General features: G+C 37.2%; 6 protein-coding genes across 6 annotated transcripts; 3 read left to right on the top strand and 3 right to left on the bottom strand.

Annotated features, from left to right (window-relative positions):
• Positions 1–2177: 2177 nt before the first annotated feature.
• Positions 2178–4666, top strand: LOC141337971 (uncharacterized). The gene is made up of 5 exons (XM_073843545.1): positions 2178–2199; positions 2442–2777; positions 2946–3224; positions 3301–3408; positions 4569–4666. The coding sequence occupies exons 1-5, from the start codon at positions 2178–2180 to the stop codon at positions 4664–4666; spliced, it is 843 nt and encodes a 280-aa protein (XP_073699646.1).
• A 4125-nt stretch (positions 4667–8791) lies between these two features.
• On the bottom strand, positions 8792–16387 carry LOC141338496 (uncharacterized). The gene is made up of 6 exons (XM_073844065.1): positions 16249–16387; positions 15270–15599; positions 14425–14757; positions 13648–13773; positions 13483–13508; positions 8792–11622 (listed from the first exon to the last, which is right to left on the bottom strand). Exons 1-6 carry the CDS (start codon positions 16292–16294, stop codon positions 11578–11580), a joined length of 906 nt encoding a protein of 301 aa, XP_073700166.1. The 5' UTR covers positions 16295–16387; the 3' UTR covers positions 8792–11577.
• Positions 16388–22410: 6023 nt separating this feature from the next.
• LOC141337972 (SLAM family member 9-like) lies at positions 22411–24553 on the bottom strand. The gene is made up of 4 exons (XM_073843546.1): positions 24481–24553; positions 23201–23518; positions 22625–22918; positions 22411–22535 (listed from the first exon to the last, which is right to left on the bottom strand). The coding sequence occupies exons 1-4, from the start codon at positions 24551–24553 to the stop codon at positions 22411–22413; spliced, it is 810 nt and encodes a 269-aa protein (XP_073699647.1).
• A 1625-nt stretch (positions 24554–26178) lies between these two features.
• LOC141337973 (uncharacterized) lies at positions 26179–28340 on the top strand. Its single transcript, XM_073843547.1, has 5 exons — positions 26179–26221; positions 26703–27038; positions 27447–27815; positions 27907–27972; positions 28231–28340. The coding sequence occupies exons 1-5, from the start codon at positions 26179–26181 to the stop codon at positions 28338–28340; spliced, it is 924 nt and encodes a 307-aa protein (XP_073699648.1).
• A 3528-nt stretch (positions 28341–31868) lies between these two features.
• LOC141337974 (CD48 antigen-like) lies at positions 31869–33854 on the bottom strand. The gene is made up of 6 exons (XM_073843548.1): positions 33806–33854; positions 33305–33637; positions 32865–33155; positions 32660–32782; positions 32425–32510; positions 31869–31919 (listed from the first exon to the last, which is right to left on the bottom strand). Exons 1-6 carry the CDS (start codon positions 33852–33854, stop codon positions 31869–31871), a joined length of 933 nt encoding a protein of 310 aa, XP_073699649.1.
• A 1529-nt stretch (positions 33855–35383) lies between these two features.
• LOC141337975 (cell adhesion molecule CEACAM3-like) lies at positions 35384–50448 on the top strand. Its single transcript, XM_073843549.1, has 12 exons — positions 35384–35712; positions 36053–36367; positions 38054–38383; positions 38613–38717; positions 38837–38842; positions 41385–41714; positions 42925–43241; positions 43493–43847; positions 46476–46802; positions 46914–47015; positions 48016–48041; positions 50344–50448. Exons 1-12 carry the CDS (start codon positions 35670–35672, stop codon positions 50446–50448), a joined length of 2361 nt encoding a protein of 786 aa, XP_073699650.1. The 5' UTR covers positions 35384–35669.
• Positions 50449–71531: the final 21083 nt, after the last annotated feature.

Below are 71531 nucleotides of genomic sequence, written 5' to 3' on the forward strand. Positions count from 1 at the left end.
CTATCTACTATTCTAAATTCAATATTACGTAAATATGAAATAGTGATATGTCAAAGCATGCACTAAGAACTCATCTCAACTATGACATATTAATTTATTAAAGATTAAGAACCATCTTGACAATTTTTTTTTTGTTGTTGTTCTTGTTATTTGTTTGTTTGTTTGATTGATTTAACACTTTGGGGTATGTTTTCATGAATTCTTGACTATCATTAGTTCTTGAGCAGTACATGCCTTTGCATCTATGATCTATGATTTTTCATGTACTGTTATCATAAAGCGTTACCTCTACTTTTATATGTAACAGATCAATATCATTTGATTGTTTGAATTCAGATCTCTGCGTTCAACTGGAATTTTAAATGGAAATTCCCAGGCCTTCTATTATGACCATTCATTTCTCTTGCCCAGAAATTCAAAACCTCAACTGAACCACTTTTAAATTTTAGGTGTGTGTGTGTGTGTGTGTGTGTGTGTGTGTGTGTGTTTCAAATTTTGGTAATTATAAATAAAGTCATGGACAAAATTTGTAAAAACCCTGAGTGAGATTTAGGGAACTCTTTGGATCTGACTGATGTCATTTATTTAAAAAAATAAAAATAAAAATCTATAAAAAATATTCAGCAGAATTAAGCTTGTACTTCCAAACTGTATTTTTTTTTTTTATTTTTTTTTTATAAATTATGTAACTTCACAATTTTTAGTAGATACGCTCATATCTTTACCTTTTTCCACTTTTAACTTTTCTTTTATTTCTTTGCTAATGCTGGATGTTCTTCAGTTCATGTGGGAGATACAAACATTTAAGAAGCTGTCGTGAGATGGGGTTAAAGTGTAGGTCTTATTTCTTGGTTTCAATTATGAATAGGTGTTTATTGTGAATATTTAGAAAGTTAGACTTTGTTTCAACATTTTTGGTTTAGAAGCATTTAAAACAGCATGGCCGCCAGTAGTGTGAAATCTCATCACCCTCCAATGAAAGTTGATCGAATTCACATTTTTACATGTTTGAGGGAACTTTCCAGTTTAAAAAGCTGTTGTTCACCATGCACTTATTATTGAAATTTGATGATTTAAAAGCTTACATGTTTTGTAATCTGTCTTTTAATGTTCTCAGGGGATACGTTTCCCATTTATGGCGTATAAATCAAGATATAAATACATATTTTAACCCGTCATATGTGGTCTGTGGATTAGAAAATCCAATCGTTTTGTGATCTTGACAAAAATTGTTGGAAAGGTCTGACAGTAGAGGTTCCATATTTGGTGACTGTTTTGTAATAGAAGTGATATTGTGACGAAACTGATTGTGGCAGTAAAAAGGCATCAAAATATTTAATAGACTTGCCACGGTTTTTGGTATAGTGCCAGACAAAATCTCTCAGGAGTGACAATTTTTGTGATATCAACTTCAGACGGGGCAGTTCTGGCTTGATGGTTAGAAAGTCGAACTATGGTCCACACGTCACATCATTCCCTTTCAAAATTGGAACATAGCTTGGTTAGACATAGGGCTTTGATTTTTGAGCGCAACATATTTTTATAAAACATATATTTTATTTAAAATACAAAATACAACATGCATTCACTTCAGCAGTTATTTGCTACCTGTTTTAATTCTGCATTCCAAAGCATTCAGGAATTACAACCATGTAGTACAAGTGTGAACAAGTGTGCTGTTTTCAGTGAATTTACATCTTGAAGTATACCAACATAGCATGATGTTTCATTAAAAAGTTTGGGAGAAGCGCGTCAGATACTTAGCGTAAACATCACAAGAGGAGCCCACTCAAGTCAGTCAGCGCCATAGGTTTAAATACAGCTGACTCACCTCCACTGACTTGACGGTTTATCAGTAACCCTCCACCACCCCATCTTCCCACTCCGAGTTCTCACTACTCCTATTGGGGGCTACTCTGGGTTCGGGCCATCCCGAGCTCGGAGCCCTTCACTGGACAGCACGCCAAACATGCATTACTATTCTCCAGCTAATTATATGTAAGCGTGAACTCGTGAACTAATGGTTAGAGAGTCAGGGTTTGAGTATCATGTCCAATAGGAATTGTTGGTGGGGGGAGTGAATAACCAACACTCTCTTCACCCTCAATACCACGACTAAGGTGAGTCCCTTGAGGAAGACATCGAACCCCCAGTTGCTCCCCAGGTGCTGCAGCAATATGGCTACCCATCGCTCCAGATGTGTGTTCACTATTGTGTGTGTGCACTTGGATGGGTTTAATGCAGAGCACAAATTTAGAGTATGGGTCACCATACTTGGCCACACATCATGTCCTTTCCTTTCCTAATAGGATGACAAATCGCAATACACTCATTTTCTGATGTCTCTTTATGGGTTTGCCCTTTTTTTTCTCAATACACAGCCAATTTCTGGCTTTGCAAAACAACAGGAGCCTTAATCTGTCTCTCTTCGTGTTCCTCAGGTGTGTTTGGGGCAGATACAAATGAAATACAGTCACTGTCAGTGTTAGAGGGAGATTCTGTCTGTCTAATCTCTGACCTTACTAAAATACTTGATGGTGACATAACTTGGACATTTGGAGCTCAAAATAAGTCTCTCTTAGCTAAAATCAAAAGAAAGAAACAAATCTTCTCCACATTTGATGGTCCTGATGGGAGATTCAGAGACAGACTGAAACTGAACAATCAAACTGGATCTCTGACCATCACCAACACCAGAACTGAACATACTGGTGTATATCAACTTCAGATGTTGGGAGCTAAACTGTCAACGAAAACGTTCAATGTTTCTGTCTATGGTGAGTAGAGATCACCAATCCAAAGCCTCTACATTTTTAATTAACGGTTTACTTTTTAAAAATGTTTCATTATTCATATTTTGAGACAATAGAAGCATTCACTCAACACACTGAACTGAAAATGACTCTTCACATCATCTTTCTATTCTTTTATCTGATGTTTTCCAGCTCATCTGCCAGTTCCTATCATCAACAGAGACTGTTCATCATCATCATCATCTTGTTCATTGGTGTGTTCAGTGTTGAATGTGAGTGATGCGACTCTCTCCTGGTACAAAGGAAACAGTTTATTGTCCAGCATCAGTGTGTCTGATCTCAGCATCAGTCTCTCTCTACCTCTGGAGGTGGAATATCAGGATAACAACACCTACAGCTGTGTGATCAACAATCCCATCAGCAACCAGACTCAACATCTGGACATCAGCAAACTCTGCAAGCCATGTGCAGGTAAGGCAGTGCTGATGTTTTACTACACATTCACTTACATCAATGCCTCTCTTCTACTCTTCTTCTCATCCACCAGGCTCCAAGATAATGTTGATCTCTTTTGCTGCTGCTGGAACTCTTTTGATTGTAGCCGCAGTCGGGATCTTCTGCTTCTGCCGGAAATGTAGAAAAACTGACAGAGAAGGCAAGTATTTCCTACTTCTATTAAACAAGTATTATAATAATGATATATTTGAATCAATTGAAAGCCCTAATTATCATTAAATCTAATTTATTCTCATAATTTGAATATAACTGATATGGAACATCGTTCTAAATATAATTAGTGTATACTCCAAGGGCTTTTAATGTAAGTGGGAATGTCAAATTCATAAATGGCATTTAAAAATTTCGGTACTGGCTTTTAATTAATTGCATGTACTGTATTTATTCCATTGCACAACACTTACACTTGAGCCTTAATAAAAAGACGTGTTGTAAAGAAATCATTCAGATTGAGTTTTGATGTTTTAATCTATTATGATACTCTTTAAGCAGTCCCAACTGAAGAAATAACTTATGCTGAGACAACGTTCCACAAAAGACACCTTCAAATAAAGAAATCTTCAGTAAGTGATCATGATACACACTCATAAGGGTCAGTACCCTCAAAGTAATAGTTTTGTACCTTCTCTGTCCATAAATGGTGCATAGTCGTATTTTAAGAGTTTTTTTTTTTTTTTATCTTAAGGGTACATATTAATACTAATGTACTACTATTAACCCTTTAGGGGTAGAGGTCGTACAAAGGTGTGAGTGAACTGCCTCAGTGAAAAGCTGTAGTCATTTTATTGTCTTACAGTTTAATATGACTACATTTCAATGTATGATTTTATGGATATGTTTACTTTTGAAAGATTCATAATTTTGCATCACCTTATGTGATGTTTTTTTTTTTTTACAGAACGTTAAAGAGGGGAATAATGTTGTGTATGCACCTGTCACCACAAATCCAGAAAAATTCACCTGGGTTTGATGCAGTGGAAAAAACATATGTTTGACGCTTAAAGGGATAGTTCACTCATAATACAAAATTATCCACTGATGGTTATGGCAGAACAGTAACACAGAAGCACAGAGGATAGAGCAAAACAAAACACTGGTCACAAATTACACAACTAAGATTGTACAATAAACTCCTTTTTTACTCTCATCACTTCATCACCTGCTTCTTCTCTTCTCTGGCTTTACTCAGTCAACTCTTGGCTGATAGAAGACTGTTAACAGTATTGGGCTGGATCTTAATTGTGTGGCCAAGAAGACCCACATAGCAAATGTTTTCAATCACTTTTCCCTCTGCCCAAGTACCGCATAGAATGGGGGCCCAGAAGTGGATTAAAGACAAGGGCAACACATGGGCCATAACCGGCCCAAATCTCAGCCAGTTAATCACCCTTAAATGACCCTGAGCTGGCCTAAAACTGTTTTTATTATTGGTACCACTTCTCAGGTTTAAGTAAACCAGACTCCCCATTTGAGCATCAAATCCGAATATTAGGATTAAATTTCATTTAAACTATTTTGAGCAGAAGAGACTTCTTTAAGAAACATTAAAAATTGTACTGGCAAACTGTACCGACTGGTAGTGTATTAATGACTAAAGTCTGATTATACTGTTTTAATCACAAACTGGGCTACAATAATAATGTGGACAGGAATAATGTATTTGTATTATATTTGGATTCTTCTTCTACAGATTTTTAAAATTGCATGTGAGCACAAACACTGCAAGCTTTGAGATTATTTTCCTCTGTTTTATACAGTTTAGGTTTCCAAAGGTAGGTTGTTTTGCATTATTGAGCATGTGGTAGTTTATTGAAGTTGATAGTAAATCCATTGCTGCTATAGTCATTTGATACACTTTTGTGCGTACAGTGTTGATCTAATTGCAAACTGGTTGTAATTACATGTACAGTTGTGAATTCTGTCAGTGATCATGTGATCTTCAGTAAGGAGCTCTTACGGTGCATTTTAAAACAAAGTTAGGATTGATTTTGACTTAATCGGAATAAATTGTCTTCATTTAAATGTAATACAAAATATTTTTCGTCAGTGATAAAATATGCTAGTGTAAGCAAGTTGAAGCAAGTTTGAATTCGCCCAATAAGCCTTTGATATTGCTGCCGTAAAACTTCTAAATCTGTCGTTTTCATCCTATTGTTCACTGTATGTATTTGTTTGGCCAGTGTCGTGGGTTTTGGTTATTTTGCTGTTTTGGGGCTGTAGGGAACTTTGAAATAACTGAAATCGTGTGGCAAAGTCATAAAGACATGCTTCCGGACAGATTACTAGTCGGCCCTCGTGTGCGATGGTGAGATTCGAGCACGTGTGTTCACGTTTGACTTGATTTTGTGCGTGGTGTGACCTGTGCACTGGTGGTAAGATTATTATTATTATTATTTTTATATATATTTATATATATATTTATATATATATATATATATATATATATATATATATATATATATATATATATATATATATATATGTATCAGAGCTTGCTGTCCTCGTAAGCCTTGGTCTCTGTTTCATTTTCAATTATCCTCCGTGTCGTCATAGCCTGGCTCATTTGTCTTTTAATGATTGTAGAATTCATATTTGATTGTAAAATAAAGTTTTGTACTTTTGGTATCCATGTCTCAAGTCCTTTTTGAAAGTTGTAGATATTTCCCTGTTGAAAGGGTGGCATATAGTCTGCATAGGTTGTTTGTCCTTATTGATCATAGGTTTGATGTGTTAGGTGGACAGACAGCTATTGCATGATCATGAGACCACTGTAGGATGTTTATGTTTGAGGTGTGAATAGTGTGCGGTTGAAGGTGTTTTTTCCCCCTATATGAAGCTCACCATAGCTTCCGCTCCACATAGATTTACTGTGAACTACTGATTCTGCCAGATAAAAGATTCTGTGAAATTAGACCGGGACATTATTTTTAGATCTTAAAATATACATTTACTGCACATGTGAGGTATAACTGATTTTCAAAGAGATATGCACCTTTATGTATCCAGCATGGGACTGTTGTGATTTATTCATGTAAAACACAGCACACATACTTCTTCTAAAAACACCAGCCTCAGTTTACAATAGTTGAGAAAATAATATTTTGATGCATGTTTCATGATTCAAAAGCGAGTGCTAACTGTATGCGTAGCCTACTGTAAGTCATACTGTATGTGTATAGTCTAGACTCTGATCATCTTATTTTATTGCAGATCTGCAAGAATGCAATCCAAAAACAGATCACATTAAAGAACATTAGAATTAGACAATTTTTCATGTATTTAAGGGGTCATGACCTGAGAAAGCAAAATTCCTTAGATTTTTTGACATATAAGATGTCACTGTACTGCAAGTTTCAGAACTCAAAACTTTCTTGTTAAGAAAGGGCATTTCCAAAAAAAAGTGAAGTGTCCTTTAAGGCCTTTTCACACGTGATGTGAAAAAGCAAGGTGAATCGCTAAAGAATGGTGCTTTCACACAAAGCACAAAACTTAAGTTAATTAATGTCACACAAAATAAAAGGTGACATACATAGTCATTATGTAATTAAACAGTTTTCATGGATGTAATGTCAAAAATAAACTATGATGAAAATTGCTCGTTGACAATATTTTTTTCCTAAAACGAGACAATGACCGCAATAAAGACAATGAGACTGTGTCAAAATGCATTAATTTCATTAATGACAAATGAGCTGCTCTCTTCAGGCGAACACAGATTTAATTGTTCAAGTCACACTGGTGTGATCATACGCTGCATGGAAAAATGTTGTGATGGTGGTAACCCCTCTCTTGCATTAGTGACAATATGCTTAGCTCTTCTGATCACAAATGTATCCAAACTTTGGAGAGCACGCATTATCAAGAAAGGTCCTGGTAAGTATCTGATTCTGGCAATTGAATCATTTTACGATTCCCAACCCTACCAAAGACCCAGTCTGTTGTGATTGGTCCACTGCATGCAGCAAATTTTAGAAAAGAAATGCCCATTACCACTACACTAGCTTGCACACAGCTTAGTGGTAAACACCCCAAAAAACATGGTATATGAATTGGCCCAGTACAGAAACATTGATAAAGCACTGCAGTTTGTACACCAATGTATTTCTCTATAACACCAAGTAATAGTAAGTTTCTAAAAAAAAAGAAAAAAAAAGTCAGTTAAATTAAAGCTCCCTCAATGGGAATTCATCCCCTTCTCCGGAATACTGAAGTCTTATTGCACTGTAAACAAAACAAAAAAATCACCAGTTTCAACTTAAACATTTAAGTTAAATCAACTAAAAAGTACACAGCTGATGAACTTAAGTTTTTAAGTCATTTTAACTCATTTTATTGCCGTGAGTTGAAATGACTTGTAGTTTTGAGTTGATTCAACTTAAAACCTTAAGTTTAGCAGCTGCCTTAAAATTTTAAGTTGAAACTGGGGGAAACGTTTTACAGCGTGGATAACACTAGTTCAATAACCTGGCCCATTGATGCTCATATATGCAAATCACATGCAGATACTGACAAGCTTGGCAGATACAAGACAGCAGTTGAACTTTCACTATAGCATTCAATCTCTCTTGATGCACACAGATAAAATAAGCAGCCTCTCAGATGAAATTGCCCTTATTGTCCTCTCTCGCTTATTGATCAGCTCTGGTTGCCATGTTGTAGACATAACATTCCGCAGACATGTGCAGCGTTGTCTAAGCATTAATGGCTAGGAAAGCCCCTTCATACGAGCAGTGACGTGGAGTGTTTCTTGAGGTTACATTTAAGAATGATCATATGACTTTTTACGTAGCTTAAAAAAAAAATGTTGGCGACACATGGGTATTTTTGTGAAATTGACGCATTTCCATTAGGCATATTTTTAATTTGCAATTTCAATTTGCTCTATTTGATAGATAATAGAAACTAAGCTTATAACCACGTTTGTGTAAATTCCACTAAACCGTGCATGCATTTAACATATGGGATTTCAATACCCGTTACATCGAACCTGTCTGGTCCGTCATAACACTGAAAGATAGTACCAAAACCTTGCACTGCAACAACTAATTGAAATGAATTAGGTATTAGGCACGTTTTTATTTGATTGGAAAATAGCAACATTCTTAGTCTCTTTTGTTGAGAACACTTCAGAATTAATAATTATTCAATTGCAAGCCAAAAGATATGATTTGAATTTTTGAGTGACAGACAAGTAAAACAGTGGTGGCACACACTGGGGACCAATCAGTTTTCAGGAGCGGCCAGTGTCCCCATGACCCCTTCCTTGTCTCTGCTACTGTTTCCATCATAATGAATAACACGGTTACACTGCACAACAAAGCTCTTACTGTATTTACATTGTGTTTGCTGTTAGTTTTGAAGAAAGCATTTCATGAGAATGCAGAAATTGTGTTGCAATGATCTAAATATAATAAAATTATCAGCACTTTTCACAATCTCGACAAATGTAACAGTAAAAACGTAGTAAAGGAATTGAAGATGGTTCCACATGTACTGTAAAATCAATTTAATTTGCAAAGAAGTCAGGGTGGAAAACATGCCTTTATTTCTAAATTATTACAATTTGTAATGTAACATTGTAAGTGCACCCAAGAAAACATTATAAAACCATTAAAAATTGCAGTACATGACCCCTTTAAAGAGCACTGAGCCAGGCCAAAGCATCACATATGACATTTGTCATTTCAAACTATTTACAATTAGCCTTTTTCTGGCAGTTGGACAGTACTTTCTAGAGTGACAAAAAAAAAAAAGAAATATCCAAAATCACATCTGTAAAACCTACAAATATGATGTCAACAATTGAAACAAGAATATTAAATCTTGCTTTATCTGAATAAGCCTGTTAAGATGTCTGTTCTGAATGTAAGCACATCAGTGCATATTTAATTAGGGAACACCTCATTTGCATAAGTAAACAACATTCAGAAAACATGTAATCCAAACAGATATTAGCAGATGTAAACAATCAACTGCAGTTTATATTTAGTGGTGAATTAGGCTAACAGAAGTGTTTTCATGCAAAAAAAAAAAAAAAAAAAAAAAAAAAAAAGTCACATTACACTCAGTATAGTTAAAATACATAGTTTCAATAGTTTAAAGCCTATAGGTTCATTTGTAATATACAGTAACAATTTTTTCCAGTAGCAGCAACTATACCAGTAACAACACCTACGGCTGCTTTAAAAAAATACAGTTAAATAAATGAAATGCATAATTTGTGTGCATGCCCTTTTCTTTAGAGAGCGAGGGGGTATTTCCAGTAAGCAGGTTGTGAGACATACTCAGATTTACAGGTAAGTAAATAGATAACCTCAAAACGAAGATAACTTTCAGGATATGTAAATAGCCATAGCAACTGTTTCTATTAATACCAAAATACATTCCTTATATGTAACCATTTTTATGAAGTCCCTATTTATAATACATTATAAGGTTATTCCTAAGGCATTATAATGAGTGCAAAATGCATTTTAAAAAATGTATAATATGTAACATCAGCTCAAAAATTCATAATTATAATACATTCAAATACTTACGTATTTGAGGTTATAACTTCTTAAGATTATGTTTATTTATTTGCGAAGTTACTTATGTTCAGTTTGTCTTTTGGAAAACTCAAAAATACAGTGGTAGCCTATATTTTGCATACTACTACTAATAATTACAGCTAGTTGACATGCAGTTCCAGAGTTACTTATCAAAAGCTATCTAAAGGGTACCATCAAAATAATCAAACTGATAATACAAATGTCATATTGAATATTCATTTGGTATGATACTTGATCTTAGGGCTCTCTAGGGGGGAAAAAATATTATTATTGGGGTCTTTGTATGCTTTACGTAAACTTAGCCATTATTTTTTTTTATGTTTTATTTTAATTTTTTTAATTTTTTCGTTTTCAAAGTGCGAGTAAAAAAAAAACAACGTCTCTGTGTAAACCATAATTTGTGAAAATGGTGATACCTGTATGCACATGCATTTTCAAGTAGCGTTTCTTTACAGACATCGCCATGTCTGTACAGTGTTTTTAGTTGTTTGCACAGATCCATGAGAACATGGATCATTTGAGTTTCTGCAGCAACTTTAAAAATAACAATAAAAAAATAACAACCCAAATAAGGGCTCCTTGGTATTTGAAAGGGCTCACAACCTCCACTCTATACAGTATACTGTAAGATGTCAAGAACTCACTGTTCTGCTGCTTGTATAGTGTTTCTTTGTTCCTCATTTTAATACTGAAAAGTTTTTTTTTTTTTTTGCAAAGAAATGTTAATTTAATTGAAAAATATTTGGAAACATATTTTATTATTTAAATGACTAATAATGAATATCAAATTAGTTGTTGTTTTCTTGTGTTCAGTGTTGGGGAAAGTTACTTTTAAAAACAATGCATTACAATATTGTGTTACTCCCTAAAAAAGTAACTGTTACTTAATTACTTTTTATAGAAAGTACTGTTACTTTTCCATTACTTTTGTGTTACTTTTTAAATATGAGCAGGGCTTGACTGCTTGTTTTTAATATAAAAAGCTCTGTGTATAGCAGATGTAAAAGCCCTTTCACACCAAAAAGTGTAATGAATAAGCCACAGGGCTGAAGGAAAAGTAAATACATGACTGTACACTAGAGTACAGAAGAAGAAGTTTCAACGTTCAAGTTTTTTTTTGCTTAGTTTGGTTGAACTGGACCAAAGGTCAACAGCAAATACAGTGGTTAATAAAAATGAGAATTATAATAATTATTATTATTACATTTTATTATGTTTGCATCATATTTTGAGTTTGAATTTGACTTAATTCATTCTGACGAATACTGATTTTTTTTTTTTTCGAGTGAGATGAATTAATGCACGTTCACATTTATTCTAAAACTACAGTAATATCATGTTCACACAACACCTCTGTACTTCCGATTGTTCCTAACATGGAGACAGGAGACTTGCTAGTCAATAAATAAAAAAAAATATTTTTTTTGTTTAAAACAAAAAGTAATGCATTACTTCACTAGTTACTTGAAAAAAGTAATCTGATTTATGTAACTTGCGTTACCCCAACTCTGGTGGTGTTGAAATGAGTGTGGAGGTGAAATTTGACTAGTCTACTGCATAGTGAAAATTTGGTATCATAACATTAACAGTGTTTTGAATTTCAGCTGAGGCTTTTCTATAATTTTCCAATGCCTCTTCACTGTCCCTTTAAATAAAGTATTAGTGTAATAAATTATGTTATACTGGAGTTTCACCGGCAGCCTCAGTCTGAACAGAGGACGTCCCATCAGTAGTGTTCAACAGCATGTCGGAGTCTCCTACAAAAAGGACTCATGGGTAACTACAGCATCCTCCTGATTCACCTGTAAAAAATATACAAATTCAATGATGGTAAAGAAGAAGAGAAGAACAGGAATGATGAATACAGTTATGCTGCATTTACATTCATTTTTGTTTTCATTATTCTACACTCAGTACCCCATAACGACAAAGTGTAAACAGGATTTTAGAAATGTCTGTGAATTTATTTCACACCGCTTTTGCGCTGCATAGCTCTAGGAAAAAGTTAAATGATCCAGGGTGGTTCCCAGAGAACCAATATTCCTGTTTGCATTTGCACTGGCAGCAGTAACTATGTGCGACATGTTTATGCACAGCATTTGCAAATATCAACGACCAATGGATGAAGTACATATTGATCGGAGCTGTTTTGTTGTGCGTCATGAGTTTTGTGGTAACAGAGATAGAATGTAAATGCACAATTTCTGCAATTAAAAGAAGAGCATTAAAACCTGACTAAATTGTCTATGACAACTTAACGTGTTACATATAATCAACGCTGAGAAAAAAACTGCAAGGTAAGTGGCGTTTTATATATGTTTGGCCAATCTGCGTACACTTATATCACTAATAGCTCCAATAGAACTGTTTTAGACCATACTCTGAAGTAGGAGCTCATTTAGTCAAACTGAATTCCTAAAACTAAAACCATTCTTAGTTCCTGGGGTGCAAACACGCCAAAAAGGTATGAAATGGTTCCTCTGGTGTGAAAGCTCCCCATAAATCTCAAATTGAAGAAGTTTGGGCCAAGGACTAGTCCAAAAGCTTATTGCCCGGCTAGACATTGAGAAGGGACACACCAAACAGACTTCAAAGAACTAGCGGAGACGAAAGCCGGCGATGTTGTCGCCTCGCATTGGACCAAAAAGTTGCATGTGAACACACCGCAGACCACAGCCAAATGCAATAAACACACGCGTCCCTGCGTGACAGAAATATCAGCTGTCTACATCAGAAGCTCTCAACAGTAAATATTCATCTTTCAAATTGAGAAACCGAAACAAAGATGTACGAGATAAACACAGATATATGAAACTTAAACAAAGCTGCACTTGCTAACCATTTTGAATATCAGTAACGTAGATAACATTCATCATTTTAAGTGGTTCATGTTGTTATGAAAACATTCACATATTTACACTAAATGCTTAGGCAAGATTGTTACATCCCCAAAAAAAAATAAAACAGCCTTCTATCTTTGTTGCGAGAATATACAATACCACACTGTCTTGAAGAGTCAGTTATTAGTAAGACTGCAGTTCATAGTTTTTTTTTTTTGCAGTTTACACTTAGGGCCAGATTTACTTGACAGAGCATCCCATAAAAAGACAGATTGGACTGTAAATGTCTGCAAATGATTTACTGACAATGTACACATTAAATAACACAAGATGCAGCTAAATCATTTCTGCAATGACCAACACAATCTAGCAAATGCAGCACAAATCTTAGTAAATGACTTTGCGTGTTTCATTTAAATCAGTGGTTCTCAATCCTGGTCCTGGAGGACCCCTGCTCTGCACATTTTGCATGTCTCTCTTATTTAACACACCTGATTGAGATCTTCAGCTTGTTAGTTCAGTTCATGGATCTCTCTACTAATGAGCTGATGATCTCAATCAGGTGTGTTAAATAAGGGAGACATGCAAAATGTGCAGAGCAGGGGTCCCCCAGGACCAGGATTGAGAACCACTGATTTAAATAACTAATACATTTCGCAACTGAAATCCAAACTCCAACAAATGCATATGCATATGTCTTTGGAGTTTTGTGCTGGAACTATATGTTAGTAAATCCGGCCATAAGTAAGATCAGATTTCATCTAAAATATGCACAAAAATTGAATTTGAACTGACAGTCTGAATGAGGATATAGTATCTTACCTGACCACGGTGCTGCGTTCTGCTGTCTGTTTGCACAATAAAAAAAAACTTAATTAAATACAGATCACTGTGGTTAATCAGAATAAAAATACAAAATGTAGCATCATTCAAATATTCTTTACATACAATCTCCATCTTGTTAAATCAGCTGTCTGTAGTACTCACCTTCATTTCTAGCTTGACGCTTGCGAAAGTAAATCACACCAACAGCAGCAGCTGCAGCCAAAAGCAGAACAACAGCAACAGCTATTCCTGCTGCAGCAGCTGAAGACTGACCTGTATCTGGAACAGCTAAAAAAAAAAAAAAAAAAAGTCTTTATAAATAATGTGACTGATAACCAATTTTACAGATTTCTTTGTCTGATATTTACACCTTATGACTCTGATTTAACTAATAATAGCAGCATCTTTAAAAATAAATAAATAAATAACAGCAGTTAAAACAGCATCACAACACTTTGCACTGAAACTAATTATATGAATTTTTCATGTTAATAACAATAGACCTCGTGTTAAATCTTGTCCAACTTATGTCCAATCAATTTAATTTACTACAGGTGGACTCCAATCAAGGTGTGAAAACATCTCAGCAATGATAAGGAGAAATGGGAGGCACTTGAGCGAAGTTTCAAGTGTTGTTTCAAGGGTCTAAATACTTAAATGTGATATTTTTAAGTTTTTTCTTTTTATTAAATTTACAGACATTTCTTACATTGTGTCATTATGAGGTATTGAGTAAAGGTTAATGAGAAAAAAAAAATATTTTACAATTGTAGCATCAGGCTGCAACATAAGAAAATTGAAAAAAGTGAAGGGGGTCGGAATACTTTATGTATTGTATACACACCACACACACACACAGTGGTGGAAATGGCTAAAATTCACTGGAGACTCACTATGTGTGTATTTTCAAATTGCACAAGGGAACTAAATTATACTCACTAACAGTAACGCCAAAGCTCTTTGCACTTATAGCACTATTTCTGCGTTGAAGGTTTCTGCTGATCTTTAGTGTGTAAACTCCAGAGTCTGTGGTTCTGGTGTTTGTGATGGTCAGAGATCCAGTCTGATAATCCAGCTTCAGCCTGTCTCTGAATCTCTCTTTGCACTGATCATCTGTACAGATCTCACTCATATATCCGGTGATTTCAGCGATGAGAATGTCATTATAATACCATCTCATCACCTCATTTGGTCGCTTTACAAGACCAGGATCTAAAGTGAGAAATTCTCCCTCCTTCACTGACTTTTCATCTTGCTCAGAAGCAGAAACACCTGAAACACAAACCGACAGCTGCTGAAGGATCTTTGGATCACTGTGGAATTGAAAACAATTTCTCATGCTGTCTGAAGAAATTATATAATATAATATAATATAATATAATATAATATAATATATATATATATATATATATATATATAGTAGTCAACATTCGAAGTGGATCAAAACCTTTCATCAAATTTGTCCTAAAACCAAAAAGAATACCCGTTCTTATCTTAGGACAACTTTTGATTAACTTTTTTGATCCACTTCGAATGTTGACTACTGTATATATATATATATATATATATATATATATATATATGCATGCATCTTACAAACTTATTTTAAATTAAATACTTTAACAGTAAATGCATTTTCAAATATATATTGACTATATACACATACTGTACACCATTAAGATACAAAGATTGACACTGAATGTTACTGCCAAAAAAAAATCTTAAAAACATTAATGTTGTGATTTAAACCCATTTAATGGGCTTTTAAACATTCAGTGACTCACCATAAACAGTAACGTTGAAGGTCTTTTCACTGATGCTGAAGCTTCTGATGATCTTCAGTTCATAAAGTCCAGAGTCTGTGGTTCTGGTGTTTATGATGGTCAGAGATCCAGTCTGATGATCCAGCTTCAGCCTGTCTCTGAATCTCTCAGTACCTTCATTACACTGAACATCTGTGCAGATATCACTGAGATCTCCACTGATTTCAGCTATTCGAATGTCATTACAATACCATTTAATGTCGTCTTGCTGGTTTGTTACAACATAAGTGTTTAGAGTGACTGGATCTCCCTCCGACACTGATACTCTGGTGATATCGACATTAGAAAAACCTGACAAAGAAATTAAAACTTAATTATGAGCCAAATATAAACAAAACCAGGAAAAAAACTTTGAAAATGTTTTTTCTCCAGATCATAAAGATATAGGTAGAGAAACCTGTCTAAATTCATAGTGCTCATGTAAATACAGTTTTTTGCTTTGATAGTCGATCGCATTCATTGCCTATAAGCTCAAAGACCTCACACACACACACTCACTCACACACTCACACACACACACACTGTAAACTTTACTAGTACACTTTGCCACATGCACTGGAATATGTATTATATTGTAAGTTAAAATTTCAAATGAAAATGGCAACATGATCGTTTTATGAAGTATGCCTTTATAGATGTGCTTAATTTTCGCTGAAAGAAACAGCTGTGATGAACGCAGCGAAATCTTACAGGTTACAGTAGCTGGGGAACCGATTGCTTCCCCGTGATAGTTTGTAAACTGTATTTATGACAAAGAACTGCACAGACACCGAAATTATAATCTATCGATAAGCGTGCTCTATTTAGCTATAGGCCCCCTAAAAATGGCCAAACAACGCCCATGCCTTTACGGATCTTCAAAATGAAACTAGTTGAAAAACACTTTGGTTTATCGTTAGCAGGCAGGCAGTCAGTCAGTCAGATAGCATGCATGTCTTACCATAGTGAAATAAAACCAAAAAGAATTGCCATTCCACTTTCGCCATAAAAATACTTAAAAAAAAAAGTATTAAAATAAAAATGAGAAATGCATATTCCGTGGAACAACTGGGAATCGTGTTCTATCGTGCTCCTACTTGTTTTATGGCGGATCGCAGACTTATAAGTGCATACCGCCACCTATCTCTCAAATGACTTACTGCACCATTTCCTGATTATCCTACCAACCCACATGCAACCTTTTTAAGAAAAGAAAAAAGCGAGAGAAAAAAAACTTATACTCGCTTCTCCAATCCGGTACTTTCCAAATACTGTAACAATTAATGATTTAATATTTCTAGCTGAATTCAATAAATTCTTAATTGAAAACTGCTCCCCCTTATTCTCTAGTTTGTCCTTAAACTCATTTCTTTCAACAGTATATATCCTACAGTACATTATAACACATTCAGCTGTTTCATTAATGTCACATATCTCACAGAGCCCTGTTGGATGTTTGCTTATTAAATGCATTGAACTATTCAACCTTGTATGCCGTAATTATGTTCTAATCAGCTCTGCTCCATCCTGTTACCACTGTTGACTGTATTTGATACAAATGCCTGCCTTTGGTATCAGTGACCCAATACTGCTGCCATACTGCCAAAATGTTCTTTTTGATAACTGATTTAATTTCTGACCTACTAAGGCTTTATTAATCTTTTTGAGAATATGTATGCAATGCCCTAACAGTTTTGCCCTGACTGACCTTTTGAGACATGACCATGAGACTGTATGCTGTTGCTATGTATATATGTTATTTTCGTACATTTTATCGTATCTATCATCAACTCAGACACAGACCGATTCTTAAAACAAGAACAATAAGTACTTTTTAGCAAATGTGCCTTTTTAAAGCTTGGGTTGGTGGGCAAACATGCAAATTAATAACACATTAATAATCATCTCTAAATATTACAAGTTTGGTTAAATGTCTTATTGATTAAGCTATACTCAATATAGTGCTGAATGCTTTATTCAGCCTTCGAAGTATGTTTCATCTGTATCTTTCCATCTTCAGATATGTATGTGTGTGATGTCCAAGTACAGACCTGCAGAACGGTTATTCTTGGTATATAATACAGGCAGTTAAATCAACAATTAGATTAACATTAACACGTCTCAAGTTTTAAATTAAACCATTGCACGTCCACCTCGACCAAGTATATAATTGGGCTACTAATCAGGAGTTGATTCACGAGTTTAAGTACTGATGTATTTTCAACTGACTTTGACCTTCAAACTTCCTAAGTTGTCTGGTTTTTGAGTAGGCTATAAAAAGCTGTATAACTTTATCCTGGACAGATCGGAGACTTCAGACTTCTCAACCTCCTTTTCTCTTCTCTCAACTTTCTACTGGGTGCACTTGAAACGGTCTAACTTTCTGTTAGACTTATTTCTCTCAGATTTGACATTGCTATTAGACTATTTGACTAAATTTGATTTAATCAATTGCAATGGGCATTTATGGAATTCGCAACGTTTAAATCAGTAAATAGTATTATTACAACTTTTCTTCTAATTACTGCATTTGTATATCTTCTCAAAGAAATATACTATTATCGAAGTTCAATAATTGAACATTTGAATTGGCTTATTGATTAGGAAATTGGAATGTTTATTCCTTTTAAATGGAATTAAGGACTAATAATAGTGTGATTGTCTCATTTGCTATTATTTGTCTAATTGAGATTTATTTTGTTTCTGAAATATTTGAAATATATTTGAAAATACTGAATACATTTTATAATCTTTTTAACCCCACCCATCTGAAAAAAATAATTTTTCCGCATCATTACTTAAATTAAAGGATAACTGTTGCCAAAATGCAACCTGGGCCGGTTTTTTTTTTTTTTTTTTTTTTACTGTAAACGAGTAAAACTTATATCTAAAAGCATAATTATGACAAACGAGCCGTTTTTGAGATTGATCGTGATTTAGTTTTGTGGTCAGTGGCCGGTGAATGGTAGAACTAGGGTCATATTTGTGAGCGCATCAAAAGTCGATATTTTTACAACACTAAGAAGGCTCGACACACCATGAAACTATGCTTGAAGTATAGTCTGGGTCTCTACACATGAACTCGAGCATTTAGAACATTGTTCGTGCACAGAGTTTACTAAAAAGAACGGTTTTGAACAACTCACTTACACTGTTTGAGTCTCCGCGCGCGGCCGTCCTGCCAGTCAAGAGGTGTTGATCTCCGAATGTGAAATTCTTATTTATTAATGTTTCTTATATGAGGCTCTTTTTACAACTAGAAGGTTAATATTGTTTTTCACTTGCGACAACAACGAATTAGCCGTGCATTTATATGGAAATATGCTTTAGGAGCTATCCATCTTTACTCTCCTCAGTATTACGTCGCATTCGGAGATCGATACCTCTTGACTGGCAAGACGGCGCGAGTGGACACTCAAACAGTGAAAGTGAGTTGTTCAAAAACGCTCTTTTTAGTAAACTCTGTGTACACGAACAGTGTTCTCAATGCTCGAGTTCATGTTTGGAGACCCAGACGATACTTCGAGCAAAGTTTCATGGTGTGTCGAGCCTTCTTAGTGTTGTAAAAAATATAGATTTTTGATGCGCTCAAAAATATGCCCCTAGTTCTACCATTCACCGGCATTGACCACACAACTAAATCATGGTCAATCTCAAAAACGACTCGTTTGTTGTAATTATGCTTTTAGATATAAGTTTTACTCGTTTTACAGTAAAAAACAAAACGAAAAAAAAAAAAAAAAACAGCCCAGGTTGCATTTTGGCATCAGTTATCCCTTAACAATTGACTCAATGTCATTGTTTTTAACAGCTTCTTTATCTGCAGTTTTACTTCACGGGACTCACTAAATTCCAGGGGTTTCATTACCACGACGTAAAATGGGCGTCCCTGGGGGCGTTGGGAAAACGCCCCTTTCTAAAAAAAAAATTATTAAGAGAGGTCACCGATCATGCGCAGTAAGTCAGTTTTTTTGCGCGGGCATTTCAAAACCTAGGATCAGCACTGATGGATAATGAAGGACAACACAGTCATACAGGTTATTTTTATGTTTTAAAATCTTAAATTTAAACGATTTTCGAAAACAAATAAACAGCCATTATAGAAATGTAAAACGTGTAGCGTCTATTTACGAAAATAAATCATGGTTTACAACGGTATCGTGGCCAGGTAACGTTATTTCAAGACACTGTAATGTTATATGAATATAATTATGAAGGGCACGGAACCCCTGTGATTGTGGACAGGTATTTCAAAATACTGTATATGAATATAATTATGAAGTGCACGAAAACCCTGCGATCTTGGACAGGTATTTCAAGATATTGTATATGAATATAATTATGAAGTGCACGAAACCCCTGCGTTCGTGGACAGGTATTTCAAGACACTGTATGCATATAATTATGAAGTGCACGAAACCCCTGCGATCTTGGACAGGTATTTCAAGATATTATATGAATATAATTATGAAGTGCACGAAACCCCTGCGAACGTGGACAGGTATTTCAAGACACTGTATGCATAATTATGAAGTGCACGAAACCCCTGCGATCTTGGACAGGTATTTCAAGATATTGTATATGAATATAATCATGAAGTGCACGAAACCCCTGCGTTCGTGGACAGGTATTTCAAGACACTGTATGCATATAATTATGAAGTGCATGAAACCCCTGCGTTCGTGGACAGGTATTTCAAGACACTGTATGCATATAATTATGAAGTGCAAGAAACCCCTGCGATCTTGGACAGGTATTTCAAGATATTATATGAATATAATTATGAAGTGCACGAACCCCTGCGAACGTGGACAGGTATTTCAAGACACTGTATGCATATAATTATGAAGTGCACGAAACCCCTGCGATCGTGGACAGGTATTTCAAGATATTGTATGAATATAATTATGAAGTGCACGAAACCCCTGCGTTCGTGGACAGGTATTTCAAGACACTGTATGCATATAATTATGAAGTGCACGAAACCCCTGCGATCGTGGACAGGTATTTCAAGATATTGTATATGAATATAATTATGAAGTGCACGAAACCCCTGCGATCGTGGACAGGTATTTCAAGACACTGTATGCATATAATTATGAAGTGCACGAAACCCCTGCGTTCGTGGACAGGTATTTCATTATACTGTATATGAATATGAAGTGCACGAAAGCCCTGCAATAGTGGAGGTATTTGAAGCAAATTGCTTTTCCCTAACTGCGCATGATCGGTGACCTATGCAAATTCTCAAATAGGCCACGCCTGCCTGGTGACGCAATATCGATTACGCTGTACTGAAACCCCTGGAAAAAAGTGCATCCCTTTATTTCACGGCACACTTTTTCTTCTTCTGAATTTTTTATTGGCAGTTTGCAAACAAAGTGCATTACCGCCATCTGCTGGACTGATGTGTGGTACTGCGCATCATGCAGTAAAAGGGCAGTAAATGACAGACAGAGGAGCAGCATGAAAATCAGGATCAATAATAATAATAACTGAAGTATATTTTAATGTGATGTTAAGGTATAAGTATAGCATTTTAATTTCTGAATGCTGAATGCCACTATATTATAGTAATACAGAGCAATAAAATGTCAAAGATTACAATATAAAAGACAAAACAAAACAGAGAATAAATGTTATTGTCCTGTGTGAGCTGTAACACCAATGCCTTTAAATACGTATTTACTGTAAATCATCGCTTTTTGGGGACATTTTCATACACAGCATTCTTCTTTAATTTCTGCAAGAAAACATAAATTGAGTCAGTACAATGCTGATTTGATATATAAAATAAATAACCTGCTTTGATTTCAAAATTTGAAGCCTAAATATCCTTTAAAACAATTAACGTTTCTGTACACTGAAAACTGTTTTTTTAGAACTACTAGAAGAACTACACTGTAAAAAGTTTTCACCAGTTTCAACTTAAAAATTTAAGTTTAGCAGCTGCCTTAAGTTAAGTTAAATCAACTTAAGTCTTTTAAACTCACAAGTTATATCAACTCATTTTTATTGTACCAAGTTAAAATGACTTGTAGTTTTAAGCTGATTTAACTTAAAAACTTAAGGCAGCTGATGAACTTAGGTTTTTAAGTTGAATCTGGTGAAAACTTTTTACAGTGTACTACTACAGAATATGCTAAAATAACATCACTCATCCAGTTTATCACATGACTTTTTAAGCAGTTAAATCATCAGACTATTTGAGTTCTGAAGGTTTGTCTGCTGAGAACGATTGTCTTTCACACAAAAGCATCAAGAATACTTGTTGCAGCACATCTTCAACTCAAGCAATGGCTGCTAAAAGCTGCATTTCACCTCAGATGATCATGAACCACAGAGCATCTGCAGCTCGACACCAGACTTCAGCACAGGGAACAGGTTTGTTGGGTTGGTTATTGTTGTAACACGAACTGAATCGTAGGTGACACGGGTTGTTCACCGTTGTTCAAGCCGGATTTGTTGTGTTTAATAAAAGTAATTCACGCAACTGTGACTGCGTTAACGGTCCATTCTATTAGTCGTATAGAATAGAAAGAAACGGGGTTTACAACTACTGTCCTACTTTCTTTTCAATAATAGTATAAAACTGATTGTGTGTGTTTGTACATGGTTTGTAACTAAAATAAGAAAGACGCTCAGAATTAAACATTTCGGATGAGCTAGCACAATAATGTAGGTCTGCAATCTTCTATTTTCTGATATATGTTTTGATTTGATTTTGAATTTAGATCTGTAAAATAAAAACACTCCTGTAAAAGTAGAGGCAAACAGAATACACTTAGTGTAAACAGAACAAAAAGAAACTGCTTTAACTGTTATTTCGATCTTCTCCCTATATACAGAGGGTAATACTGATGACATTTGGGCTATAGATCATCTACGTCTGTTCACTGTCTGCCAACATCAATCAGACTAACTGACTGAAACAACACAGTCAAGAATGATCTTACCGTTTTCCGTGTTGATTTACACAATGCTGAATCGGTTCTATCTTCCTCCTCTGTATGGATTGCATCACAATAATGCAGACTGTTAAAACAACAAAGCTTGCAGTCCTATATATAAATGTGTATATCTGTAATGAATTAATACTTCTTCTTCAGATGCATTTTTTGTATTAACAATTGTTTTCCTGACCTGATTGTCTGCAGTCACTGCAGATGCAGCACATCATGACTGCAGCTGCAGTCAACAGAGATCCAGCAGAGATCAACACTATGTAAAATAAAGGTAGGCCCTGATCTGTAATAGACAAAATGAGTCATTAGTGCAACTGAATCAACTGAGTCTGGTATCCAATAAATAAACCCTATATATCAGCACTGACAAACCTAAACATGGCCAACAAAGTTCACTAATGTCCAGATGTTGAGTCTGGTTGCTGATGGGATTGTTCACCACACAACTATAGGTGTTATTATCTGTATGTTCAACCTCCAGAGGTAGAGAGAGACTGATGCTGAGATTAGTCACACTGACGCTGGACAACAAACTGTTTCCTTTGTACCAGGAGAGAGTCGCATGACTCACATTTAACACTGAACACGTCAACGAACAGTTTGATGCTGATGACAATGAAGGACATTGTGAAGTTTCTCTGGTAATGTTAGGTATGGACAGAGGAGCTGGAAAATGAGAGAATAAACAAATATAGTCTTATTTTTAGTGTAGTGTGCTAAAACTATCAAATGATTCAGTATTTCAGCATTCCTTTCTGTGTTAAAGTATGTATAATTTTTCAACTCCGTTGCTTTAACAATTCAACAAGATAAACTCTAATACACAATTTTCAACATTTTTATTAATTTTATTAATAATATTATTACTTTTTTTTGTAATCTGTCAATTGAGATTAATTTGCTAATAACAAGAATATTTGAAGGACTGAAGAAATGATCTCCACTCACCATAAACTGAAACACGATATGTTATTGACAACCGCTTTGCTCCACTTATCACTAGTTGATAAACTCCAGCATGTTCATTTGTGATGTTGGTGATGGTCAGAGATCCAGTTTGCTTGTCCAGCTTCAGTCTGTCTTTGAATCTCCCACCAGGATCATAAAATGTGGAGATGATTCCAGCAGCTTTACTGATTTCAGCTATCAAGGACTTTTCAGCTCCAAATTTCCACAGTATGTCTTCATCGTCACGTATTTTAGTAACATTAGAGTTTATAGTGATCGATTCTCCCTCCGTCACCGATACTGACTTTCCAAACACATCTGGGGAACATGAAGCTAAAAACAGTTTGTAACTCAGCAATTTAGTCACAGCAGAGACCTAAAACCAAACTAAGTTTAATTCTGTTGGACCCTTTCAGTAGTTTCACAATTTTAGATTTGTCTTACTGCAACCTGAATCCAAAGTAGCTCTCACAACAATAACAATTTGGTTGTCTTTTTTTGGGAAGAACAGCTAAATTAAATTCCTCTCATTTGTACAGTTCTCTAAACTGAAGGAAAACTCTTAAAAATAACGGTGCGTCACGATGCCATAGAAGCACCTTTTTTGTTTAAATGTTTCCGTAAAGAACCTTTCACATCTGAAGAACCTTTCTGTTTTACAAAGGTAAGAAAGAGATGTTTTGACCAAATGGTCCTTTGTGGAACCAAAAATGTTTTTCTATGGCATCGCTGTAAATAACCTTTTAAAGTTCCTTTATTTTGAAGTGTGAAGTTGTGCTGTAATAATATATGTATAACTTACCAATCTGACTCCACCAACACAAACAGAGCAAAGCAAACCTGTGAAACATTTGCGTTAGTTGTTCAAGTGAAAACTCTGAACTAATGGACTATCTGCTGAAATGTGCAATCTGAAGTGAATCCTCCCCCAACAGATTTGGAGCACCCTAGTACACACACACACACTTTCTTTGTGTGTGTGTGCGTGCGTGCGTGCGTGTGCGTGTGCGTGTGTGTGTGTGTGTGTGTGTGTGTGTTTCTGCCTCGTAAGGCTTTTTAAAAACATTCTTTGTTAAATAGAAAACATGTTTTTGATGTTCACATTGATAGCTTCAGAACGGTAGACTTTGATTGTGATAAATATTTAAAAAAGTGGAATAGTGGAATATTGGATTAGTCTAAATTATTTGATACATCTAATGGATTTTAAATTGCTTTCTAATCATTCAGGTTTTGCAAAACGGCAAAGCCAGTCTGCTATCTCACATTGCAAGTGTTACAAAGGTGTGATTCTAGCAGCGCAACATCTGAGTCAATCTGAAACCTGCTGCGGTCGTTTTTCTTCAGAAGCATGGTTTGATCGGTTGGGTGGACAAATAGCTTTTGCAGGAAAATGGCCATTTGTTTGATGTGTGCTGTAGGTGAATTTTTTTTCCTGTCCTGCTGTTATGAACCTCACAGTCTCAGTCAGACCACACAGAAGAGCTTTATAGTAACATACAAGAATGCATATAAAACAATGGAAAATAATAATAACAACAACAACATTCACAAGACAATTTCAGTAGATTTCGTATTGATTCCTGTTGAAGTCATTGATTATTGGTAATTCACTTAACCCATTTGTGCCCGAATTTTTCTGAATGGTTTCATGCATATAGTCATGTTAATAGTGTCATGTGTGAACATGTTCTGCATTTATTTTCCCCAGATGTTTTTTTTTTTTTTCTTGAAAATTGTATTTGAGTATGCGACAACTATAGTCACCGGTGGGCAAATATGTTGTATGCATCCCTTCAATGTCAAATTTGAATACGAAGAAAACATTTGGCATCAAACTGCTTTCAACACCTTGCTGGAAAAAAAAAACTGCTAAAACCAGCCTAAACTGGTTGGCTGGTCTTAGCTGGTTTAAGATGAAATTAGCTGGTTATAGCTGGTCTCCCAGTCTGTCTAGGCTGGTCAGGCTGGTTTTAGTTAAAAACAGTTAAAAACATCCAACCAGCTTAGGCTGGTTTTAGCAGTTTTTTCAGCATAGAAGATCAATCTTTATTTATAAACAAATGTATTATGTATAAAAGTCGAAAAACATTCAATGCAAAGCCAACACAACAAACAACAAATGTATTTGTCTTCAAGTGGTGGAACATAGTTCAGAACAAAGTGCAGCCGTTAAGTTGCCCCAACAGAGCATTGTGTATCAAAAAGTTAAATGAAAATAAATAAATATATATGTAGCTAGTGGAGCTTGCCCTGACAAAACTCAGCACTAGGCACGAATAGTAACCCTATCGTGTTGGCATCACGTTAACAACATGTTAATTGTGTTAGCATTATGCTAACAACATGTTAATGTCACGTGTGAGAAAGGGGGTCTGGGTCCAAATGCAGGAAGAAATTAATTTAATAATAAAACAATAAACAAACAAACAAAAGGCCAACACGGCGCAACTGAACATAAACTCAAACACAAAATAAAACAAGATCAAGAATACAACTAAACTCAAAAGAACAAAACAAGAACAAGGTCAAGAGCTGAGATCTGGGACACAAAAAACACTGAGGACAAAAGACAATGCAACCATCAAGCAGGAGTGAAAGGTGAGAGTTTTTAAAGACCAGATGATAGTGAACAGATGTGAGTGAATCAGTGTTAATGACAAAGACAGCTGAATGCAATCAGAAAGTGCAGTGTGAACAGCGACCTCAGGAGGCTGAGGGGAGACCCACAGCCCCGATCATGACAGTTAACAATTAAAATGTTAAAACAAAATTAACATGATTAGCATGTTGCTAGCATGATGTGAACACACCCTATCGCTTTTGTTTTAGGTACGTCCACATAACATGCACATAAATGGTTTTGCTATCGCTTTCACTTTAGGTATGATTCCACAGAGCATGCAAATAAATTGCTTTGCTATCACTTTCGTTTTAGGTATGAGTTCACAGAGCATGCACAGAAATTGCTTTTGGTGATGAACCTCTTTATTTTCGTACCAGTGTGGCTTCTACAGCTAGGTAAGGCATACATATATATACATTTACATTATATATATATGAAAAAGAAATAAACAGATAAATACCTTTTGTTTAATATCAGGCATGCCATTTGGTAACAGTCATGTTATATAATTTGAATGATGTGGAAGTTAAATTTGGTCGCAAAGCGAAAGGAAAAGTGTATTATATATAAACTTTTATACTTTTATACTTTTATACTTTATATATATATTTAAAGTGCTATATAGTTAAAGTTAACTTAACTTGCTACTGTGAAGGTATTGTCTGTCAGACACTGCAGTCAATTCTGCATGGTAAGCAAACAGTGAGTTTATATATATATATATATAAAGTATAAAAGTTTATATATAATACACTTTTCCTTTCGCTTTGCGACCAAATTTAACTTCCACATCATTCAAATTATATAACATGACTGTTACCAAATGGCATGCCTGATATTAAACAAAAGGTATTTATCTGTTTATTTCTTTTTCAGGTTTGTCTTGTGTTTATACATTCAAAGTGTCATTGTCAGTGATGGAGGGAGATTCAGTCACGCTACGTACTGGTGTTAACACAAACCAGCAAGAAAAGATCAAATGGTTTTTTAATTACACTCGCATTGCTCAAATCAGTGCCTATCTCGGTAAGACCTGTACAGACGTCCAGTGTAATAAAGGTACTGAGAGATTCAGAAACAGACTGGAGCTGGATCATCAGACTGGATCTCTGACCATCGCAAACACCAGAACCACAGACTCTGGACTTTATAAACTACAGATCATCAGTAGCAGCAGCATCAATGAAAAGGTCTTTAGTATCTCTGTCAATGGTGAGTCATTTAATCAATGTTTAAGGATATGAGTTTCAGAGCTGTTTGTTCTCTTTACTTGTACAGATGTTTATGGACACCTCACCTTTTATCGTCTGTTTAATTTAATATTTACCCCTGTTTAGTTCGGGAATCCAAAGTGCAGAGAAAAAATTAAGCATGTTTAAAAAGCATAAAATATGGACAAATTCTTAAGTCAAATTAGATTTGGAGGGTAAAATTCAGTTTTTGAAATGAAAAGTTAATGTTTTATTGTGTTTACTTGAAATGGGTTATACAGATGGATGTTCTGCCACTTGGGTGCAAATATAATATGTGAATGTCAGAGAAATGAAATCGTACTGAAATCGTGTTTTCCCAGAAGAATCTACTATAATATTCTCCAGCAGCTTTTGGTTTGTGTTTCAGCTGTTCCTGGTGCAGAGATGAATACAACGCAGACCAAGTCAGTGAAAGAGAAAGAATCTGTTACTTTCAATTCTAGTGTAATGAAAAACCCCAACGATTTGATGATGTGGTACTTTAATGACACTCTAATAGCAAAAATCAATGGTGATCCCAGTAGGATCTGTACAGATGATCAATGTGAAGATGCTGATGGGAGATTCATAGGCAGACTGAAGCTGAATCATCAGACTGGATCTCTGATAATCACAAACACCAGAACCACAGATTCTGGAGTGTATCATCTTGAGATCATCACCAACAGCAGCAGCATCCGCCGGCGCTACATTATTAGCATTTTGAGTGAAAAGAGCTCCAGTGTTCCCATCCACGGTGAGTAAAATTCAGTCCGTATGTTCATTGCAATGTTTTTATTGTTGGGGATCTCAGTAAAATCATTCACAATCTGTCTTTTTCATTACAGATTATATTGTGTATTTCTTTGCTATAGCAGCCGTATGTGTTCTGCTGGTTGTTGCAGGTGTAACAGGTGAGAATTTAGTCATTACATAAACAGCACTCTAAGTAAATTTAAAATAGTGAAGCTGTTTAGGGAAGATGACTGTGGATTTTTAACTGCAAGTTAGAAGTATTTTGATCTCAAAGCATCGGATGCTGCCTTCTAACATGATGCATTGCTGTTATGCAAAAGATGACAATGTGATTCAGTTTATCAGAGTATTTTATAACTGAAATATCAATCCTGTTCATTTCTCTTGCCTTTTTTTAATCTGTTTTCTTCTTACAGGAGCATGGTGTAGAAAACGTACCCATAGAAAGACCACCGTGCATCACTCATTAAATAATCTGCTATACTCTCCTTTCACAGAGGAAGAGTTTTATTTACAGTATGCATAATTCTGTCACAACCATAGCTTTTAAAGAATGTCAGAAAGTGATGTAAAGCATTGTATTAGCACTGTGATAAATGGACCCTGGCTGTTTTGCATCTTCTAAAAAGTGAAGCTTACTGACGTGTAAGGGTTTTAATGGTGTAACTGCATATGAGCTATTACAGTAGACACTATTGCATCACTGCAGGCCAAAAAAAAAAAAAATTTCAGATGACCAGGCTGGAAAATCTTGAAAAAATGATGACTTGAACTGAATTTAACTGAAAATTGAGTTGAAAACTGTTCCATTATCAACACATTGTTTTCCAACTGAATTGTTTAAAGTGCTATATAGTTAAAGTTAACTTAACTTGCTACTGTGAAGGTATTGTCTGTCAGACACTGCAGTCAATTCTGCATGGTAAGCAAACAGTGAGTTTCACATTAGCAGGAATGGAAAAAAAAAGCCCTTCACCTGCATGCTACGTTCACACCTCTAGCATGCACTCTCAAATGCACATCAACCACAAATGATTATAGGCACTCTTGTGCAAAAGTGGTTTGTTGTCTATTATGCCCCCTTTTACAAAATGCAATTAACGCTTGTCTGGGAAATGTGGATTTTGTGAAGGGGCCAGAGAAAGAGAATTTTGCTTGCCTCATCGGACAAGTAACCTGATTAAAACATAAATAACAAACAATAACCGGGGCAGCACTGACACTTTGGTGAGAATGATTCTGATTGTATAACTTTCAGAGTAAACGGTGACTAATAACGGACGTAGATTATCAAGGTTGCGTCAGCTGAGGCTCTTGCCTCAGATTTTGATGTAAATGATGACGTATACATTTAGAAACATTTAGGAAAATAATGCCCCTCATAAAGTTAAAAAAAGGTCCTAACCCTTACGAAAAAAGAAGTTTATTAGTGCTATTAGTATAATTCTTTTAAACTAAAAATAGGAAAGTATACTTTCAGTCTACTTTTTATGTACTTCTCAGAAATGTGCTTTATGTACTTCAAAGAAAGATACTTGAAATGACATTTAAGTATACTTGACTTTGAACTATACTTGTGCTCCAAGAATCACAAACATGTTTTCATTGTTATACGCTAGGGGCGCTATTACATATCTTCTGATTTGGCAGGTACTGGATTGCACAAGCGAGTATAAGGTTTTGTCTTTATTTTTCTTTTTTTTTGTTCTTATCTAAATCCCGCTAAGAGGGCTGAGGGTGGACGGAGGAGCTGAACACGCAGCACCGGATGAAGCTCTATGAAGACTCTGAACTGGTATAATAAGATTCAAGGGTGATTGCATGTGGGTTGGTAGGATAATAGACCTTTTTCACAGAAACCGGAAATACGCAATCGCAGGGTATGCAGACTTCCTGTGTAATGTCAACACAGCAGAAAGCCGGGTAATTTAAAATTAAAATGGAGAGAGTCTACACAACTTCCCTCACTGTTGCCAAAGATAACTTTTGCCGACGTGATAAGAGTCGTGGAGGAAAACTCTGTCACAAAGAGGAACAAATTGGATAAAGGATATACATTTTTCCACGAAGAGTTTATCCGGGACGTTCTAAAACGCTTAACATGAAACACGCTTAACGTGGCTTAACGTACGAAAAAACGACCAGGACACCCCAAATTTCTGTCAAACCTTACTTGGAACAAACACTAACTACTATCAAAAGAACAAACCCTTATTCCACAGATAGTGAATTATATCACGTTAAGCGTTTTCTCCCCCATAGAAGCCCATTATAAGGAAACTGCTTAACGTGGTTTAATTTACCTCAACAGCGACCAGAGAAGACCAAATTTCTGTTAAATTTCACTTATAATAAACACTTGCTGCTCTCAAAAGAACGAGCTCTTATTCAGCAGATAAAGTGATCGCCCCCCATAGAAGTCCATTATACAAAAAAAAAACTTAACGTGGCTTAAAATTTTACTTATAATAAACACTTTCTGCTGTCAAAAGAATGAGCTCTTATTCAGCATATAAAGTGAATTATATCGTGTTAAGCGTTTTCTCCCTATAGAACTCCATTAAGGAAAAAGCTTAACATGGTTTGTTATAATGGACTTCTATGGGGGGCGATCACTTTATATATGCTGAATAAGAGCTCGTTCTTTTGAGAGCAGCAAGTATTTATTATAAGTAAAATTTAACATAAGTTTGGTTTTCCCTGGTCGCTGTTGAGGTACGTTAAACCACGTTAAGCTGTTAATTATAATGGGCTTCTATGGGGGAGAAAACGCTTAACGTGATATAATTCACTTTATCTGTGGAATAAGGGCTCGTTCTTTTGATAGTAGTTAGTGTTTGTTCCACGTAAGGTTTGACAGAAACTTGGGGTTTCCTGGTCGTTTTTTACATACATTAAGCCACGTTAAGCGTTTTTCACGTTGTTTAACTGGTTACCGGCATACCGGGGCGGAAATAGGTTTACACAGCAATTACGTATTTCCGGTGCAAAATACGGAAGTTGTGAGAAAGGTCTATCAGGAAATTTTGTAGTTGGCGTGTTTGGTCCATTTGAGAGATAGGAGGCAGTAATACACTTATAAGTCTGCGATTCGCCGTAAAACAAGAAGAAGAAGACGGAACACATCTTCTGTAGAATTTCCAAGTGAAGAAGAAACCGAAACAATTAACATGCTTTCACGTGTAATCTAACACAATCGTCTGACATAAAACAGCAACAAAAACCATATTTGTAAAAGTATGTAATGTTATGGAATAAAATGTCGACATTATTATTTCTCTTCCCTTTTGTAAATGTGTTTTCTTCTTACAGGAGCATGGTGTAGAAAACGTACCCATAAAAAGACCATCGTGCATCTCTCATTAAATAATCTGCTATACTCTCCTTTAACAGAGGAAGAGTTTTATTTTCAGTATATAAATATATACAAAATATAAAATATATACAAATTAATACCTGAATAGGGACATAGTAGTACACTCAAAGTATGATGTAAAGATGTAAACTTGTTGTTTACTCAAAGTTTACTACTGTTATAGCCTACTTAAAGTATAGGCCTACTTAAAATGTCAGCAATACAGTTTGCAAAATAGATGTTGTCTTGCGATATGGCAACGTTGCTAAGACACACCTGAAGCAACTAATCAAGGTCTTACTTGGCATACTAGAAAAGTCCACGTGTTTTGATGCAAGTTGGAGCTAAACTCTGCAGAACACCCCTGATGTAAGGAAACAAGGCCTTAACACAGGGGTTCTTAACTCTAGACCTTGAGGTCCATTTTCCTGTTGGAGTTTAGCTCCAACCCTAATTTAACACAACTCAAAAATGTAATCAATATCTTCAGGATTACTAGAAAGTTACAAGCAAGTGAGTTGATTCTCAAACAGCTGGCACTCCCGATGTGGGAATGTGTAATCTTCATACCAATATCATGTATATAATTAAGTTCAGATACATGATTGTGTGGATGCTCAGCAATCCTAAACAGATCCCAAACAGAAACCAAATGCACAGAGGTGCTCATTAGTGAAAAGGACTGCAAAGGCTGAACATTCATCTCATGCAGACAGGTGCATACTCCACGTAAGTGTCCTCCGTGGCTGTCTGCAAAAAATAAAATTGAAAACCAAAATGACAAAAAATAAGTTTATTCAAGTGTGCTACTGGTATACTTAAAAAAAAATAGGAAAATATACTTTCAGTCTACGTTTCAGAAATACACTTCAAATGACATATAAGTATACTTATACTTAGAAAAAGTCTAAATATATATGAGCTATACATGTACACTGAGAATCCGTGTTTTATATGCTGGGTGCTATTAGACACCTTCTGTACAGAATTTCCAAAACACAAGTGAAGAAGAAACTAAAACAACAGATGTGTTTTATATGTAATTTAACACAATGATTAGACATACAATAGCATTAAAACCATATATTTGTTCAAAATGTTGTTTATTTGTCTTTTTTTAACACAAGTGTTTATAAAAAACTAATGCATAAAGCTAGCATAAAATGTTTTTGTTTACAAGCAGGTACCCTGATCTTTCTGTTTATGTTTCTGTGATATTCATATAACAAAATATGAAATGTGAAAATTAACTTACCAGTTTCTGTGCATTTTGTTTGCGGAATGTCGGATCAGCGTAAGTGATCTCAACTGTCTCAACTGTTGCATCATCAACAACAGCACCTATAATACATAAAAACAAAACAAAATGCACTGTGCACGAAATATGTGTATGTAGCACCATCTAGTGTCATTAGAGATTTACACAAACGTATTGCAATATGTGTAATTCAAAGGAATTGTGAAACCCAGTACTACACATTATTACTTGCCTTCTAGATCCAGTTTTCTGTGTTTCCTGTAGATGCAGAAGATCCCGACTGCAGTGGCAACCAACAGAGATCCAATAAGAGCAGCAGAAGTCAAAATGTGATGTGAAGTAGTTTCATCCAGTGCTGTAATCATAAAGAAGCAAATGTAACATAAATACAGAGACAGTTCAGAAAAAAAAAAACATACATATCAGCACTACTGTACCTGCACATGTGTGACAAAGTTTGCTGATGTCCAGATGTGTGGTCTGGTTGCTGATGGGATTGTTGAGCACACAGCTGTAGGTGTTTTTATCCTGATATTCCACCTCCAGAGGTAGAGAGAGACTGATGCTGAGATCAGACACACTGGACAATAAACTGTTTCCTTTGTACCAGGAGAGAGTCACATGACTCACATTCACCACTGAACACAACAATGAACAATTCTGCTGGGATGATGATGATGATGAACATTGTGAAGAGTTACTGCTGATGAGAGGAACAGGCAAACAAGCTGAAAACATAAGATAAAAAAATACAGATAAATCTAATTAAGTTAGTGACTGTGTTTTTTATCTCACACACTGAAACCATTTAATGTAAACAGTTGCAGTAAAATAAAACAAGAATATGGGAAGGTCAAAACAAATGATCCTTACTCACCGTAGACGAAAACACTGACTGATTTTGATTGTAGCTTTGCTCCACTCATCTCTAGTTTATAATCTCCAGAATGTTCCGTTGTGATGTTCGTGATGGTCAAAGATCCAGTTTGATGGTCCAGCTTCAGTCTGTCTCTAAATCTCCCATCAGGAACATCATTGTATGTGAAGGAGGTTTTAGACTCTCTGTTGATTTTAGCTACAAGAGATTTTTCTTCTCCAAAATACCACAGTAAGTCTTCATCTTCAAGTATTTCAGTAGCACCAGTTAGTAACGTGACCGAATCTCCTTCAGTCACAAACAGTCTTTCATTTGTCTGTGTACCAAACACACCTGGAAAGCATGAAAAGATGTGTAAATTGAAGAACAGCAGCAGAAATGCAAAATAAAACAGTGAGGAAGCAAACTGTATAATCAGCTTGATTCTTAATTTGAACAGCAGCTGTAGCTGGCGTTCTGAAAAAGAAAGAAATAAACAAATAAAATGCTTTTAGAACTTACCATTTAGCCACCTCCAGCACAAACAGAACAAAAGAAGCGCGGAAAACATTTTCTATAACAGTTCTGTGTCTGATCAATATGCTTTCTGCTGAAAACAGAAACCCTCCTAATGCATCTGTGTGTGATATAGTTACATATAACAGACATTAAATGCTTAAATGGCAAAAAGAAAATACAAATAAGCAACACTGATACTAACAAGCACTAAAAGTTCATAAGATGTTTGTCTACCAAGCAGATCAAACCATGTTTCCGAGGAAATCAGACCGCAGAAGGTTTCAGTTTGATGCAAAAGATGAGCTGCTGTTGTCTCGCCTCACACGTATTTAACACAGTCAGGCGTGTTTAGTTTGCAGGTGAGGGGGCTTCTTCCTGCTTTAATGAACTTTACAGTTGATCCCCTTCATACAAAACAGCCTGAACTAAAATGTAATACATCAGAAAACACAAGGTCAGATGTGATAAATAACCATGGATCATTTATAAACTTGACTGACAACTGATCATTTTGCAACGCACACAAACTTTTAATCGTGTCCTTGTCCTTCGGCCTGTTAGTTCATAGGCAAGGTTTATGTGAGCATAGAAAAAGACACTGGCTTTGTCGGAAATCTCACTTTACCTTTTATACAGACCAGTTGTGGTTAGTACACCAACGGCTACAAATCCGTAAAAGTTTTTTATTTTATTTTATATATATATATATATATATATATAGCAGTTATATATATATATATATATATATATATATATATATATAGCAGTTGAAAAACGGTTAACATCATAATGGTACATGTTTATCAAAATAAAACCAATAGAAATATAGACTCATATGCGCTTATATATATATATATATATATATATATTTTTTTTTGGTAGGCCTAGGTTATGTGTTTTAATTACTTATGCTAAAGTAAGTAGGTAGGTCAGTATTTTGAGTAATAATAGAAATGAATGCAGCGCTGGCTGGCCTTTTGGTTTTGATATGGTGAAAGAGGAGTGATATAGCCTACAGATAAAGAGAGGAAGCGAATCAAAATGATAGAGAACCTAAAGGGTTATAGTAAGGTAAATAATAATAATAATAACAATAATAATAATAATAATATACATTTTAGAAAAAGGAATAAAAGCAGGAAACAATCAAAGAGTAGTGATGAAATAGTAGACTTTTTTGATAAGGAGTCAAAATAATAAGCTGAACACAAAGACAGCGACACACAAGCTGGATTTTTGGCATTAGAGCTGAACACGGAGCAGCCAAAAATACGGCAACATGTTAACCCAAAATAAAGAGGTAACTTTCATCAAAGTAAAAAGTGGCGGTATGGTGCGGAAACGCCAAAACGCTAAAGAATAAGAGAGGGATTAATTAGGAGTTTTTAATTATTTGTTTTAAATTATTGAATGTTTAATTATTTGAAAAAACAGAAAATACGGAAATAATTTAATTTCGTATTTTTTTTCTTCCATATCCAATCTGTTTACGCCACACTCCAGACCAGTAGATGGCGGTAATGCACCTCTTTTGTTGTTTTGCCAAAAAACACCAGAAGAATGCACGTTCATGTGTTTTCAGTAGAGGGAGAAGCCGAAGCAAAAACCGCAAGCTTTTTTATTTTTTTTATCTTTTTATTTCTTTTGTTTTCTATTTATTATTTTCTTTTCTTGTTTTTGTTACACGCGTTTCGGATGCTCGGCGTTGAACAACGGATCGCTTTTACAAAAATGACAGCTTTTTTGTAGTAGCCTATTGTTTATGTTTTATTTCACGGCTTGTTCACATGGGCTTTTGCTTTAAAACAGAAAATTACATTTGTTTCCACGCAATCTAGACTTGTTTTCGAAAACGTGGTGAAAAATTATGTTAGGTGTTTCTCTCGCACTGTGTGTTTTGCTTTTGCATGGTAAGCGATTTTTAAAAATATATTATTATTATTATTATTATTATTATTATTTTGACGTTTTGACAGACATTTAACGTGTACCATTATGAATCTCCTTTAATATTTAAGTTTAACATAAAAATGACTTTTGCTGATGATTTTGCTTTAAATTCTAAATACAGATTTTGTATAGTGTTATTATTTTGTATAGATTTTCATTATGAATGCTGACATATTTATATATCCAAAGTCTTTATGATCTGTAGAAAAACTTTTTCACAGCACTTTTCTGTTGTATAATTTTGTCCCACTATCCCAGACATGGTTTTTTATTATTTGCTTCTTCTTTTTTTCTCTGCAGGTGCATCTGTTGTTGATACAGAGGAAGTGTCAGTGATGGTGGGAGATTCAGTCACTCTAAACACTGATGTTGAAACAAACCACGAAGACAGAATTATGTGGTATTTTAATAATGTCCGTATCGTGCTAATCACTGGAAATCACACTAAGATCTGTACAGATGCTGAGTGTCCTGAGAGATTCAGAGACAGACTGAAGCTGGATTATGTGACTGCATCTCTGACCATCACAAACATCAACACCACGGATTCTGGAGTTTATCATCTACAGATCAACAACCGCAACAGTGAAAAGGTCTTTAGTGTTGCTGTTCATGGTGAGTCATTTAAGTCTTAAACAGACTATACAGTGCCTTCCACTAATATTGGCTTAATATAAGCAAAATTTGCTGTGAAAATAAATCTGCTTCGTTTATCCTTTAGATCTTTCATTTTTTTTAAAAATCGAACCTTTCATTGAAGTAAAACAATGGAAACTGGAAATCTCAACATAACAGAGATTTCTCTAACAATGTCTAATGAGTTTGGAGAACACCTGACCAGAGATCAGAGACCATTTCTTCATACCGAATCTCTCCAGATCCTTCCGATTCCCAGCTTCATGCTGGTGCTTCTTTTCTTCAGTTTCTACAGGGTTCAGGTCGGGGAAATGGGATGGCCATGGCACAAGCTTTATTCTGTGCTCCGTTACATATTTTTGTGTTGATTTTGATGTTTGTTTTGGATCATTGTCCTGATTGATGGTCCAACCACAGTCCATATAAGATTTCTAACAAAGGCAGTCAGGTTTAGATTTTTTTGTCCATTATTTGACAGAATCCATGATGCCTCCGGCAGCAAAATAGGCCAACAACATTAAAGACCCAGTAGTATTTTTTTTTAACCGTGGACATGGGGTACTTTTTAATTCCATCTGGTGGGTTTGGTGCCAAAAAGCTTTTTTTTTTGGTTTCATCTGACCATAGAAGCCAGTCCTGTTTGAAGTTCCAATTGTGTCTGACAACTGAATAAGCTGGAGTATGTTTTTGGGTGAGCTAGGAAGATTTTTCTTGAAACCCTCTGGAACAACATGTGGTGATGTAGGGGCTGTTTGATCACTTTATTTTAGGCTTTCTGACCGCAAGACTCAACTAATCTCTGCAATTCTCCAGCTGTGATACTTGGAGAGTCTTTGACCCCTCAAAGTCTCCTCCTCACCGTGTATAAGGATGATATAGACACATGTCCTCTTCCAGGCAGATTTGTAACATCTTTAGTTGATTGGAACTTCTTAATTACTTCCCTGATGGTGGGAATTGGGATTTTCAATGCGCTAGCTTCTGTCTTGCAGTCACTTTCTACTTTGTGAAGCTCAACAACTATCAGAACTACATTCTTTGGTTTTCCTCCTTGTGATGGATGATTAAGTGAATTTGGCCTTTGTGTTCCTCATATTTATAATCCTGTGGAAAAGAAAGTCTTGGCTGGGCAATTTTATACTCTTAGCCACCCTGGTGTGGTAACAAGTTGTAATATTAATGGGAATATACTTCAGAGATATTTTACTTAGACAGATTTGGACGCCAATAACATGAACTAGAGAAAAACATTTATTTCATAAAAAATGGAAACAGTTTCCATTGTTTTACTTCAATGAAAGGGTAGAATTTTACGTTTTTTTTTGAGTGAAAGATCTAAAGGGTGCCAATATTAGTGGGGAGGGCATTATGTTTAAATCAAATATTTTTGTGTTTATTGTAGTGGTGACTCTTAGCAGCTTGAAAAACACAACTTTCCTTCCAATTGTGAATGGATTATGTGAGGGATATCAACAGTTAGCTGTGCATTGCACAATTTTAATGTACAATGTGGAAGCAAAGAACCACCTGACGTGCAACTAGCCATGGATTATGTCAGGTGTCAGTTAAAGCTGTTTTTAAAATGTAATTGTTTTCATATTGCACTTGTGTCGTTTGTTGTTCTCAGTAAAAAGATCCTCCAGCAGCTGCTGGTTTGTGTTTCAGATGCTCCTGCCGCAGAACGAGATGATGTGAAGTCAGTGCAGGAGGGAGAATCCGTCACTTTAGATCCCGGTGTAATAAACAACCCATATGATTCCATCACGTGGCTTTTTAATGGCGTCCACATTGCTGAAATCAGTGGCGATCCCAATAAGACCTGCACAGGTGTTCAGTGTGAAAATGGCGATGGGAGATTTAGAGACAGACTGGAGGTTAATCAGACTGGATTTCTGACCGTCGCAAACATCAAACCCACAGACTCTGGAGTTTATCAACTACATATCATCAGCAGCAGCTTCAGTATTAGAAGGATTAGGAGTTTCAGTGTTACTGGTGAGTTTCGTCCAGTTACTCAGTGCAAATCAAATAAAGTGCCTTTCATTGACGACTGTTTCGACTAACATTTTAATGAATGGTGTAAACTTGCACAATGTAGAAAATTGCGTTGATGACATTTTAGTTCCTGTTCTTCAAAAACCACCGTTTATCAGTTAAATCAGTACCACAAAGCAGTCAGAGATCACAATGAAATCTATATGAATGTCTCTCTTTATTGTTACAGGTTCAGGTCCGTCTCCAGCCGCTTCACTAGGAATATGTGCTGCTGTGTTTCTTCTGCTCGCGGCTGCAGCTACTGGTGTGATTTACTGTCTTAATCAAGAGAACGGTGAGTGTTACATCCAGCTGATCGAACAAGATGGAAATAATACATTCAAGATGTGAAAATTAGTAATTCGCTAAAGTCACCTGTGTATGTAACTGAGTCTCTCATTATTTTTCAAACAGGCAGCGGTACGGGGCAATGTCCAGCTCAGGTAATATTAACCTCAATTCCTCAAAACACAATTCTGATCTTTAGGGTTTGTATGTGTGTGTAACTAAATCATCAATCCTGTTCGTTTCTCTTACCTTCTATGTTTTCTTACAGGCTGTTATGCAATTAAAAGACTGAAACTGCCGCTGAAACCAATATGGCATTATTTATTATTCTATACCTTGCCAAGACGACCATTATGACAAGGAAGTGTATTGGACTTCTCCGATATAATCACACGAGGCCTTGTACTGGAAGACACAAGTGCATTTCACATGCTGTAGTTGCCATTACTGGTTACATGATTTTACTTTTGACATCTGGCTGTTACTACATATTATGTTAACTTGTGTAGTGTAAAACTGTGGTTTTAGTATGTTACAGTTAGTTGCTTAGTAATTGCGTACCTCATATTTACATGCTTTGCGCTGTACTGTAGTATTAAAAATCAACCTCCGAAAGCACTTTGTAGTATAGCAATATCTATGATAATGTACAATCCTAGATCTGTTAAGCAGGTCACATGGTGCAATTGTCCAATCAATGGCACTGACTCCACAAATATGCAAATAAGAATGCTAGCCTGGGTTTTAGAAATGTATAACAGCCAAAAATGTGTTAGTTGTGCTCAGAAAATGAACAACATTAGTAATAATGCACTTACCTTTGTGTTGCACTTTAAATTAAAATGGGAATTAGAATTGGGAGTGGAGTCATCCACTCTTTAACTTATATGTGTGCCTCTTTGGCATAGCGATCACTTGAATATAGAGCTGCACGTTAAAAATCTGATCCCTTATTTGACTAAAAACATGTCACTCATGAATCAAGCCTATAAAATGTATAGTTTAAAAACTGCCAAGTTTTTCACAAGTTTTCACATTCACCCAGTCTGGCAACACTGATTCTGTTGTAATGTGAACAAGTGAAGCATTGTTTTTATTTATACTTTTACGTGACTCACAATGGAGTTGTAGTGTTGTCTTGCTTGGAACATTTTGTGATATTTTATGTGGCGCTGTTTAGATAGTCTTACTGCCAGAGTAAGAGTCTTGGATTTCATGTGAGAAGGAAGATTGTGACCTGTGGGACATTAAAGGTGAGCATCCTGTTTACGAAGCATGTTTATTGTGATACTATGCCTTAAATTATCACTGTGTGATCAATATTTGACTCTATTTAAGGGTTTAGCCTTTAATCAATGAGAACTAGACATGGATGTTTCACAGCACAAATGTTTCAGTGATTTTAGTAAGCTGTTCAAAGGTAATGATCTGTGTAAGAGATTTTATTTTGTGAAAAAAAAGGAAATATCATGTGCCTTAACTTAGTGTCAGCAGATGTAAAATGTGCTGTAAAGTTGAGCCTGTGTGAACGATGTTGTCTTTCTAAAACAAATAAATTAATTAATGAATGCTTCTTGTATGTTTATTTGATGAATGCCATTTCAGAAATTTTCACAGGCAATTGCTGGATTCTTGAAATGGTGAATTCCTAGTCTGGACACAAGATTACAAATACTATTATAACACTAGTATACATGAATGTATTTTTGAGATGTAAGTGGTAATGTCATATCAGTCTGAAAAAGAAAGTGATACTTTCTATATCTTAAACTCTTTAAAGATATCAAATTGTCATTTTAAAGAAGGAATAATAGTGGATATTTTATAACGTATTATTATTAACCTTAGGATATAAGTGCGGTGAGCATTATTAGTAACCCTAATATAAGCAGTAGCATTCATGACAAAGCAAACATTTTTTTCTCATGTATTGCTCACCCCTCTAGTGGTTAAATGCTGTATTAGTTTCAGTTTTGAGGGTGCGCTTTCTTCTGCTGCTTTAATTTGTAGCACAGGCAGAAATTAAAAGCAAAAGCAATTGTATATAAGCTATAAAAGGACAGAATTTGTCTCAGAAATGCAGGGGATGTTATGTTTACTATACAGAAGCATTTGATGCGGGGTATTATTTAGCTGTGTGTGAAGGAAAAAAAAAAACAGCAGCTTTCCACAGTCCACAAAATAATAAGCTGCATTAATCTGAGATTCGAATCATTACAATTCGATTCGCCAATCACTACAAACAGAAGCAGAAAGTAAGATTTTTTTGTTTCGAATGCAGATGAAAGAACGGCGTGAAACGTCACTACGTCGTCACGCAATATCCAATTTGTAGGCTTTATCTGGTTAAACCAGGAATGACCGAGCAGTTAAACACTGAATCTGTAGTCAGTGTAGGCAAAAATCGTGAAAAATGAAGCACGTCTTAAATTTGCTGTCATTGTTGTACATACTCGCGTATGGTAAGACATTTTTTATATACTCTCTTCAAATAAACGATAAACACGAACGTGACGGAGTTAGTTTTCGAGAAATGTATTTAATATCTACATTTACTTGTCCATTGTTAGACATTTATTAGTTTGTTTCTTTTCTGGTCAACGATAAATCGAACTAATGAACATGATTGTGTTGTTTTTGTTTGGCTCGTGATCAACTGTTTGTTCTTTTTGAGGTGTGTCTGGTGGTGATACACGGACAGTTTCTGTGATGGAGGGAGATTCGGTCACTTTCATATATCTTATGGAAAAAAAACAACAAGAAGACATTATGTGGTGTTTTAATAGCGTTCCCATCGCTGAAATTACTGGAGATCCCAATAAGATTTGCACGGATGCTCGGTGTGATAGTCGTAATGTGCGATTCAGAGACAGAGTGAAACTAGATAATCATACTGGATCTCTGACAATCACAAACGCCAGAACCACAGACTCTGGACTTTATGATGTATGGATCTCTAGAAAAAAACGTGGCGGTGGAGCACCCTACTCTGTTGTTGTTCGTGGTAAGTCTTTATGTTTATTAGCAAGTCATGTACATTTAAATGACGTCATTAATTTGATTCTTTTCGGAAAGAAATTAAATATGAATTTATTTTATTTAAGAAATTACTCCTTAAGGATTTCCACTTAAAGGGATTTCATGAAATACAACCGACAAGGTTAATCTCCCCTTCCTTTTACTGTCTGCCATCATGTTTCATCATAATTGTCCTCATACGATTGAGTTAGGCCTTTACTTATTTTAGGCATATTCATTAAGTTGCTTGTGAAATGTGTTATTGATTCAGCCAAGGTGATCAATACATAGCCCCTAAAGAAGATTTTATGATTCTTGCCATTCATGTCCATCCCTGGTAACAACAAATCTCATTTGATGAGAATTGGACCACTGGTTTTATGTGGATAGTATGTTGGTCTGTTTTATCATCAAAATTCAAACTTTCAAGTATATAAATATAGTAAATCCAAATTAAATTCCTATATGTGACCCTGGACCACAAAACCACTCATAAGGGCAAAGATTTTTAGAGATGTATACATGAATGAAAGCTGAATACATAAGCTTTCCATTGATGTGTGGTTTGTTAGGATAGGAAAATATATCGGCCGAGATACAAAATATTTGAAAATCTGGAATCCAAGGGTGAAAAAAAAAATCTAAATATTGAGAAAATTGCATATTACTAACCAAACATTACGTTTTGATATGTTTACAGTAGGAAATTTGCTAAATCTCTTCATGGAACATGATCATACCTATTATCCTTATGATTTTTGGGATAAAAGAAAAATCTGTAATTTTGACCCATACAATGTATTGTTACATAATGTTAAAAATATACCTATGACTGGTTTTATGGTCCAGGTCACATATGGTGTGGAAAATGCCAAAATCTTAGGTGTTTTTAATATTCATTTTCACTATTCATTTAAATGTTCATGTGATATATGATATTCATTAAGTTGTTGAAGATCAACCATGATACTCATGCATGTTTGTCTCATGATGAGTGCATGTGTGAATGATGTCTCCAGCTGTTTCTTTGCATGTGTTACATTTAGGGTTGTGCGATGTTGACTAAATATATCTGAATTTAATTCTCTACCAACAATCTTTATGATCTGAAAACAACTTTTCATGGCACTTTTCTGTTGTATAATTTAGTTTTGGTTTTGTTTTTGCTCATAAAGAACTGTTTGCTTCTTTTTTAGGTGTGTCTGGTGTTGATGCAGATGAAGTGTCATTGATAGAGGGAGATTCAGTCACTCTACACACTGGTGTTAAAACAAACCAACAAGAAAAGATAAAATGGTATTTTAATGACATTCGAATAGCTCAAATCAGTGTAGACCAGAGTAAGATCTGTACAGATGTTCAGTGTAAAGATGGCGACGAGAGATTCAGAGGCAGACTGAAGCTGGACAAACAGACTGGATCTCTGACCGTCAAGAACTTAAGGACCTCAGATGCTGGACTTTATAAACTACAGATCATCAACAGAAGAATCAGCATCACAAAGCAATTCGGGGTTGCTGTAGATAGTAAGTATAATTTAATGTTTGTGCTCAATAAATATGTACTTATTTGATCATTTAGGTTGATCCACATATAGTCATTAAGTATCATCCAGGAGACTCATGCATGTTTGTCTAATGAGTGACAGTGTAAATCAGTGTTTTTCTGCTGTTTGTTTGCCTGTGTTTGGTCATGAATCCAGACTTATTTTTCTACCTGCAGTCTTTGTGTCCTGTTGTATATTTTTGTTTGGTGTATAACAAGCTGTTCATTATCTCTTCAGATTTGTCTGGTGTTGGTACAGAAGAAGTGTCAGCCCATGCAATGAAGGGAGATTCAGTCATTCTAAATACTGATGTTAAAACAAACCAACAAAATAAGATTAAATGGTTTTTTAATGACCTCCGTATAGCTCAAATCAATAGAGACCTGAGTAAGACCTGTACAGATGTTAAGTGTAATGACGGTACTGAGAGATTCAGTGACAGGCTGAAGCTGGATCATCAGACTGGATCTCTGACCATCACAAACATCAACACCACAGACTCTGGACTTTATCAACTAGAGATCATCAGCGACACAATGAGCATCATGAAGCACGTTAGGGTTTGTGTTCATAGTAAGTCATTATGTTTAATAACTAGGGGTGGGCATAGATTAATTTTTTTAATCTAGATTAATCTAGATTAAATCTTGGAATTAATCTAGATTAATCTAGATTAAATCTTGGAATTAATCTAGATTAATCTAGATTAAAATGGCTAATTTGAATTCTGATGAAGGCATTCAGAATATGTGTGCTACCCAAATAATGACTAAACATGTTACACCGTACTTTTATTTTGACAGGTTGCCGTGAAGTTTCTGTGTATACAGTATGACATGATGCGAGTTTTCTCAAATGAAACGGTAAAAGTGACACTCACAGCAGTTTTGGAGATTGAGTTTATCTGTTCATGTGAGATGCAAATGCCAAAAATTACCGGGAGCGTCACGTGTGTTTCAGTATGCGTGTAGTAAAAGCGCGTCTCCACCATTCATAGTATGAATTTCATACATACAGCTAGGCAAACGGAACATACCGGATTCATATTAAAACGGTCTTTTTGCATTTCAGTTTTCACAGACACTAGTCCATATCGCGATTTGAATTAAGTGACAGACCATATTTGATTTATGAATCAAAAAAACGACGAATTTACGTGGCATTTCGCGCTATAGTAGATTCGGTTTTTATGAATGGAGGACGACGTGATCCCGTCTGTGTTTTGGCGGAGGAGACATAAACGCGCGACCATATTCTATAGTCTTTGGTATACATCCGCGTTAAACTATCAAGGTGAAAGTCATCATAGCTTGCGTAGTTTAGACCCAGCTCCCAACCCAATTTTGAGAATAGATTAACGGCGATATTTTTTTTATCGCCCGATAAAAGTCTCACGTTAACGCAGCACGTTAACGCCGATAACGGCCCACCACTATTAATAACATGTTTTGTACATTTAAATCACATCCAGAATGTGTTTCATGATATTTTACAGTGACATTCAGACGTGTTTTTTCTCTTAATTATTATACAGTATAAATACACATACGCTGGGACTTTACAATTTTGGCAACTGAAAATGAATTACAATTAACCCTTTAACACATATGATCACACTGGTGTGATTTGTCTTGGCTGGTTCCTGAAGCTTACGATCACACCGGTGTGATTTGAACGTTCTTTGCATCAACTTTTAAATACATTTACTTGCACATATTTCAAAATTGGAATATCAGATATTTCTAATATAGTGAGCATGCTTGTGGATTTTAATAATAAAAAGGAAAAACTAAATAAAAGCGATCCATGTGTCTTACGGTGCTATTGTAGCTGTGGTATGTCACATGACGCGTCACCATGGAAACAGTAATGCGAAACATTCTAAAATAACGGTCGCCTAAAAAACTCACTCTGGGGGTCAGCTAGAATATTTTAAACTCACGTGTGAAAGGGTCAAAACACCAATGTTCAGCCATATATGTAAGAGCTGTAGTGGTTTTATCTTCCAGTTCTTCTTGCAACACTCCAAGTGGTATTCAAAACCGCAAACAAAGACACTAAAGACCACAGTCTCTAATGCTACTTTTGAGGCCAGGGGAGTGAGGTTTACCTCACTCACTCCCATCCGGGTCACAGCACCAATGTAACCCATCCGGTTCTGCTTGCACCGCTCTGAGCATGAGGGAGCTATGCCAATAGGGCAGAGTAACCATTTGTAGGCGGGCCTAACTCTTATGTTATGTGAAAAAAGTCAGCAGACTCATTTTGAGACACTTTCTGATTTATGGGAATTACGAAGACAGGAGTTGGTGGATATTAACCATTATAGGGTGGTTTTGACCGACATGTCAAACAACCAATCACAGTTCGTTTCGTTCAGTGTCACGTTTCAGTGCGTGGAAATGCCCTCACAACAACAGACTGGAGTGCAACAAGTCAGTCATTGAAATAACCAGCATTAAAAGATAAATAAGAAGAGGGAGAACAAGCAGTAAGTCAGTAATTTGTTCGCGAACGTTGCAAAAGTGTATAACAACAATGGTGTCTGCATAAGCCCCTCTTAGCAAAACACAAGTGTAAATCAGTCGGCGCTATGTTTCCCTGTGGACTGAAAATAAACGCGACACTCGTGTCGACCGGAAATCCGATCAAATTCAACTAATCAGATCACGACTTCGACATTCCTGAAGTGTTTCCAATTAAGTGTACCATACGCATCAGACGTTTAGCCAACGTTCCGTCGGCGTGACGTCTGAGGCTGAGACTACACCGGTAGTGACACACTGGCAGCGATGAGTCACGTCGAAAGTGACGTCATAGGCTGATGCCAGCCAATGCTATTGTCGTTTTTTGTATGCAGGCTTCAGACACGGGTCACACTAACAGTGTTTCCCATAGCGTCCCCTAGAGGATGCAGTGTCTCACTCCCTATCTCAGGGAACCATGGTTACGTAACCTGAGATGTTTCTCATCAAGCCTTTTCTTATCTTGTGATGTTAAATGTTTAAGTGTATGTTATTTCATTTTTTTTTCACTAGGAAACCAAACTATGGGAGAATTTGATGTTTAAAATGTATTCAAATTGTTTTATAAGCTCAAAATATCAAATGTTAAAAATGATGAAGCATAAGGAATTGCTTTCATATCCATAGTTCTTGAGGTTGTTTAGTTAGTTACCGTCTTTATTGGTTTGTTTTTCAGATTTTTCTGCTGAAGAACGAGATCAAATGAGAAATAAGTCAGTGAAGGAGACAGAATCTGTCACTTTAGATCCTGGTGAAATAAAAAACCTAAATGATTCCCGGACATGGCATTTTAATGACATACTCATCGCTAAAATCACTGGAAATCAGAGTAAGATCTGTACAGATGATCAGTGTAAAGAGAGATTCAGAGACAGTGTGAAGGTGCATAACACTACATCTCTGACCATCACAAACATGAAGACATCAGACTCTGGACTCTATAAACTAACAACAACCAACATCAAATTCAGCATTATAAGAAGCTTTAATGTTTCTGTCACTGGTGAGTATCATGTATCATTTAGTCCATTTTCTGTAAACGGTGTTTGATGAAAGTTTGAATTTTTTAAAAAGATTTTCCACTCAAAGTAAAAAATAATCTCTCTGTTTCCAGCTGCTGCAGAAAGAGAATATTCTGGAGTTGTTGTTGTTGTTGTTGCTGCTGCTGTTCTGCTGGTTGTTGCTGTTGTGATTTACTTTCACAATCGAAGAAGAGGTGTGTATTACATACAGATTCTAGCCTAGAATCTAGACGCGCCCCTAGCGGCAGCAAATTACATTTGCTTCCAAGGTCAGTCTAGTTACTCTCAATTCACCTAAAATTCCGAAAAATCCAAGATGTACCGGTCCAATCACAAGTCGGTTGGGCGGGCTTAACATGATGACGTCTGACCTGCGACCATAAGTTCCGTCAGACATGAATTCCTGATTCCGTGAATTAAGCGTGGAAAACTGAACAGTATTTATATAATTTTTTACTTTTGATACACAGCCACGTCCATGTGTCCTGAGCTTGTTACATCTGAACGCGCTGTGGTGTAGAATACGCAAACACCGGAAGCGATCTGTGGCGTGTATACGACACTCATTGTTTACACAGCACAAGAGATTGTGGATATAGCGGCTATTCAAAATGGTAATTACTTGCGCTTGTCCTGGTTGTTCAAACCCATTTAAAGCTAAAAGATCCACGTCCACATGTGACGAGTCGAATCATAGATATGCTAAACTCGTGCTCATGACGGATGGACGTGGCTGCGTACCAAAGGTAAAAAGAAAATGATATAAATACTGTTCATTTTCTTGCAAAAGCCGATTGTTTCGTGTCTTAGGACATCAATGTATCGCCACGAGCCGCAGGGTGTAATTTGGGTTTGTCTGTGCATGTTTACTTTTAAAGGTTTAGTGCCCATCTATGTCTATTATTTGGCTGACAGATTGCACAGTGCACTGATTTTTGTTAAAAAAATCTTCGCCGCTCTGACTACGTCACCCGACCGACTACGTCTCTGATTGGTTGTAGCGCTATCCTATTGCGTGGAGAGGAGTTTGAAAGACAACTGTTAATCCCACCCCTCCGGTTGAGCCCTGTCTATGGAGAGTGCCCAGACCCTACATTTATGTGGGTCTGGCTTGCCAGGCTATACAGATTCAGCAACAAGATGAAAATATTAGTACTATGTGTTTAATTGAGTTTGTTATTATTGTTCAAACAGACATTGAGCTGCCGTCCAATGATCAGGTAAGACTGATATGTGCCTGTATGATAGTTGACATATTTTAGATAGGCTATTAAATCAGAAGAATGTCTTTGACTTCTACATGCAAAATAAGAAATGAGTAGCCTATACAGTTTTATTAGTCTGCCATCCAAATTCTTCTTGAATAGTATAATTTTAAAAGGGTCATATGATGCGGTTTCATGTTTCCCTTTGTCTTTGGATTGTTATAAGCTATTTCTGCATATACACTTTATTGCCAAAGGTATTGGGACACCACCTTCTAATGAACAGGTTTGACTACTTTAGTAATTCTGTGTATAAGGCAAGGCTCAAAAAAGTGATTGGTGATTGATTCAGTCAGTGTGGAAGAACTTGACCGGTTCTGCAGAAAGAAAGAAAGTACTAATCCCAACTGAACACCTCTGGTGTGACTTTAAATGCAGACCATGAGCCAAAAACTCTTTGCCAAACACCAATGACTTGTACATTAGACACTTTCAAAACTATTGCTACAGCGATGGAAAAACAACTTTTAAATACATAAATCATGTTTATCGTCTTTGTTGCCACCGCTTTGGAAGTGCCTTTTTCTGTTCTATATATGGGGGTGTCCCAGTAATTTTGTCCATATATTGTATGTGCAAGTCAGTTGTTTTGGGTGAGTTTTTGGCTCAAGTCTGCATTTAAAGGTGCAGGTGTTCAGCTGGACTTAGGACTTGGTTTTATGCAGACTAGTCACGCAGGTACACAAACTGACTGATTCAATCATTTCTCTTTGAACTTTGCCTTATACACAGAGGCATTGTCTTCTTAGAACAGAAAAGGGTCCTGTCCAAACTGTTGCTATAAAATTAGAAATACACAATTCCCTGGAATATCATTATATGCTTAAACATAAAGATTTGTACTCATGGAAATGACTAAAGTAGTCAAACCTGTTCATTAAAATGGGGTGTCCCAGTACTTTTTGGCAATATAGTATATAAGATCTGTAAAGTTACAAGGATTAAAATCTTAAACCTAAAAAGATATTCTTTATAAAATTTAAGACTCAGCCACCCTTCCTAAAACCACTCATTTAAACATGCCCCTACAAATCTACCAAGATTTGCAAATGTATTTGCTTTGTAAAAAAAATATGTGTTTTAGAAATGCGGGGCACAGAGGAGCAATAATAATGTACAGTATACAGTGCCTTGCAAAATTATTCACATACTCACATACATCATTTTTTTCCAAGTTTTTTTCTGGTTTTCTTCCAAACATGATGCATGGAATTGAGGTTCATCAGACCAGAGAATCTTGTTTTTCAAAACCTGAGAGTTCTTTAGGTGCTTTTTTGCAAATTCCAAGTGGGTTTTTATGTCTTCGCTAAGGAGATGGTCACATTGCCATAAAGACCAGATTGGTGGGGTGTTGCAGTGATGTTTGTCCTTCTGTAAGTTTCTCCCATCTGCATATATGATCATGAAGCTCAACTAGAGTGAGTATCAGCTTCTTGGTCACCAGTCTAATCAAGGCCCTTCTCCATCAGTTGCTCAGTTTGACCAGGAGTCCAGCTCAACGAAGAGTCCTAGTTATTCCAAACTTCTTCCATTAAGGGTAACAGAGACTACATGCTTCTGTGAACCTTCAGTGCAGCACATTTTTGTTCTGAACTCTTCTCTAGATCTGTGCTTGACGCAATTCTGTCTTTTAACTCTACAGGCAGTTCTTTTGACCTCAGGGCTTGGTTTTTGCTCTGATATGCATTTTCAGCTTCTAGACATTTTATTGAGAGGTGTGCCTTTCCAAATCATACACATTCAAATGAATTTGCTACAGGTTAACTCCACTCGGAGTGTAGTAAGATCTACAAGTTATATAAATTCTCCTGAAGTAAATTTCAACTTTACCAGATTAGGGTATGAATACTTATGCAATGGAATCATTTCAGTTTTTATTTCTAATAAATTTACAAAGTTGTTACAAACCTGATTTTTGCTTTGTCATTATGGTGTATGGAGTGTAGATTGATGTGAAAAAAAAAAAAAAAATAATTAAAACAGCTTAACAAAAGACTGCAATGTAACAAATCATGAAAAAAACGAAGGGGTACGCATACTTTCGCAAGGCACTGTATGGCAAATAATGTTTGTTTTTTTAAACCCAAGCCGCGTAAACGCATTCCATTGAACCAAATCACTAAACAATGTTCTTTTTTAGCATCATCGTATGACCCATTTAAAATATCAGAATTTTAGCATATGAACTCTTTAGTCTTGTTCTCTTTGTATAACTAAACCATCAATCCTGTTGATTTAATCTGATTTTGTATTTTAGGTCGATGTAGATGGCTTGTCCCCTAATCAGGCTGAAGTTCTACTATACGAAGAGACGTCCTCTAATCAGTCTGATGCTCATGCTGCTGATGAGATGTCACAGTAACACTATTATTTTGATTATGAGAGAAGAACATCAGCTGAAACTCACAACCTTCAGAGAGAAACAAACAAAGTCATGGATGCAGTAGCGTGTTAACCCACCACGCAAACCACACAATTGCGTAGGGCCCCACGAGTTGGGGGGGGAGCCCCCGCGATTTTTCCCGAGGGGGCAGTTGGGGTTTCGGTGCCTTGCTCAAGGGACTCATGGTATTGAGGGGGGAGAGATTACAGGTCCAACTCTCTAACCATTAAGGCCGGGACACACCAACCCGACGCCAACCAACTAGCGCCGACGAAAGCCAACCGTCTTGTTGCCTCTAGTCGGCTGCGTCTGCGGGTGTCTGGGCGATTAAGGCCGGGAAACACCAAGCCGACGATCGGCCGTCTGGCCTCGTCGGGCAGTTGGTGGGCATCGGTGAAGCGCGTCGGTTCGGTGTGTTCCACACGTCGGCTCGCATCGGCCAAAATTTGCCCGATTCGACATTTTGAATCGGCGTCGGGCTTGTTGGGGCCGTCTGGGAAAGAGAGCGCTCTGATTGGCTGTTCAGACACCGAATCAGAGCGCGTGGAGGACTTGAACGTGAAGTGACGTAACAAGCAAAGAAAATAGTCAAGAGGGAATCGGCTCGCTGTCATCATTTCGCAATTCGAAACCAACTATGGCTGTGTGGAACGAAGCTATTGAAGGCGAGCAGATCAATTTGATCCAAGACAGGCCAGCGCTGTACAACATAACGGAAAACGCTATGCAAACCGTGCGGCGGTTCTTCTGGGTTCTCTTCTTGGAATAAAAATACAGACTACTGCCATCTGCAGGTACGCCACGGTATATCTCCTCACGCATCGCAGAAAGCACCTTCTAGTTTGCAGTTGGCTTTCGTCAGTTCGGTGTGTTCGAGTTCAGTTAATCGCACAGACTCCCGCAGACGCAGCTGACTAGAGGCGACAAGACGGTCGGCTTTCGTCGGTGCTAGTTGGTTGGCGTCGGGTTGGTGTGTCCCGGCCTTTAAATTGAGCTCGAACACACCGAACTGACAAAAGCCGACTGCAAACTAGAAGGTGCTTTCTGCGATGCGTGAGGAGATACACCGTGGCGTACCTGCAGATGGCAGTAGTCTGTATTTTTATTCCAAGAAGAGAACCCGGAAGAACCGCCGCACGGTTTGCATAGCGTTTTCCGTTATGTCGTACAGCGCTGGCCTGTCTTGGATCAAATTGATCAGCTCGCCTTCAATAGCTTCATTCCACACAGCCATAGTTGGTTTCGAATTGCGAAATGATGACAGCGAGCCGATTCCCTCTTGACTATTTTCTTTGCTTGTTACGTCACTTCACGTTCAAGTCCTCCACACGCTCTGATTCGGTGTCTGAACAGCCAATCAGAGCGCTCTCTTTCCCAGACGGCCCCGACAAGCCCGACGCCGATTCAACATGTCGAATTGGGCAAACTTTGGCCGACGCAAGCCCGACGAAAGCCGACGCGAGCCGACGTGTGGAACACACCGAACCGACGCGCTTCACCGATGCCCACCACCTGCCCGACGAGGCCAGACGGCCGATCGTCGGCTTGGTGTGTCCCGGCCTTTAGGCCACAGCTACCCCACAATACCAACAAATACCATGAAAAACAATACCATCAGTATAAGGAACCACAATATAGTTTGATGTTTTTCAGAATAAAGTCAGTGTGTTTAGAACTGAACGCAAATCAAGTAATTTGAATCAAATTATTTAATATTTAAAGATAATCAGATTTTACAGAGAAGCTGTCATTAATCAACACATGTGCTGAAAGTTTAAAAGCTCTAAAGTTTTACTGCTGTGTATACTAGAACAGAATATGCCTGATAAAACCTCCCAGTTTGCTCTTATTCATAACATTTATGCTACTCAAAGCTGGGTTTTCAACAAGAATCAGTTTACTTAAGTCTATGAAGCACTTTGTTTGTTTTTTTGTTATTGTACGTTTATGGTTAAAGAAGGGTTGAAGGTTAAAATCCTGCAAGTGTTGATCCAAGAAATCTCACCATTGTGTCCTTGATCAAAATTAAAAAAACTCATGAACTGGACCTGTAATTTAAAATATTTAATTCGTTTATTATGTTATATACTTGTTACTGGCTGCTGCAGATCATTTTTTACTTTTACTTACGTTGAGTAAAATTATATTAAATCTTTTTATCTTCTTCAGATTTATCCTGTTTGATTTATTTCTTCAAACAGCTAGTTGTCTGCTCACAGAACATCAGCAGATCTCACTGAACTTTGAGATCTGGGATTCCCAAATCAATAGTAGGATTTAGAAGTGTCAAGTTGCATTTTATTGTCAATAGTCTCAAAAAAGTAATTGCAGAATTTTAGTTGAAGTACAATAACTTTGCCTTTACCTCAGTAGAAGTAGAACTAAGCTAATCATGGGATTAGTCTCTGTATATTACTTTCTGATGGACCAAATGATTCATGATGATGAATGGAGTAAAGGGCGGGGTACTGCAGTACTGCGTTCCGAGCGGACATTTTTTTGACAAAAATGTCAGATATAACCTTATAATTCTAAGGTGACGAACTGTCAACTGTGATAAGGTATAGCTGAGAGTGGTCCTGACCAACCTTGCAAGCATATAACTTTCAGTATACTTAAATAAGAATGTTTCAGAAAACATGTATTAACAATGTGATACAGCTTATAAGGTATAACTAAGTACAACATTGTGTTAAGTGTTAAGAACGTTTTGTAAAGAGTGTCCCAATTTATTGGTGATGAAGCCAAATAGTAAATATATGGGGACAAATAGGAGTCCATGATGGTCAGAGGCCAATGGGCAAATCTGACCAGGATGCTGAGGTCACACGTCTACTCTTTTCAAAACACATCCGTGGATTTTTCTATGACCACGAGTCCTCGGTTTAATGTATCATCTGAAGGATGGTGCCTATTTGCAGTACAGTGTCCCTACTCCCTATCACTATACTGGGGCATTAGGACCCTCACAGACCACAGGATTTCCACCCCCTGCTGGTGTAAATTTTTAAGTTGAATATACTCAAATAGCTAAGTTGTCACTTAGTACAAATTAACATTTCAAGTTGACTAAACTTTTTTTTTAGTTGACTGAACTTAGCATCAGAAACAGAAAATCAGGATTCCATGAATCTGGGTATTACTGATATTCCAGTTAGTCCCTCCGTAATACCAAATATTCCTCATATGTCTAAACAGGCAATGAAACATATGGCCATTGAAGTGCAAATAAAGCAGAAATAAAATAAATAATTAAATATCACATCAGTAAAAAGTGGTAAGAAATGTGAGACAGGGAAATAAAGGGCATGCACCTATACAACATTCAAAACAAGTTGCTAAAGGGTGAGTATGCCTCAACAATAGGAGAAAAGATATTATTATTACATGACTGTGAATAGAACATTCTGATTTAAATCACTCATTATTCAGGTTCTTTTAGCTGTATAAAACATAAGAAATATAAAAAAAATTACACACATTTGTTTTGGGTGATATTGAGGTCACTATAACATGCTATGATTTTATAATATGCACTATAATTTTATATGTTAAGTATAATAAAAATTAAAAAAAAAATAAATAACTAACACAACCATACCTGTAGTATTGCGAGAACCACTGTCAATTGAATTGCTCTCTCAATTGAAAATGGCCTCTACGCAAAGGTTTTCTGTCAGCGAGATTTTGTCACAGGTGTTTGACAGTGAAAGTGGGGGGGTGTTTCAGAGTGTTGTTAAGTAGTCAACAAAGACATCAATTACCTGACACTAACCTTTTAGCAAAAAAATATCATATTCTAGAGGTTTTAAAATTGGGGTCAAATTGACCCTAGTGGAAAAAAGGTGTTAGCGGATTTTAGGGTAACAGGAGGGTTAAATATATAGCAGTTGAAAAACGGTTAACATCATAATGGTACATGTTTATCAAAATAAAACCAATAGAAATATAGACTCTATGCGCATTAGTTTTTTTTTTTTTTGTAGGCCTAGTGTCATGTATCTGGTCTTCCCTGTCATCATAAACTCTTGCACCACACTTCATGGACTTCATTCCCCATAAGCCACTGCACTAATCTCTGCATTCACCTGGCCCTTGTTTCTCACTGCTCTGATTAGTTCTCACAGCTGCACCTCATCACTCTGACTGCATTTAAGCCACTCACACACACAGCCACCTTGCGAAGTCTTATTGTTCCATTTGGTCGTAATTCTAAGCGTTTATCTCTGTGTTGGTTTATCAGTGTATGACTCTGGACTGTGTACCCCGTTGATGATTCCTGCTTCCTGCCATTGCGACCATTGCCTGTCTATCGAACTGTTTCCCGGATTACCTACGTTGTTCCTGTTTTCTGGTGATTATTCTTGCCTGTCGACACTTCTCAATAAAGCCTTGCAAATGGATCCGCACGTCTCTGACTCCTCCTTGTGACAGAAGACTTCGCCACACCCGGATCCAGCGGCTTTATTCGTCAGCAGAACGACCACCCAAGAATGGAACTATCAGGAAGTCTGTCCGATCCCGTGAGTCTACTCTGCTCCATTTTTCAAGATGGCCGTCCCATCGAGCATTATGTGGAGAGATTCCTTGCTTATAGTCACCTGGCACCTTGCGATGAAACTATGCTTAAAGAATGTTTTTGGAGCGGATTGGACACAGATATCAGTTTGAGCTTACCTGAGGAAGACCCCAGTTGGAGCCTCACACGGTTTATTGACTTTGTGTTGTTGCACTGTGGATCTCCGTACACTGTGGGAGTACTATCTAAGCCTGCTCACCAGTCAGCTGTCCTTCAAGAGCCCCTTCACAAAATGGCTACCTTTACTGCACCTATTCACAATATGGCTGCCTTTCCAGAATCTGCCCACGGGATGACTATTCTTCCTGAGTCTGCGTTCAAGATGATCACCCAATTGGACCCAGCTCACAAGAAGTCTACCACGCCAGAGCCTGCTGGAAAAATGGCCTATCCGAGGTTAATTTCTAGCGTGGAGGACCCACCGCTGCTGTCGGCTCGAGCAGCTGGTCTCCCGCCCAGCCTTCCAGAGTCTCCGCTGGTCCCGCCCGGCCTTCCAGAGTCTCGACTAGTCTCGCCTGGCCTTCCAGAGTCTCCGCTGGTCCCGCCCAGCCTTCCAGAATCTCCGCTGGTTCCATCCAGCCGTCCTGAGGTTCTTGTCTGCCCGGTTCTGGTCACGGAGGCCATGCATGGACTGTGTGGTTTCCCACCCACCCTCCCTGCTGCTCCAGTCTCGCCACCTCTGTCTCCTGACAGTCCCTCTACTCACCCACATCCCACCTTCGTGGCAGAGGACTTGCCGTGGGACTGCCAGTCGCCATCGGTGTCCAGACTGAAGGACCCCTCACCATCACCTCCAGTCTCAGAGTCCTGGACTCCACCTCGGCCCTCCGACCCTGCGGCTCCACCCCGGCTCTGTGCTCCCTCGTCTCCGTTGTCGGCCGTCGGCCCACCAGCTCCTCCGGGCTCCATCGTCTCTCCGGCTCCGCCCCGGTCAGTCGTCGCCCCACCTTCGCCTCTGGACTCTACTCCTCCGGCTGCGCCTCGTCACTCCGTCCTGCCGGCTCTGTGGACCTCCTCCCTCCCGTGGGCACAGCCTCGATCCTCTGTCACTCCGGCTCCGCTGCGTACCTCCGGACCTCCATCTCCGCCGGGGTCGCCAGAGCCTTGGGTTCCGCCGTGGCCCTCCGGATCCTCTGTGTCGCCCAGGACCATCGACTCTCCGGTTCCGGTAAATTGGGTGAAAGAGGAGTGATATACAGATAAAGAGAGGAAGTGAATCAAAATGATAGAGAACCTAAAGGGTAATAGTAAAGTAAATAATAATAATAATAATAATAATATACATTTTAGAAAAAAAGAATAAAAGCAGGAAATAATCAAAGAGTAGTAGCCTAATGAAGTAGGCGTTTTTGAGTCAAAATAATTAGCTAAACACAAAGACAGGCACTACAAGCTGGATTTTGGGCATTAGAGCTGAACACGGAGCAGCCAAAAATACGGCAATATGTTAACCCAAAAGTAAGAGGTAACATTCATCCTTGTAAAGTGGCGGTATGTGCCTATGGTGCGGAAACGCCAAAACGCTAAAGAATAAGAGAGGCGCGTGTACGCTTATGGAAGAGAAAGAAATCAACTTAGTCAAAAATTAGGATTGATGGGGTATGATGATATCACTCAAAACACTGTTAGGGAATGGACAAATGCAATCAAGAATTAATTTTTAATTATTTGTTTTTAATTATTGAATGTTTAATTAAAAAGACAGAAAATACGGAAATAATTTAATTTTGTATTTTTTTCTTTCTTCCATACCAAATCTGTTTGCATGTGCCACGCCACACTCCAGACCAGTAGGTGGCGGTAATGCACCTCTTTTGTTGTTTTGCCAAAAAAACACCAGAAGAATGCACGTTCACCCGACTGCAATGACAGCAATCATGGGCTGTATCCGAAATCGCCCCCTATACCCTCAAATAGGGCACTATTTGAGGGGACAGCCATTTTAAGTGGGGTTCGAAACCATAGTGGACGTTCTCGAGTGCACTCATTCAATCCCACAATGCACCGCGAAAACGAGTGTACAACCGATGTACGCTCAACAGCTAGAGATAACCCATAATGCACTGTGAGAGTCGCGCGCTGACTGAATTCCCGCGTCTCTCCAGACGATGGTGCCCGCAGCTGAATCGTCCATCCGTTCATTTTACAACGCGCTCCTCCACTGCGTAATACAGCGTACAACACGGGTACAAATTCGTTGTAAATTGATTATTAAATTGTTTAACCAGGGTTTATACGTAAACTCTAAACTCCTTGACATAGTTCAAGATAAATCCTTTAATCTTACTACTCGAACTATCCGTTTTAAATGATTGTTAAACAGTATAGCAATACTATGCAAAAGCGGCAATCCTTCCGGTGCACTTAGTGTCCGAATTCACTCACTCATTTTCATTCACTCCTTCAAGTGGACTGTATGAGTGGACTAATGTAGGGAATAGTGAATAGGGTATAGGGGGCGATTTCGGATACAGCCCATGTGTTTTCAGTAGGGCGAAGCCGAAGCAAAAACCGCAAGTTTTTATCTTTTTCCATCTTTTCTTTTCTTTTTATTAATTTCTTTTCTTGTTTTTGTTACACGCGTTTCGGAGGCTCGGCGTTGAACAACGCATCGCTTTTACAAAAATAACAGCTTTTTTTGTAGTATTGTTTGTTTTATTTCACGGCTTGTTCACATGGGCTTTTGCTTTAAAACAGAAAAGTACATTTTTGTTTCCACGCAATCTAGACTTGTTTTCGAAAACGTGGTGAAAAATTATGTTAGGTGTTTCTCTCGCACTGTGTGTTTTGCTTTTGCATGGTAAGCGATTTTTAAAAATAATTATTTTGACGTTTTGACAGACATTTGACGTGTACCATTATGAATCTCCTTTAATATTTAAGATTAACATAAAAATGACTTTTGCTGATGATTTTGCTTTAAATTCTAAATATAGATTTTGTATAGATTTTCATTATGAATCCAGACATATTTATATATCCAAAGTCTTTATGATCTGTAGAAAAACATTTTCACAGCACTTTTCTGTTGTATAATTTTGTCCCACTATTCCAGACATGGTTTATTATTATTTGCTTTTTTCTCTCTCTCTCTCTCTCTCTGCAGGTGCATCTGTTGTTGATACAGAGGAAGTGTCAGTGATGGTGGGAGATTCAGTCACTCTAAACACTGATGTTGAAACAAACCACGAAGACAGAATTATGTGGTATTTTCGTATCGTGCTAATCACTGGAAATCACACTAAGATCTGTACAGATGCTGAGTGTCCTGAGAGTTTCAGAGACAGACTGAAGCTGGATTATGTGACTGCATCTCTGACCATCACAAACATCAACACCACGGATTCTGGAGTTTATCATCTACAGATCAACAACCGCAACAGTGAAAAGGTCTTTAGTGTTGCTGTTCATGGTGAGTCATTTAAGTCTTAAACAGACTATACAGTGCCCTCCACTAATATTGGCTTAATATAAGCAAAATTGGCTGTGAAAATAAATCTGCTTCGTTTATGCTTTAGATCTTTAATTTGAAAAAAAAAAAAAAAAATCAAACCATTCATTGAAGTAAAACAATGGAAACTGGAAATCTCAACATAACAGAGATTTCTCTAACAATGTCTAATGAGTTTGGAGAAAACCTGACCAGAGATCAGAGACCATTTCTTCATACCGAATCTCTCCAGATCCTTCAGATTCCCAGCTTCATGCTGGAGCTTCTTGTCTTCAGTTTCTAGAGGGTTCAGGTCGGGGAAATGGGATGGCCATGGCACAAGCTTTATTCTGTGCTCCGTTACATATTTTTGTGTTGATTTTGATGTTTGTTTTGGATCATTGTCCTGATTGATGGTCCAACCACAGTCCATATAAGATTTCTAACAAAGGCAGTCAGGTTTAGATTTGTTTGTCCATTATTTGACAGAATCCATGATGCCATGATGCCTCTGACAGAAAAATAGGCCCACAACATTAAAGACCCAGTAGTATTTTTATTTTTCTGTCTTACAGTAACTTTCTACTTTGTGAAGCTCAACAACTATCAGAACTACATTCTTTGGTTTTCCTCCTTGTGATGGATGATTAAGTGATTTTGGCCTTTGTGTTCCTCATATTTATAATCCTGTGGAAAAGAAAGTCTTGGCTGGGCAATTTTATACTCTTAGCCACCCTGGTGTGCTAACAAGTTGTAATATTAATGGGAATATACTTCAGAGATATTTTACTTAGACAGATTTGGACGCCAAAAACGTGAACTAGAGAAAAACATTTATTTCATAAGAAATGGAAACAGTTTCCATTGTTTTACTTCAATGAAAGGTTAGAATTTTACGATTTTTTTGAGTGAAAGATCTAAAGGGTGCCAATATTAGTGGGGAGGGCATTATATTTAAATCAAATATTTTTGTGTTTATTGTAGTGGTGACTCTTAGCAGCTTGAAAAACACAAATTTCCTTCCAATTGTGAATGGATTATGTGAGGGATATCAACAGTTAGCTGTGCATTGCACAATTTTAATGTACATTGTGGAAGCAAAGAACCACCTGACGTGCAACTAGCCATGGATTATGTCAGGTGTCAGATAAAGCTGTTTTTAAAATGTAATTGTTTTCATATTGCACTTGTGTCGTTTGTTGTTCTCAGCAAAAAGATCCTCCAGCAGCTGCTGGTTTGTGTTTCAGATGCTCCTGCTGCAGAGCCAAATGATGTGAAGTCAGTGCAGGAGGGAGAATCTGTCACTTTAGATCCCGGTGTAATAAACAACCCATATGATTCCATCACGTGGCTTTTTAATGGCGTCCACATTGCTGAAATCAGTGGCGATCCCAATAAGACCTGCACAGGTGTTCAGTGTGAAAATGGCGATGGGAGATTTGGAGACAGACTGGAGGTTAATCAGACTGGATTTCTGATCGTCGCAAACATCAAACCCACAGACTCTGGAGTTTATCAACTACATATCATCAGCAGCAGCTTCAGTATTAGAAGGATTAGGAGTTTCAGTGTTACTGGTGAGTTTCATCCAGTTACTCAGTGCAAATCAAATAAAGTGCCTTTCATTGACGACTGTTTCGACTAATATTTTAATGAATGGTGTAAACTTGCACAATGTAGAAAATTGCATTGATGACATTTTTTTTAATTCCTGTTCTTCAAAAACCACAATTTATCAGTTAAATCAGGACCACAAAACACAACAAAGCAGTCAGAAATCGCAATGAAATCTATATGAATGTCTCTCTTTATTGTTACAGGTTCAGGCTCGTCTCCAGCCGCTTCACTAGGAATATGTGCTGCTGTGTTTCTTCTGCTCGCGGCTGCAGCTACTGGTGTGATTTACTGTCTTAAGCAAGAGAACGGTGAGTGTTACATCCAGCTGATCGAACAAGATGGAAATAATACATTCAAGATGTGAAAATTAGTAATTCGCTAAAGTCACCTGTGTATGTAACTGAGTCTGTCATTATTTTTCAAACAGGCAGCGGTACGGGGCAATGTCCAGCTCAGGTAATATAAACCTCAATTCCTCAAAACACAATTCTGATCTTTAGGGTTTGTATGTGTGTGTAACTAAATCATCAATCCTGTTCGTTTCTCTTACCTTCTATGTTTTCTTACAGGCTGTTATGCAATTAAAAGACTGAAACTGCCACTGAAACCAATATGGCATTATTTATTATTCTATACCTTGCCAAGACGGCCATTATGACAAGGAAGTGTATTGGACTTCTCCGATATAATCACACGAGGCCTTGTACTGGAAGACACAAGTGCATTTCACATGCTGTAGTTGCCATTACTGGTTACATGATTTTACTTTTGACATCTGGCTGTTACTACATATTATGTTAACTTGTGTAGTGTAAAACTGTGGTTTTAGTATGTTACAGTTAGTTGCTTAGTAATTGCGTACCTCATATTTACATGCTTTGCGCTGTACTGTAGTATTAAAAATCAACCTCCGAAAGCACTTTGTAGTATAGCAATATCTATGATAATGTACAATCCTAGATCTGTTAAGCAGGTCACATGGTGCATTCGTCCAATCAATGGCACTGACTCCACAAATATGCAAATAAGAATGCTAGCCTGGGTTTTAGAAATGTATAACAGCCCAAAATGTGTTAGTTGTGCTCAGAAAATGAACAACATTAGTAATAATGCACTTACCTTTGTGTTGCACTTTAAATTAAAATGGGAATTAGAATTGGGAGTGGAGTCATCCACTCTTTAACTTATATGTGTGCCTCTTTGGCATAGCGATCACTTGAATATAGAGCTGCACGTTAAAAATCTGATCCCTTATTTGACTAAAAACATGTCACTCATGAATCAAGCCTATAAAATTTATAGTTTAAAAACTGCCAAAATTCATCCAGTCTGGCAACACTGATTCTGTTGTAATGTGAACAAGTGAAGCATTGTTTTTATTTATACTTTTATGTGACTCACAATGGAGATGTAGTGTTGTCTTGCTTGGAACATTTTGTGATATTTTATGTGGTGCTGTTTAGATAGTCTTACTGCCAGAGCAAGAGTCTTGGATTTCATGCGAGAAGGAAGATTGTGAAAGGTGAGCATCCTGTTTACGAAGCATTAAATTATTAAATTATCACTGTGTGATCAATATTTGACTCTATTTAAGGGTTTAGCCTTTAATCAATGAGAACTAGTCATTAATGTTTCACAGCACAAATGTTTCAGTGATTTTAGTAAGCTGTTCAAAGGTAATGATCTGTGTAAGAGCTTTTATTTTGTGAAAAAAAAAGGAAATATTGTGCCTTTCCTTAACTTTGTGTCAGCAGATGTAAAATGTGCTGTTAAGTTGAGCCTATGTGACCGGTGTTGTCTTTCTGAAACAAATAAATTAATGCTTCTTGTATGTTTATTTGATAAGTGCCATTTCAAAAATATTCACACGCAATTGCTGGATTCTTGAAATGGTGAATTCCTAGTCTGGACACAAGATTACAAATACTATTATAACACTAGTATACATGAATGTATTTATGAGATGTAATGTGGTAATGGCAATGTCATGTCAGTCTGAAAGATAAAGTGATACTTTCTGTAGATATCAAATTGTCATTTTAAATAAGGAATAATAGTGAATATTTTATAACATATTACCGTATTTTTATTAACATGTATTTCCTTGTGATATTAGTGGGGCGAACATTATTAGTAACCCTAATATAAGCAGTAGCATTCATGACAAAGCAAAAAAAAAAAAAAAAATTCTCATGTATTGCTCACTCTAGTGGTTAAAAGCTGTATTAGTTTCAGTTTTGAGAGTGCGCTTTCTTCTGCTTTAAATTCTAGCACATGCCGAAATTAAAAGCAAAAGCAATTATGTAAGCTATGAAATGGCAGAATTTGTCTAAGAAATGCAGGGGATGTTATGTTTACTATACAGAACCATTTGATGCAGGGTATTATTTAGCTGTGTGTGAAGCAGCAGCTTTCCACAGTCCACAAAATAATATGCTGCATGAAGCTGAGATTGGAATCATTACAATTCGATTCGCCCATCACTACAAACAGAAGCAGAAGATTTTTTGTTTCGTATGCAGCTGAAAGAACGGCGCGAAACGTCACTACGTCGTCACGCTATATCCCATTCGCAGGCTTTAACTGGTAAACCAGGAATGACCGAGCACTTAAACATCACTGAATCTGTAGTCAGTTTAGGCAAAAATCTTGAAAAATGAAGCACGTCTTAAATTGGCTGTCCTTATACATACTCGCGTATGGTAAGACATTTTTTAGACATTTGTTATATTCTGTCTTCAAACGATACGAACGTGACGCAGTTGGTTTTCGAAAAATGTATTTAATATCTACATTTACAAGTGAATAAGATTAAATACATTTCTCTTCTCTAAAACAAACTGCTACTGTATCAGATGTGCTAATAGCCACATTTGAATGCAGACTGAAAACTCATCTGTTCAGTTGTGCATTTATTGAATGAGCACTGCGCTACGTCCGAACAGATTGCCTTATTTTATGCATAATCGTTTTGACTGTGTTAATTCATTTTAAATCATCTTAAATGTTCTTAAATTCTCTGTTTTTATTGTTGTGATTATTATTATTCATTGTCATGATTTGTATGATATTATGATTTTAATTCTTTCATGTACAGCACTTTGAATTACCATTGCGTATGAAATGTGCCATTGTAGACATTTATTTGTTGGTTTCTTTTCTGGTCAACGATAAAACGAACTAATGAACATGGATGTGTTGTTTTTGTTTGGCTCGTGATCGAGATGGACGGACAGTGTCTGTGATGGAGGGAGATTCAGTCACTTTCAAGTATCTTATGGAAAAACAACAACAACAAGACATTATGTGGTATTTTAATAGCATTCCCATCGCTGAAATTACTGGAGATCCCAATAAGATTTGTACGGATGTTCAGTGTAATACTCGTAATGAGCGATTCAGAGACAGAGTGAAACTAGATAATCAGACTGGATCTCTGACCATCACAAACACCAGAACCACAGACTCTGGACTTCATGATGTATGGATCTCTAGAAAAAAACGTGGCAGTGGAGCACCCTACTCTGTTGTTCGAGGTAAGTCTTTATGTTCAATATCAAGTCATGCACGTTTAAATGACGTCATTAATTTGATTTTTTGGGGGGACTTAAATTAAATATGGATTTATTTAAATACAACAACACAACAGGTTAATGTAGGGCTGGGCAATATGGCAAAAAAAAAAAATCATAAAGTTTGACCGACTTACGATTTCAATTTTTTTTTTTTGTGTGTGTTATGCTGCCTTCATGTGATATGGGAAAGATGATGCTTTCCACTTGTGAAGTGGAAATTAGCAGTGTGTCGTGTTCAGGTGCTTTTGTTGTCGTAGTGAAGAGAAACATGGCGGACTCGGAATTTGTCCTCACATGCTATTTGGGTAAAAGTTTTAAAACGGTTATAAACTCCCTAATACATCTGCTACAGGAAGAAAAGGATGCATCAAAACGCAAACGATAAATGATAGGCTGTATATCTTATTGATCATGAATAGTATAGTTTTTTTTAAAGACAATACTAACTAATGGTTCTGTTTTAGCTAGCCTATATAAGTTTTTATATAAGCCTATATAAGTATATATATTTTATATAGCCTATATAAGTTTTTTTTACTTTTAACATCATGGAATGTTTACCATTCAGTATAGTTCCGTTGCTGTCCGCCATGTTGAAAGGTCAAAGTTTATCCCATCTCGGCAACTCGGGTATCATAAAAAATTTCGAGCTTTCCAGTGGAAATTACAACGTGAGTGGGTGTTCATGTGCAATTTAGATGTCGGATTTTGGTATTTACCATAATTACGATAGCACATGAAGGCAGCATAACTGTCAACTTAATACATTACAACAACATGGCTGAAGTATCAGGCCGAGCTCAGCCTGTGCAGATGCAAGATCTCTCCTCTTTTTCCAGCTGAAGGAAAACACACTTACAACCTTCTTGCACACTGCAACTGCACGGATAACTCTGTGGTCTTTCACACCATGTTCTGTTAAAACAAAGCAAAAAAAAAAAAAAAAAAGAAGATTTGAAATAGCAGTTCATTGTACAGAAATATTGTAAAGAGCTTTCTCCTTCATAACTGCAGAATATGAATCTATAACCAACAAACTCATATTAAGTGATTGGCACTGTTCCCTGCTGAAAAAAAAAAACAAAAAAAAACAATAGAAACTAATACAGAATTTGTATTGGTTTTAATGGTTATAATGGAAATTGTATTGGTTTTATTGGAACCTGTAATGGTCCTTATGGGTCTCTACCAGGGGCGGACTGGGACAAAAATTCAGCCCTGGCACTGTAGCCACACCAGCCCACATTACCACACCGACACAGCCCCACCCATGGACACGCACATTCACAACTTATTGTTCCTCACTCTTGCCTGACTGTCATTGTGTCCATGCTTCTTGCTGGTCTCTCACGGTGTTTCTCTCCCATTGCTGTCTTCCTACCTCCATGATACTTGACTCTGCTGCAGCAGCTGAGCTATCTGCACTGGGTCCAGAAACATTCTAGTTTTGAATAGATGAACACATGGTTCAGTCAAGGGGGAACATAAGCAAGCCAATGTCTCATTTTACATTGTTTAATTATTGCATATACACTGGCGATCAAAATTAGAGAACAATTTATAAACAATTGAACAATTCTGAAATAATGTCATCTTCACTGCTCAACAGTTGAAGAAGTTTTTGTCCCGTCTACTGTATACCATGTTACCAGAACACCTTATCCACAAAATAACTAAGGCATTTCAATAAAAAACATTATTTTTTAGAAAACACACTGATCAAAATTAGAAAACAACAATGACTGTAGCATTGAAAAAGATTACAACAAAATTTTCTGAAGGTTACAACAGTCAGCAATTAGTAGGAAGTGTACAGGTCTCTGGAGCATCAGTGAGTGTTTGAACCTTTTTTTAATTGTTGTGTTTGAGTCCCTCAGTTGTCCTGAGTGTGAAAATATGCATCTCAGAATCATACAGTCACTGCTGGAAAGGGTTCAAATATGCAAAAGATGCTGGAAAATGAAGAATCTGCTGGACCTGAAGGATTTTTTCTGAAGAACAGTGCTTAGTTTAACTGTTCAGAGCAAACAAGAGACTCGTGAACAACCATGTCAAAAAACAAAACAAAAAAAACAATCGTAGATCATCCAGGTAACCACACACAGTAATAAAAACTAAGGTTTCTCAAACTTTTTCAGGGAGTTCTTTTAATAATTTCAGCTATTATTTTGTATTGTTGACTATATGTAAACATCTTTGATGTAAAATATCTTACTCAGGACAGTACTAAATAAAAAACAACATGCATTTTGTATGATCTCTCTTATTTTGTTAAAATTATTCACATTTTCACAGATTCTACAAGGGATTCCCAAACTTTCGCATACCACTGTAACACTAGCAAGTTTCTTGTGGAGAGACTGGACATTTGCTGACATTCTCAGATGATCAGAATAAACAGAGCTTATATAAAACTGGCCAACACGTGAAATACCTGACAAAATCTTAAGAGATTGTTTGTGCTGAACAAAAGCACAAATAACACTGGCACACTCACGCTAAAAGTTTTTAAGGATGTCAAGCTCAAGAAACAGCTTCTGAAATACTTCAAGCGTATATTTCAGTTTCAGTGGGTAACTTAAGTTGACGGCATAGATGACGCCGATGAGCTGGAGGCAAGCCTTTGTCACACTTCCGCAGTCCTCCAGAATTTCTGTCCCCTCAATGATGACTGACAGGTTCACAGGATCTTGGTTTTCCTGTGCCACATTGGGATGGATGACGACGATCTTCATCATGTGATTACTGCAGTCCTCTTTCAATGCTTCTTGGCTGACGTCCTGTGAAAACAAACAAACCACAATTAGAAATATCTAGAATAGATTACAAGTAAAAGAAAAGGTTAAGAGAAAAAAAAAAAGTGTAAATAAAAACAAGGAGATATACTCAATTTAGTATACTCAAATCAAACAATATTCATATGGCACTTTTCATACGTAAAGTTACAGAACGTGCTTCACAGAGGCTGACCCTGAGACAAAGAAAGTCACTTTTGGGGTCATGCAGTCTGAGAGGGGTCAACGCCCACGACCACAGTGAGTGCCGACACAGTGACCACCCTGGCCCGGGCAGAAAAGAGGTTCCACACAGAGGTGCAGAGCCCTCCAGTCACCCAGGCTGGAGCAGTCCATGGGACGGCACCTGTGTTGGTAGACCAGAACTACTCCCAGTGTGGAAGGTCCCCATGGGGGAAACACTGGAGCTGAAAACTTCAGGATTAGATCAGTAAAATAGGTTATATATAAGACCAGATTATAAGGCTAGACAATAATTATATAGTCTCCAAGATACTCAACTAAGCAACAGATGATAATGTCCCTTCTGCCATCAACATGATGCTATTAAACAAAAAGAAAATTGATTGCAGAAAATACATAACATAAGTAACATACATACATAACAGCACATACAGATGTACACAGAAAGTTACCCATGTAGAATGTAAGCCTGGAACTGCATTGTAACGTTGTGAAGTGTGCAACTTAACATGAATTTCTCAACGATGTGTGTTGAGACAAGAGTCAATGTCTAGTGCATGACATAATCTGTGGGTCCAGAAACTGTTTCTGCCCAGTGAGGGAAGTTTTCTGACTCATCACTGGACATGCAAATGAATTTTTCGCAACATCACGGTACCTCCTATCACAAAATGAACCAGGCAAGGACAGAAATTCCCACACACAAGAGTAATATTTTGGGAAATGATTGTATTGGAGTCTATGGGCAGTAGGAAGGGATCTCTTTGAAAGAAGGTCACTTTGAAAATTCTGTAAATCTCTCTGCTTTTGAGCACATATTAAGGGAGAGATGACAGGTTATTATACACTTAAATTGTTAATTGTGGCCACAGTAACAGGATCAGGAGAACAGTTTCAGCCAACACAGACACTGCTCAGATTGAAGGACAAGTTCTGTATTTTACACTGAAAGCCCTGTTTTCAGATTATGATGAAATAGAACGATTTTGATTAAAATTTGGACACATGCTGCTGGCCCAAGCTTTTTCGGTTCCTGTGGTAGCACCCCCCCCCCACCCACCTCCACAATGGCTGCATAGGTGCACTGGAACAATCCTTCCTAAAACGCATGAAACTTTCGTTTACAAAGATGTGAAACTCACCGAGAGGTCAGGAGTGTTCACTGATATGTTCACACAAAAATCGCTGCAAAAGATACTTTCCAACAGGTTTTATCGTAGTTTTTGTCCAACTCCATTGACTTGTATTAGATGTGCTGTGATGTACGGTATTAGTCCGCCGCTATTCTATTCTATTATTCAAGCTCTCAGCGGAAGAATGTACAGGTGCGAGGCGTTTGGAAAAATAGGTCCACAGTTCTACAACGAATGGTAAAACACCTGTTGGAAAGCATCTTTTGCAGCGATTTTTGTGTGAACATATCAGTGAACACTCCTCACCACTCGGTGAGTTTCACATCTTTGTAAACGAAAGTTTAATGCGTTTTAGGAAAGATTTTTCCAGTGCACCTATGCAGCCATTGTGGAGGTGGGGGTGTGCTACCACAGAAACCAAAAGAGCTCGGGCCAGCAGCATGTGTCCAAATTTCAATCAAAATCGTTAGATTTCATCATAAACAATCTGAAAACAGGGCTTTAAGTTTAAAAGACAGAACTTGTCCTTTAAATAAGAGTGATACATTCTCAGTGTGTATGACCTCATCATTAGATTATGTAATTAAAATAATTAGAAATTTTACCTCATTCAGTGAGTGCAACATTGGTTTTATTTTGGTCCCTGCAGTCCCGCCCTTCCTCCGAAACACCTCCAGGAGTTTGGTGGTGTACCCGTCCAATCTGGACAAAAACGTTCGCTCCAGATGAATTGTGGTTATTCGCTTAAACTCCTCTTTGATCTGAAATGAGAGATAAAAACACAAATCATGTCAAAGATGACTCATGAGATCTCACATACACTAAGTTGCTGCACGAACAAGAACTGGATTTACCTGATTTTGACAGAACAGAGAAGGCCATCTCTCTAAGAGGTCTTGGATTGCGGGGCAATCCTTGACAACCTCGGTTCTTCTCATAGCAAAAGACTTCTCCATTTTCTCATTAATTGCCCTCTCATTGTTCTTCTTTATTTCCTTCAGCAAATCTAGTCTCTCCTTCTCTAAGGTTTCCTCAGTCTCACCAAATGGCAGTGGTGGCAGATAGTTGACTTCAGCTTTTTTTTGCCCTTTTAAAGCCTTTAAGTGAACCCTCTTCACTGGAGCATCATCTCTTCAGTGTGTTCACCTCGAGCTCTGGAATGGCTAATTGGCGACTTCTTAACTTTGCCCTGTAGTTGCCCATTTTATACTTTATCCTCTGTTGCCAACCATATAGGCCATTAAAAGACCCTGGCTCTTTGAGGCATGGGTATTTTTCTACCAAGGCTTCAACAACAGCTAAAATCTGGATACCAGTTGGATATGCTGTGAAGCCAAATATAGTCTCTGCAAGCTTCTCAAGAATGCTACTAGTTACGCTTGGGTTGTTCAAAAGTGTGCCATCATTTTCATAAGCTTGCTTTCCTGCTTCCAGTGCAAGGTCTATATCATAAGAAAAGTCTGGTATTTCAAACTTAAATGGCCATGGCTTAGACCTGTAGGATGGTCCACTCTCATCTAGGGAGGACAACAGGATTGTGTCGCATCCAGATGAGGAGATTGCTTCTGTAGATAGTGGAACTGGAGATTCGACTTCTGACATGTCCACAGTAGTGAGACTCAAGATCACTGGTTCAGTTACTACTACTTTGAGGTTAGCTTTATCTTGTACTTCCTCAATCGAGGTCAAAGTGAAGAACTGACCGTCGAAATCCATGTCCTGGTACATAACAGTGAATGGTCCTGTAATATCAAATGTCTCTCGAAGAACATCATTGAGGTCCTGAAGTGTGCTTGGGATGCCTGCAGGTAAAAGTAGTTTGCGGACATCATCCTCCCCAAAAATTATCCGCAGGTTCGCTGAGGGTGCCATATCAACAGGAAGAAGCTGCAACAACAAAGAAGAGAAATACACAGACATTTATTCACAAGCTTATCTCCTCACACTCAAAAGGATAGGCAAATGTGGTGCTTCAAAGTTGTCAGGCGTCTTCCTGCAAGGGTGTGTGAAGCCAAAGGATAAAAATCTTTAAGCTCTCTTTGCTCAAGTAACTGCACACTCCCTGTGTTCTCCAGCTCATAACTCCTCAGGTGTTCATTGTACCATGTATTTTGTTGTCTTACGAAAAAAGTCAGTTTTTTACAAATTACCATTATCTGTAACACTTCAGAAAAGTCAGGCCATCCTGCAGTGGAACCACAACACAACAACATTCCCACTGCATAGTTGGTGTCTAAACTGCACACATTATTGGCAACATGCACAGCCATAACAGCAGGTAATCTGCATTTCACCAGGTCTTTTAGATCATCCTTAAGCACATCTAAAGAGACCTCTGTTGTTTTTGTGACTGAAAGTGATGGTTTGACAGAATGTGATTGATGGTATGCAATCATGAGCTGGTGCTTATTTGCAAGGGACAGCAAAATATTCCTGAAACAACCAGTGTGTCTGACCACCTTCTTGAAAAAGCTGTGTTTGGCCTCGAATCTCATTGTCCAGAGGGCAGCTAGGGGGCCAAATTCCCAAATGAGCTGAGGATAATGCTCAAGGAAATGGTGCTTGGGAATGAGCTTATGTTGGGGGAAAACATCAAGGAATCTGCTTCGGTGTTCTGAAATGATGCTGTCAAGATAGCAAATGCTTTCTTCGGTATGGGCTTGAGACATGACAAGGTCAACAATGTCTTTCAGTGTCATCAGCATCTGCCATACAGGCTCTTGTTCGGGTACTTTTAAACCTATAATCAGAGGCAAAAGACGTAATAAGCACCAATTTTCTTGTGCGTTGCCCCCTACTGATTTTCGAGTCGAAAAGTTAGCAGGGTATGAGATGAGGGCGATTTGTCTTATCACTCCACTTGTATGGGAAATTGCAAATGGCATCATTCAGTTCCATGAGAGAAAAATATTTTTTCTTGATCAAGTTATCAAATGCCAAAGCCAGTTCCACTGGAACAATGCCCTCCAGCAGATCATGTAAAACATCTGGAGGGTAACCAGATGTAACATGAAAATGCTCAAGTTTTTCTGACAATGCACACTGGTTTTTTTACACCATAACAATGAGGGTTATCTGGACTAGACACAGCTGTCTGTACATGTAGTGCATGTTGATCTTTGGTTCTTTGATGAAAAGACCCAGATCTCACTTCATTGGACTGAAACTCGGATCGCTCCCCAACACAAAACCGGCAGACGTATGACCCTGCAAAGCTTTCGACAAATCCTGCCACAGAGTGCGCCCCCAAATTATCTGCCACCACACTGACCACAGTCCCTTTAATGGCTTTCCCTAATGCTGGAACAAAAAGACCATCTTTCTCCAAGCTTTGGATATCTGTTAACAGTGGCTCTAAAACTCGCTGGAATCCAAACTGCTTGGTGACTTCAGCCTTACACAGAATTGCAAGGTAGATTGATGTCAATGTGGAACGTAACTGCACCGGAATGTTTCCCAACACCCAATAGACAGCTGTGACTTTGTGCTTTTTTCGAGATGTCCCAAGAGGATTACATACCTCAAAGTCATCAATGTACAGGATGAGACTCACTCTGTTCTCCTCTACAGAGAAAAACTCATTTTTTTGATAGTGAGATCCATCACGAAATGTCTGGTACTTAAAGTCATTTTCAGATTTGTTTTCACCTTCAAATGTGTTTTCTTGAAAATACTTACTTAGGACCTGCACCAAGGAGGGCAATATTGGGACATACTGGAAGGTTTTGCCCTTTTTTTATCAAGTATGTG

The sequence above is a fragment of the Garra rufa genome, chromosome 7 (assembly GCF_049309525.1).
Source record: "Garra rufa chromosome 7, GarRuf1.0, whole genome shotgun sequence".
NCBI lineage: Eukaryota > Metazoa > Chordata > Actinopteri > Cypriniformes > Cyprinidae > Garra > Garra rufa.

What these genes read in the sequence shown, in the direction of transcription:
- LOC141337971 (XM_073843545.1), top strand. Translation starts at nt 2,178, where the DNA reads ATGGCTACCCATCGCTCCAGAT. An exon ending in GTTCAATGTTTCTGTCTATG is followed by an intron (nt 2,778 to 2,945) that starts GTGAGTAGAGAT and finishes GATGTTTTCCAG; the next exon opens with CTCATCTGCCAGTTCCTATC. An exon ending in TAGAAAAACTGACAGAGAAG is followed by an intron (nt 3,409 to 4,568) that starts GCAAGTATTTCC and finishes CCTCTGCCCAAG; the next exon opens with TACCGCATAGAATGGGGGCC.
- LOC141337974 (XM_073843548.1), bottom strand. Translation starts at nt 33,854, where the DNA reads ATGTTTTCCGCGCTTCTTTTGTTCTGTTTGTGCTGGAGGTGGCTAAAT. An exon ending in AGTCAGTGTTTTCGTCTACG is followed by an intron (nt 33,156 to 33,304) that starts GTGAGTAAGGAT and finishes TTATGTTTTCAG; the next exon opens with CTTGTTTGCCTGTTCCTCTC. An exon ending in CAGAAAACTGGATCTAGAAG is followed by an intron (nt 32,511 to 32,659) that starts GCAAGTAATAAT and finishes TATGTATTATAG; the next exon opens with GTGCTGTTGTTGATGATGCA.
- LOC141337973 (XM_073843547.1), top strand. Translation starts at nt 26,179, where the DNA reads ATGAACCTCTTTATTTTCGTACCAGTGTGGCTTCTACAGCTAG. An exon ending in AGTGTGGCTTCTACAGCTAG is followed by an intron (nt 26,222 to 26,702) that starts GTAAGGCATACA and finishes TTTCTTTTTCAG; the next exon opens with GTTTGTCTTGTGTTTATACA. An exon ending in CTTTAGTATCTCTGTCAATG is followed by an intron (nt 27,039 to 27,446) that starts GTGAGTCATTTA and finishes TTTGTGTTTCAG; the next exon opens with CTGTTCCTGGTGCAGAGATG.
- LOC141337975 (XM_073843549.1), top strand. Translation starts at nt 35,670, where the DNA reads ATGTTAGGTGTTTCTCTCGCACTGTGTGTTTTGCTTTTGCATG. An exon ending in GTGTGTTTTGCTTTTGCATG is followed by an intron (nt 35,713 to 36,052) that starts GTAAGCGATTTT and finishes TTTTCTCTGCAG; the next exon opens with GTGCATCTGTTGTTGATACA. An exon ending in GCATCACAAAGCAATTCGGG is followed by an intron (nt 43,242 to 43,492) that starts GTTGCTGTAGAT and finishes GTGTATAACAAG; the next exon opens with CTGTTCATTATCTCTTCAGA.
- LOC141338496 (XM_073844065.1), bottom strand. Translation starts at nt 16,294, where the DNA reads ATGGCGAAAGTGGAATGGCAATTCTTTTTGGTTTTATTTCACTATG. An exon ending in TTTGGTTTTATTTCACTATG is followed by an intron (nt 15,600 to 16,248) that starts GTAAGACATGCA and finishes TTTCTTTGTCAG; the next exon opens with GTTTTTCTAATGTCGATATC. An exon ending in GAACGCAGCACCGTGGTCAG is followed by an intron (nt 11,623 to 13,482) that starts GTAAGATACTAT and finishes TATTTTTTACAG; the next exon opens with GTGAATCAGGAGGATGCTGT.
- LOC141337972 (XM_073843546.1), bottom strand. Translation starts at nt 24,553, where the DNA reads ATGCTTCTGAAGAAAAACGACCGCAGCAGGTTTCAGATTGACTCAGAT. An exon ending in GCTGCTAGAATCACACCTTT is followed by an intron (nt 23,519 to 24,480) that starts GTAACACTTGCA and finishes CATGTTCCCCAG; the next exon opens with ATGTGTTTGGAAAGTCAGTA. An exon ending in ATATCGTGTTTCAGTTTATG is followed by an intron (nt 22,919 to 23,200) that starts GTGAGTGGAGAT and finishes CTCATTTTCCAG; the next exon opens with CTCCTCTGTCCATACCTAAC.